This window comes from Arachis stenosperma, chromosome 8 (genome assembly GCF_014773155.1).
Source record: "Arachis stenosperma cultivar V10309 chromosome 8, arast.V10309.gnm1.PFL2, whole genome shotgun sequence".
Lineage (NCBI taxonomy): Eukaryota > Viridiplantae > Streptophyta > Magnoliopsida > Fabales > Fabaceae > Arachis > Arachis stenosperma.
In genome coordinates this window covers 35,686,174-35,757,573 of record NC_080384.1, presented here as the reverse complement: position 1 = coordinate 35,757,573, position 71,400 = coordinate 35,686,174, and the positions used below count along the sequence as shown (strand labels likewise).

The 71,400-nt window shown below is 34.5% G+C and overlaps 7 protein-coding genes across 10 annotated transcripts; 6 read left to right on the top strand and 1 right to left on the bottom strand.

Annotated features, from left to right (window-relative positions):
- The first annotated feature begins 6,526 nt into the window (after nt 1–6,526).
- LOC130945884 (uncharacterized) lies at nt 6,527–7,856 on the top strand. The gene is made up of 2 exons (XM_057874579.1): nt 6,527–7,420; nt 7,677–7,856. The coding sequence occupies exons 1-2, from the start codon at nt 6,527–6,529 to the stop codon at nt 7,854–7,856; spliced, it is 1,074 nt and encodes a 357-aa protein (XP_057730562.1).
- A 6,547-nt stretch (nt 7,857–14,403) lies between these two features.
- LOC130946890 (uncharacterized protein At1g03900) lies at nt 14,404–17,912 on the top strand. Its single transcript, XM_057875783.1, has 8 exons — nt 14,404–14,825; nt 15,130–15,161; nt 15,463–15,563; nt 15,654–15,726; nt 15,823–15,854; nt 16,873–16,963; nt 17,136–17,250; nt 17,349–17,912. The coding sequence occupies exons 1-8, from the start codon at nt 14,715–14,717 to the stop codon at nt 17,652–17,654; spliced, it is 861 nt and encodes a 286-aa protein (XP_057731766.1). The 5' UTR covers nt 14,404–14,714; the 3' UTR covers nt 17,655–17,912.
- A 1,783-nt stretch (nt 17,913–19,695) lies between these two features.
- Nucleotides 19,696–22,697, top strand: LOC130943458 (uncharacterized). Of its 4 annotated transcripts, none has more exons than XM_057871339.1 (6): nt 19,696–19,952; nt 20,493–20,617; nt 20,865–21,543; nt 21,669–21,737; nt 21,946–22,094; nt 22,201–22,697. In XM_057871339.1, the coding sequence occupies exons 2-6, from the start codon at nt 20,525–20,527 to the stop codon at nt 22,390–22,392; spliced, it is 1,182 nt and encodes a 393-aa protein (XP_057727322.1). In that variant the 5' UTR covers nt 19,696–19,952; nt 20,493–20,524; the 3' UTR covers nt 22,393–22,697. The 4 variants fall into 4 exon arrangements, with proteins under 4 accessions (XP_057727322.1, XP_057727325.1, XP_057727324.1 ...); XM_057871342.1 differs by having other exon boundaries at nt 19,697–19,952; nt 21,955–22,094; XM_057871341.1 differs by having other exon boundaries at nt 19,952–20,027.
- Nucleotides 22,698–27,890: 5,193 nt separating this feature from the next.
- LOC130945883 (uncharacterized) lies at nt 27,891–29,306 on the top strand. The gene is made up of 3 exons (XM_057874578.1): nt 27,891–27,974; nt 28,146–28,493; nt 28,566–29,306. Exons 1-3 carry the CDS (start codon nt 27,891–27,893, stop codon nt 29,304–29,306), a joined length of 1,173 nt encoding a protein of 390 aa, XP_057730561.1.
- Nucleotides 29,307–45,446: 16,140 nt separating this feature from the next.
- LOC130944628 (protein trichome birefringence-like 39) lies at nt 45,447–50,650 on the top strand. Its single transcript, XM_057873034.1, has 5 exons — nt 45,447–45,777; nt 46,018–46,189; nt 48,967–49,142; nt 49,236–49,394; nt 50,064–50,650. Exons 1-5 carry the CDS (start codon nt 45,488–45,490, stop codon nt 50,350–50,352), a joined length of 1,086 nt encoding a protein of 361 aa, XP_057729017.1. The 5' UTR covers nt 45,447–45,487; the 3' UTR covers nt 50,353–50,650.
- A 1,191-nt stretch (nt 50,651–51,841) lies between these two features.
- LOC130945882 (seed biotin-containing protein SBP65-like) lies at nt 51,842–53,750 on the top strand. The gene is made up of 2 exons (XM_057874577.1): nt 51,842–52,930; nt 53,191–53,750. The coding sequence occupies exons 1-2, from the start codon at nt 51,842–51,844 to the stop codon at nt 53,713–53,715; spliced, it is 1,614 nt and encodes a 537-aa protein (XP_057730560.1). The 3' UTR covers nt 53,716–53,750.
- Nucleotides 53,751–54,292: 542 nt separating this feature from the next.
- LOC130945881 (adenylate-forming reductase 06235-like) lies at nt 54,293–55,948 on the bottom strand. Its single transcript, XM_057874576.1, has 3 exons — nt 55,147–55,948; nt 54,569–55,062; nt 54,293–54,502 (listed from the first exon to the last, which is right to left on the bottom strand). The coding sequence occupies exons 1-3, from the start codon at nt 55,946–55,948 to the stop codon at nt 54,293–54,295; spliced, it is 1,506 nt and encodes a 501-aa protein (XP_057730559.1).
- Nucleotides 55,949–71,400: the final 15,452 nt, after the last annotated feature.

The following is a 71,400-nucleotide window of genomic DNA, read 5'->3' as shown; positions in this document are numbered from 1 at the left end:
ATATTGATGGCGAGGGTTAAATAAATAAAAAATAAACAGCATTATTGACTAAGCGAAACGCAATACAACCCTTCGTGAGATTTTTCATCCGTCTCCTAAAAAGATAAAGCTGTAGGGGTTGAGAACCTAACCACACGGTCTCACCACAGAGTTTCAGAATTGTCATAATAAGATATTTAAGGAGAAATCTACTTTTAAGCTCAGTGATTCTTGTTCGTCCTTTGAATCTTTTAAAAACCAACAATTAGTCATCCAAAAACCTTTTTCAAAAATCAATATTTAAATATCCAGAAATCCAAAACCTTTCTTTTCTTATAAGAAAATCTTAATCAGAAATCAACTACGCAATCAATCAACACAATCATCAATTCAGCACCAAAGCTCATTCTCAAAAGTAGTACACCAGGACAAACACAGGCAAACAGACAAAGAAACCACAGGTTTAGGTAGCATTTACAGTAAATAGTTCAGGTATTAGTTAATAACAGTTTAACAATTAGGCAAATCAAAATATATTCAAACCCAAGCTTGTCCTATGGCTAATGAGCTCATCTGTCGGTTATACAGCCAACCCGACAAGTCCGGTTTGCTAAACTATTGGACTGTTCCCCGATGCGCATCTCCATGAGTCTATGCATAGCTTTTTCTCATATATATATCAAGTCGCTCAATGGAGGTACCATTCCCGGAAATTTATAAGTGCTCGGTCACCCTTACGTCGTAGGGTAAACAGAGTATCGAGTCTCAACCTGGAACAAGTGGTGGCAAGCCACTGCGTCTATCCAGGAAAACTCGTGTCTCAGATAATTCAAATAAATAAGCCATATGAATATTTCAATCATAATTCATCAATATCCACATCATTCTCAATGTTATCATCATTCATCAGTTCATATCTCATTTCCAAATTCATTCAAAAATCACACTTTAAAATCAATTCTCCTCGTCTTTCATTCAAATTCAATCATCATCATCCATCCTCCCATTCCGTTCATCAACAACCCCAACTCAAAATATAATTTATTCTTTTCTAAATAAATCAAATTTAAAACTTATAATCTTTAAAACCAAATCTTTTTAAATAATTATTTTAAACGAAACTTTCAATTTTTATAAAATTTCGACAGCATTTTCTCTAAAACTTGGACACTGCCACCATTTTTGGGTCCCATCCAAACATTCCTCAACTATCCTCAATCATTTCCAAATTTCAATCAGTTTCCAAAATTCAACCAATTCTAATAACAAATTATTTTTAAATAGAACGAATTCTAATAATAAATCTTTTTCAAAGTCAAACCAGCTCCAATATTAAATCATTTATAAAATCAAACCAACTCAAAATCAAACCGCTTCCAAAATCAATTCATTTTTCATATCTCAAATCATTTCCAAAGCTGATTCATTCATATTATTAAATTAACTCCAAAACCACGAAAAAAATCACTTTTCATACTATTCAACTAAATACTTTACAAACCAATTTCTCATTAATAACCACACACCACTCAAACAATCAGTAATTCAGTCCACCAAACAACCACATTCATAAGGCAAATAAAATCACAAAAATATGTTTTTCACTTCATAATCTATTTATAACAATTCTGTAATATAAAATAAATTTTAAGAAAACTCATACCTCGATTTAGTCAAAGCTCAGTAGTTAAACGCACCAAATCCTCTTTTGTTTATTTTCAATTTTACAGCAGCGGCAGCAACCTTGCTTATTTTCAGGCAATATCAACAGCGGCATCAAGAATCGCAACAACAACACTTTTTTGACATAATTAAAATTTAACGCGAAATTTATATTGAGCGGAATTAGAACAAAATTAGTAATGGAATATTACGGTAAATTGAAACAGAACCAAATAATCTCACCACGAGAAACAAAGCAGCAGCGACCCTCTGAACCGATCAGGCGGCAGCTCTGGCAACTACCTCTAGTGATCGCGGCTACCAGAAGCTCCGATGGTTCAACAACATCCTTAATTTCGACGCACAAACACAGGAACTCAAACCTACGGTACCAACATCTCGGAATCTCTAACAGATTATAACAGAACACTGATTTCAAGGGGTTTTGGAAACAAAACACTTACCAAGAAGACAAGGGTTCTAGCGGCAGCTTTCGGCAACCACACCCGCAGTAGCACAGCTTCCAACAGAACCAAATAGAGCAACAGTAACCTTTGAGCAACTCCAGTGAGCTTCATCAGCGGTGGTAAGAACTGAGGTCAATGGGTGACGGCAACACGGCTCCACCACCGGTGATCGTGAAGCACGCCGGTGGCGCTTCCCTCACTCAACGGCGTTCTCTCTCAGTCGGCCTTCCTCCACCCACAAGCTCCTCTCTCGCGGACCAAAACAGCAGAAACGAAGGAGCTCCATCGTGCTTCTCTCTCGCAAGCTAGCAAGGACGACAGTAGCACGTGGTGACCTCGACAACGGCAGCGAGGACGGCGCGGCGGCGTGAGCACCACGGCGCCCGCTCTCTCCTCTCCTTGCATGTTGTTTAGGTTGTCGATGTTGGTGACTTTGACTGGCTCCAGCGGCGACGAGATAGGCTCCTCGCATGCAGCAGCTCGGCGACGACAGCAAGGTGGACGGCGGTGGCGTGGACAGCTCCAAGTTCTCAGATCCCTTTCTCTCTTCCTTTGTCCTCACATTTTCCTCTCTTTTTTTCCCTTTCTTTCTTCCCTGTTTCTTTCTTTATTTCTTGATGTGGTATTTTGAGATAAATTTGATGAGATTTCATGGCCGCGAGATTAAATTAAAAACTGTGATAAATCGGTAACTGTGAAACTCAAAAATAGATTAAAATTTAAATGTATATTTTGAAATAAAAATAAAAAGGGTTCGATTCTTTGTGAAGAATAGAAAATGTCCATGAAAAATTATTTTTTGGGAGATATAAATGTGTTTTTATGAAAAGATTGAGTTTAATATTATAATTATATAAGTTTTTTGGATATGTTGGGTAATAAATAAAGCTCATGGTTATTTTTATAAATATGAAACAAAAAGTGAAGGTTTGAATATAATTCTATAAAATATTGAGGAGTTCGTGATTTATAAAGTAGTAAACAAATGTTTGAAAATAAGGTTTTATAAAATAAGTTTTAAGAGTATTATAAATATAATTTTAAATATTTGTTGAAAATTACTCATTTATATTAGAATAAATTATTATTATAATTATTATTTATCAAGATATTATTTTATAAGAATATTATTATATGTATTATGAAAAATAAAACAGAGAATGGTAAACAGACAAGTTTTTCTAAAAGTTTTAGAAAGATAAATCTAAGTTAAGGATCTCATGATCCTCTCTTTATAAAATATTTAGGAAAAGATGAGGGAAGAGTGTGAAGATAGTTTATGATGTTGAAGGTCAAGAACTAAAAGAATGATGAGAAAGAAAAAAAAAAGAAAAGAAAAGGATTAAGGAACCTCTGCCACACGAGAAAAGAGAACCGAAAAGAAAAGAATATATTAGTTAAAGGAATCTTTGTCATAGGAGAGCAGAGAGCAAAGACCAAAAGAATCTAACGAAAATTTTCTACAGGAGAGCAGAGAATAGGAAAGAAAAGAATGTATTAACTAAAGGAATATCTGCCACAGGAGAGCAGATCTCTATCATAGGAGAGCAAAGCATAAAGATAAAAAGACTTTAAAAAACTGTCTACCACATGAGAGCAGATGTAACTTTGTTTGGGACTTAAAGCCAAATGTATAATGGAGACGTCCATACACTATGAATTATTTTTTAGATGTAAGCATATTACATGTTTAAAAGTCACACTATATGCGGCATGGCCGTAAGAATTATATGCATACTGTTTCTGTGATTGTGTGTATGTGTGTTTCTTGACTTGTGATTTTTTTTTGTATCTCTGGTTTGTTAAAGTTGTTTGTATTATGAGGTTTGTTGCTATTGGCCATCTGTTGAAGATTGTAAGTATTCTATTGTGGAATTCCTGTATAACAAATAATAAAATGAACATAACTATACACTCCAACCCTACTAAGAACTCCCCAGTTCTTATCTCCTATTTGCACCCCTTTTAGCTACAGGTGTGAAGGTTTAGTGCGGAGCTATAGGAGCATAGAAGATTATGTTTACGAGTTGAGTTGTTAGAATTTATTTTTTCCTCGCCTTGTTAGTTAGAGTTTTATTCAGAGGGGTAGACTTTGTAATTGCTTTTGTATGTAATACTATAATGTATTATTAATATTAAGTATGTGAATATGTGTTGTTTGTTCTTGTTGAAAAAGTTTTAAGTTTTTAGTAAAACCATTAATAGATTTACGCGTAAAGGCTCATACCTTATTATTTAATATATGAGAGTCGTCGTAATACCCCTGCTATCAGAGTGGCGCACCCGGAAGCATGACATTTTGATAGTAAGGGTGTTACATTTGTCAAATTAAAGTTTAAATGAAAGTAATTTTATAGAATTAATTTTGTACTTGTTTGGATGCCATTAAATTGATAAAAAAGATCTTTTTTATTTTTTAACATATTTAACAAATTTCTTGTAGTAAAAATAAAAGAAGTAAAAAATAAAAAAGCTTTTTTAAAAAGTTACAATTTATATTTTTTTAAAAAATATTTTCTTCTTTAAAAAAAGATTTTTTACATAATAAATAAATAAAAAAGTATTTTTATATTATTGTATCCAAACATAATTGATAGATAAAAAGATCTTTTTGTATGAGATATCTAAATATAAAATTATTTTTACTTTTCTAAAAGATCTTTTAAAAAAAGATAATTCGAAAAAAGATCTTTTCCTAAAAGCTCATTGAAACAAGCTCAAATTTGGGTAGGAGTAAGTTTGTGTCAACATAGTTTATGTTTGGCAATTCTATACCAAGATTAATTTTGATAAAATAAATATTATTCAGATAATATTAGTTAAAATTACTTTTAGATAGATAATTACTAAATATGGATATGACATTAAATTATAATGTTATTCTTTTAATCATGTTTAATTTTTTTGATATTTTTTCCTGGTATGTTTTTTATATAGTATTTTTTTAGTACTCTTGACACTCTTTTTCACTACGCTATAATTTATTATTATTATTATTATTATTATTATTATTATTATTATTATTATTATTATTATTTATGGTTAATTTATTTGTTTAGTTTACTTTACCTAATGAGATCAATAAATCATATTATAAAAAGATAATAAAAATAAATATAATACTCAAAAAGCACAATTATAAAAATGTATAATATCAAACCAAACAAAAATTAACAAAAAATAAAAATGATAAACAATAAAAAAGAGAGCTCATATAAAGAGAATCAATAAAAATTTCATAAATAAAATAATAACATGTACGAATGGATTAGTAAAAAGGAATTAAAAGTTTAGAGTTAATGACTAAATGCTGGTTAGTAAATACAAAAACTAAGAATCTTTATTTCTTGTAAATGTAAGTTTGAGAACAAAATTTCAGCTGCCTTCACAAGAAAAAAAGTATTCAAACCAAAAATTGAAGCGATTAAGCAACTTAAACGTGCTTTTCACCTCTCTAACGTCAAAACAAACATACCCTAAGTAATTAAACATTTATAGCTGCTGCTGCTTCTTTTCACAGCCTTTCTTATTTAATTTCTGTTCCGGGCCTAGCATTTGGAACCCTAATAGGCCTAAATGTGACACGGTCCAGACACCCCTCGTTATCTGAACCACCCGTGAAAATCTCCACGTGTAACCACCTTTTAAATCCTAAGCAGTGAGCCCTCCTTATAAGATAAGATAACTCATACCACTATAAAAGGGGAGTCCCTCTACTCTTCCAAGTATGATATAATTTTACCCTAACGCTCAAACCTTACCTCATTAAATCTTTGACTTGAGCATCGGAGTGTATTTGCAGGTACTATCTCCCGCCGCTCCTGAGGTCCGATCACGCCATTCGCCGAGACCGACGAGTTTTCGATCCATCTAATCAAAATCATCCAAGGTCATCCTTGTACATTGGCGCCGTCTGTGGGGATTATCGAGATCCTTACAGCACGGGAGACATCTACGAGGAGCTACCCAACCAAAACCCAGAACCTAACCATCAACAACTTGATAAGCCTGAACCTCAAAACCACGATGACCCCCTGGAGCATGGGAAGGTGGCCAGCATGGTCCACAACCACGCAATGCGCAGTCAACCTAGATAGCAATCACGAGAAGAAGATCACTAGTCTAACCGAAGCAGGCCATTCGGCTGCCTAGGAGAGGATACAAATTGCATAATCTAAGAGCTTCATGACCGAGGTCAAACCCTAGAAGGTAGGATTGCCATAAGCAAATGCTACCAACCAGAGCACATGGGCGAAACAGTCTCTCGAACCGCCTCCAGAAGGGAAAACGAAGCTCGAATCCCAGTTCGACATCATGAGGGCCATAGGAATCGTAGTCGATCCTGAGATTCCAACTGAGAAGACCATGAAGAAAGACACCAGAGGGACTCCAAGCGGAGGTGACACAAATGCATTGTAATGGGCGCAATCCTATTCACCGATAAAATTCTAAGAGTAAGGTTATCGAAGGGGTTCGACAAGCCAACTGACATGAAGTATGACGGCACCAAAGACCTGCAAGAGCACATAATGGACTTTGAGGCCAAGATGAACCTAGAAGGAGTAGTCGATGCTGTCCAATGCTGGGCCTTCCCGGTAACCTTAGTCGGTTCGGCTATCAAGTGGTTCAATGCACTCCCGAACGGTTCAATATCATGCTTCGACGACATCTCCCAAAAATTCCTGGCACAATTCACCACACACATAGCCAAAGTAAAGCACCTGATTAGCCTACTTGGCATAACACAATGCCCAGAAGAGTCCACCAGGAAGTACTTAGACGGATTCAACAATGAGTGCCTAACCATCGATGGTTTAACAGACTCAATAGCTAGCCTATACCTAAATAACGGGCTCATGAACCAGGACTTCAGGAAACACCTCACAACCAAACAAGTCTGGACGATGCACGAAATCCAGAATGTGGGAAGGGAGTACATAAATGACAAAGAAGTGAGCCAAATTGTGGCGGCCAATAAACGGCACCACGGCAACATGGCACCACAAACCAACCCCCCACAAAAAGAACCGAACAAAGATCAGCCGAGACTTCCTGTCCACAATCGAACACCACGGGTGGGAAAATTCACCAATGACACCCTTATACCGGTCCCAATCATCGAAATTTACCACCAGATAGCAGAAACGGACGTACTTTCCAAGGCCAGACAACTAAAAGAATGCACAGGTGGCAACAAAATCCTGTACTATAATTATCACAAAGGATACGGTCATAGGACCCAAGACTATTTCAACCTTAAGGACACACTCGAACAAGCCATCCGAGACGGTAAACTCCCCAAGTTCTCCAAGGTAATTCAAGAGTCCCAGAGGATGGAAAGAGAAAAATCTCTAGAACACAAAATGCGAAACTCGAGGAGCGTAAAAATGGTTTGCCGAGAAAGCCCGGAGGCCGATCCAACTATAGTAGTAAACGTCATCACGGGAAAGAACGTTCCAAGAAATATATGTCCGTGTTGAAAAAGGACCTCCGAGTTTTAGCCATCAAAGAAAAACAAAGAGGTCACTCCACCACACTAACCATGACATCTCATTCGACGACTGCCAGAATAGCATGGCCAAGGAAGACGCCCCTTACGTCATTTTGGCCAAAGTTGGAACAGGTATAGTTAAATGGATATTAGTAGACACAGGAGCAGACTCAAACATCCTCTTCAAAGGGGCCTTCGACAAACTCGACCTCCGAAACGAGGACTTGCAGAACCACTTTAACAGGATAACTGTCTAGCGAATATTGTACTAGCAAAAAAAGCAAATAGTAAGTGGCGAATGTGCGTCGATTACGTGAACTTAAACAAAGCTTGTCCAAAAGATGCCCTTTCACTGCCCAACATCGACAGCCTAGTGGATGATGTCTCGGGACATTAATACCTCAGCTTTATAGATGCACACTCCGGGTACAGCCAAATACCCATGCACAAACCAGATGAGGAAAAAACTGTGTTCATCACCCCCGAGAGAACGTATTATTATATGGCCATGCCGTTCGGTCTAAAAATGTAGGCGCCACATACCAGAGACTCGTAACAAAGGTTTTTAAAGACCTCTCAAGAACAAAACTAGAGGTCTACATAGATGACATGTTAGTCAAGACGAAAACTGGTGACGAGCTCATCAATGACCTTAAGCTGCTACTCAAAACCCTAAGAAAGTATTGGATGCAGCTCAACTTGGCAAAATACGCATTCAGAATGGAGGCCGAGAAATTCCCTGGGCTTCAAGATCACGCAGCAAGGGGTGGAAGCCAACTCGGAAAAATGTTGAGCCATCCTTGAGATGAGCAGCTCGGTAAACCTCAAAGACGTCCAAAAATTAACCGGGTAGTTGGCTGCCCTTTCGCGCTTCCTTTGGGCTTCGGCACAGAAGGCTCTCCCATTCTTCAAATTCATGAATAAAGGCATAAATTACCAATGGAAACCAGAGTGCAAAGAAGCCCTCCAACATTTTAAAAGGGTGTTAGCAGAACCCCCCCCATCATCTTCAAACCTATAATGAAGGAAATGTTGTACCTCTACCTATCCATAACGGAAGAGGCTCTGGCCGCAGCATTGATCCGTGAAGACGAATAGAAGACTCAACAACTAATATACTTCATAAGCAAAGTGTTCAAGAACTTCAAAACATGATATTACTGTCTCAAGAGACTCACCTACGCCCTGCTAACTGCTTCCCGATGTCTCCGTCAGTACTTTCAGATCCACCCCATTGCGGATCGAATGGATGCTCGCTTGGTCAATATAACTATCCCAATATGAAATTTAGTTTGAGCCCAGAAACACGAACAAAGTTCAAGCGATGATATATTTCATCACTGGTATAACCCCTAGGAGCAAAACACCCGAGCCATAAAAGTTGCACGTCGACGGATCGTCGAACGTCAGCTTTGGTGGAGCAGGAGTGATATTGAAGAACAAGAAAGGAATTTCCATCTAATAGTCAATTTAATACGAATTTTCGATCTCCAACAACCAAGCCGAGTATGAAGCCCTATTGGCTGGTTTAACGCTAGCCAAGGAAGTTGGAGTAAAAACTCTGAAAGTTTAAAGCGACTCTCAAGTTGTTAACTCCCAGGTAGAAGGAGATTACCAAGCACGGGATCCCCTTTTACCAAAGTACCTATGCAGGGTTAAAGAACTGGCGCTAAATTCAATGCAGTTACGATACAACGCATCCCAAGAGAGAAAAATCCAAGGGCCGACCTACTCTCAAAGCTAGTAAGCACCAAGCCGCACTCCAAAAACCGGTCCTTAATCCAAGAAGTCATACAAACACCTTCTATCTTACCACCAGGTCTAACCTACATGCCTTTTTTGGATTACTGACTTGGATGATCCTCATCATCCGATACCTAGAAAAGGGCGAATTACCCGACAACCCAACTAAAGCAAAGCGCATAAAGTGCGAAGGGACCAAATACACCATAATAGCAAGACAACTATACAAGAGGGGACTCTCCCAACCCCTCCTAAAATGCATCGAACAACACCAAACAGACTATGTCCTGCGGAAAATTCATGAAGGGTGTTGCGATCATGATATCGAAGGTAAAACCCTGGCCCAAAAGATCATCTGAGCTGGATATTTTTTGCTGACCATCATCAAAGACTCCCTCCACCTAATCAAGACCTGAAAATAGTGTCAGATTCATGTCGACCTCCACCAAGCGGCTCCATAGCAACTCAGCACCATATCGGTTGAATGTCCCTTCGGGACATGGAAAGTTAACCTCATGTGGCACTTCCCAATAGCCCCGGGATAACTGAGGTTTCCTCGTCGTGTCCATCGACTATTGCACCAAATAGATCGAAGCAGAGGCATTATTCGCAATCACGATCACCTAATGCTGAAAGTTCTTTTGGAGCCAAGTCATCACCTGATCCGGTATCCCTAAAATCATAATCTTGGACAATGGAACCCAGTTCATAGATATGCAATTTAGAGAATTCTTGGAACGACTCGAAATCACCCAGAAATTCAGCTCGGTAGAACACCCACAGAGCAATGATCAAGTTGAAGTGGCCAACAAAAGCATTCTGAAAGGACTTAAGAATAGGCTAGATGAAGCCAAAGGATTGTGTGCCGAAGAGATAGGATACTTCCTCTGGTCGTACCGAACTTTGCCCTAGAGCTCAACCAGAGAAACACCCTTTAAGTTGACATACGGCACGGAAGCCATCATCCCGGTTGAAGTCAGAGAACCAAGCCCTTGAAGAACCATTGGAGGACACGATGATGCTGCAGAATGAGATCTCATAGATGAGGTAAGAAACAAAAGGTGAGTTTGATATACAACCGAGACATCGTAAAATGAGAGTTCAAACAAGGAGACATGGTCCTACGATATAATGACATCGGTCCCAACTCTAGGAAAAGGGAAGCTAACTCTATACTGGGAAGGACCCTACCGAGTCAAAGCTGTGAACGAGAAAGGGTCTTATAAGCTAGAACGGCTCAACGTCATTGATCTACCGAGGTCATGGAACTCGCAAATTTATGACGCTGTTATTCGTAAATTGAGATTCCGAGTGGGTAACTTAGGAAAGTTACTTTTTTCTATTTTTTTTGTTTTATTTTGTTTTGTTTTAAATCTGGCACTCTTTCAGTCTTTCATATCCCAAGTTGCAGGGAGGTTTTAACGAGGCTTACATTCTCTTATACCCTTTAATAAAACTTTTTCATTTCTTTATATATTTATTTGTATTACTTCCAATGAGTGAAATCTAAAAACTATAAAATAGAAACTTGAAAAAAACAAAAGCGTCTACCCTGGGACTAATCACCCTCGAGGCCAACAAAAAAATAGATATCCAAAATATTGAAAGAGAACTAATCAAAAGTCAGCCCACCAAGAGGCTCCAAAAGTTCATAACAAAGTGGCCCCAAAAGCTATCAAGACAAAAGGTATACGCCTAACACACGACTTACAAACTTAACAATTTTTTATACAAAATAAAACAAAATTACTCAAGGTCCACGATCTGCCCATCTTTTACGGTCTGGAAGGCCCCCATGAGGACACATCCACATCTAGAGTCAATATTTGAACTTGAGCTTTCAAAGCTTCCTCAATCGCCGAGACCGCGGTCTTAGAATCAGCAAGAAGATCGACTTCCTATTTCTTCAGACCCTCCACCTCTGCCTTCGCAGCTTCGGCCTCAGAGCAGGTAGTAGCAGTAGCCTACTCTGCATCGACAGCCTGCTTTTGCACCTTAACCAACTAGGTCATGAACTCGAGCTCCCAGTCTGCCAATTGCTGAATCTTCAAGCCAGCATTTTCTGCTTCCTTTTACCGCCTTCAACTTAGTGGCCTCAGACGCCTCTAACTGATCTTTCAGAGAACTTATATCCACCTGTTCCTGGAGAAGCTTGCTATCCAAAAAAAGGGATTGAGAGAGCATTGACTCTACCTTACGGACAGTGGCAGCAGAATGAAGGAGGACACGATACACCAACTTTGTCTGCCTGGTAACATCGCAGTCCTTAAAAAAGTCCTCGGTCCCCGAGCAACAGATGATGATCAATAAACCTAGATGCATCAAAGGAGCGATCCATCACGCAGGACATAGTAACCCCCTTACCACCCCTCCCCGTTACTTTCCTCGACCGGTCTTTTATGCTTCTTATCAAGCTCAGGAATCAGAATCTCCTGGAGATCATCATCCCCATGAGTCTCCCCAGCAAAAAGCTCCTAAGACATGGTCTGGGAGCTGGGAAGAGAGACAACGTGAGGAGTCGAAGGCGAAGTCCCGTCACCACCACTTTTTGAGTCACGAAGGAAGACAACTTTCAACTTGGCCAAGGTCATCTGCCCGCCAGCCATCTCGACTAAAAAACAGGAGAAACATAAAAATTTATAAGTTATGAAGTCAAAAATCAAAAGCAGAAACTCAAATACTCAAAAAGAGAGCCTACCAATATAAGACCTGCCCGCCTCGGGATTCCCCATGACATTTTGAGGATTCAATGGCCTATCCTCAAATATCCCCAATAAAACATCAGCGATATTCTTGTTCTCGGGGGACAGATCTTCGTAGGTTATCCTCGTCAGATAGGAAGCTCCGGACCCGAAATTCCAATAAGTGGAGATTCGGCGCTCCCCCTCCAGGGTCAACCAAACTGGGTGATAACCTTGGATAGGGCAGTTCTTAAAATACTCCACCTTGAACTCGTGAAACGAATTCTTAAACAAACCAAAGATCCGACGATTTAATTAAGCTTGGAAAGAGATATATCCTTTCTGGTGCTTCCCCTCCTTATGAGGAATGATGCAGAAAAAGAAGAACAGAAAGACCTCGAACCGAACGAAGATCTCCAAGAAGGTACACACTAGCTTGAAAGTCCGAATAGCGGTCCAGGTGTTTGGATGTAATTGGCTCGGCATCGTGGAAACCCGATTCAGTAGAGCCATGGTAAACTCCGAAAAGGGCAACCGAACCCTTACCTTCGTGAACAATGGCTTGTGCATCCACATCTAATCGGAAATTCGAGGAGAGTTTAGATTGAGGTAACACACCCTCTCATTTTCATCGGCAAGTGAAAGCTCATGCTGTCGTTCCGCCTCCCCGCCTCCACATATGACCCCATCCTCCCGAAGCTTCTGGAGGTCATCCTCACCCAACCTATAGGGCATACCTGACATGTTAGAAGTTTGGTAATGGTCCGGTACACCCACGGCCAGAAAGATGGGACCCGAATTTTTCTAAACCGCTATCCGTTGAACCAAACCTATATCCAAAGGGGACACCACCGTCAACCCACTACCTAGGAACACATAAAGCATAAAATCCTAAGACAATCCCATGACAAATCTACCAAATTCTAAATTATGCTAAATAATGGCACCCCCATCTGGTTACTCCCGTAGCACAGAGAAAACCCCAAAGGGAATATAGAAGCAAAACAAAATAACAAAACATGAAGCATAGAAGCGAGAAAAAAACATCAATCTATTCTAAAAAAAAAAGAAAGAAGGAAGGGTAACAAATAACATAGGCGCATGGAAATGTATCACTGTAAGCCCTCGACAGCAACATTGGTCAACCAGAAGTATAGTACTAGGGAACAATGAGGACTTTCGAGAAGAGTAACAGATGAAAGGAAAACAAAGAAAAAAAATGGAGAAGGCAACTAAAAAAGGAAAAATAAAATCCCAACGTTCCAAAGAGAATACGGAGGGACGATGGGCTAAAATGAAAAAATATTAAAAACCCTTCTCTCTCCCACTATGTGTCATTATGATGCCTCGGAAAACACAAACGGACAAGTCTCATCATCGAGAAGCGTAATGGACAGATGCAACCATACACTCTACTCACGGAATCACGACGCACTGAGTCGGTGGGGATTCAACCTCACCAACGCCAGCGACGAAACCAAGCAAGCGTGTTCTCTCATTTCGAGGGCAACTGTTCCGGGCCTAGAATCCAGAATCTTAACAGGCCTAAATGTGACTCGGTGTAAACACTCCTCGTTATCTTAACCACTTGGAAAAATTTTTACGCCTAACCACTTTTTAAATGCTAAGAGGTGGGCCCTCTCTACAAGATAAGATAATTCAATACTATAAAAGGGGAGTTCTTTACTTTTTCAAGTACGATCTAATTCTATCTAACACTCAAACCCTATTTCATTAACTTTTTTACTTAAACGTTGGAGTGTCTTTATAAATATCACTCTTTATCGTTCTTGAAGTTCAATCAGATTATCTACCAAAACCAACGAATTTCCAATCCATCTTATCAAATCCTCCAAACCTCCAAAGTCATCCTTATAAATTTCTAACTTTATTCCAATCCATTTTATCAAATCCTCCAAGCCTCCAAGGTCATCTTTATACAATTTCTAACTTTATTTTAGACTTGTATATCCAAAATGAGTACTGCACTACCTCAAATATTGTTATGTCTGTCATAATATAAGAAATAAGATTGTAAAAATTCCAATTTATTATGGTATATTCCTCTTTTATTTTATCTATATTAATTATTAAAAAATATTAGAGAGTTATCATAATTTATTATTTTTGTTATTAATTAATTATTAATATTTAAAAATATAAAATAAAATATATTATTAAACTAAAAAAATTAGACTAAACAAATTAAATTAATAATTAAATAATAAAAAAAATAAATTATAATTTATTATTATCCTTATTATTTATGGTACTACCTAATTACTTAATACCAATAAGTTAATATTGCATTTATATTTCTGACTTTCTTTTTTTAATTTCTTTTTGACTTGAAACCAAAGCAATGACAGTCCAAAAACTCCAAATCAATGGACCCACCTAACACTATACTAACCACCGTCCGATAAACAAAAGTATTCGAATCAGACGGTGATAATCGCTCTGATGCAGAACTGCTGCGGTGCTTCGTCGTCTCCCCCAAAGAGAACGAACCAGAAACAAAAACCTTCTTCTCAGTCCTTTATCTCTCTTACCCAAATTTCAGAGGGAAAAAAACAAAACAAAAATAAAAACTTTTCGCATAATCGTGCTCCCATTCAGTCCCAGATCGAGTTTCTTCAGCTCCTGAATCCTGTGCCATCAAAGTTACGATCTTTTATGCGTTTCTGAATCATGGAGAGTGAAGGGAAGGAACCCCACATTCAGAATAGTGGTGGGGAAGGCGAAGATACAGAGCCCGTTGAGCTCGTTCTGTTTCAAGTCTCTGAGTGCTACGTCTACATAGTGAGTCTTTGATCTGCGTTTGAAGTGAATCAGTGAAATTTGATCAATTCTTGTAATTTATTTTGGTGGAGTTTTGGAAAAGTTTGGTTTTGATGATTTGGCTGTGATATTCAATTTTGCCATTGAGTGAGGGTGCCGGTTATCAAGTTTGATACCTGTGTTCTTCCTGAGAAATTTGGTGGCATTGGTTGAGTTTCTTTAGATTTTTGTTACTTGAATTTGCTGTGTTAATTATCAGATAATGGTTTGGAATTTGAAAACTTTGTGGCATGAAGCTAATGCTTTCTTTGTACTATTTGTGCAGATACCTCCAAGAAAGACAGCATCTTCTTACAGGTTTTTGATCAATTTCAAATTATGGCTACTGATCTGACTAGTTTACTATATTTTTCATGATGTTAAAATTATCAAATGTACATTTATTCTAGCATTGTTAGGATGCCAACCTTTTTAAGGTCTTTGATTAATTAGAGTATTTGCCTTGTAATTTTGTTTGTATCTTTCAACCCCTTTTGTGAACTTTGTTTTATGGGAAGTGATTGATCTTCAACATTTCCACTTGGTGGTCGTGGATTTGTGATGTTTTTTATTTTGCTGCTTCCAAGTTTGAAAATTTAGATTGGGAAGTTCATTTCAGGGCTGATGAATGGGATGTCAATAAATGGGCTTGGGAAGGGATATTGAAGGTTGTAAGCAAAGGAGAAGAATGCATCATTAGACTTGAAGATAAGAAAACAGGTAAGATCATATTAAATATGCTTTAATTTCATCATACAATTAAATTACTTTTGTATTTTTTTATTACTACAATGAAATATATTTAACTAGGTGAATTATATGCTCGAGCATTTTTAAGAAAAGAAGAGCCGCATCCTGTGGAACCAGTTATTGACAGCAGCAGGTAATTTTTTAGACTGTTGATAGCTTTTGCTTGTTAATTTGTTATTATACAGTTTTGTATATCCAGATGCTTAATATTTTTACTTATATTCTGCAGATATTTTGTTCTTCGCATAGAAGAGAATATAGGTGAGCCGGTGTATCTGCATTGTGCTTTTTTACTTCTTTTCTTCCTTTCATCTTGTATCACTGGTATGAGGTGAGGGTTAGCCAGAGACTTGTGAAGGAAGGAAATAGGATAAAATAAATTGAGAAGTTGTTTGGTTTAGTTCCGAAAATTAGGTTCATCAGTATGTTAGTCATCACCTGTTTCTTAAATTGAGTTTGTTTTCCTCTCAGAACAGAATCAGACGAAAGTTTATCTTGCTGTCAATTGTATTCTATCAACCTTTTGAGTTTTGTGCATAAAATTTATGCTGTCATTGTCAAGAATTTGTCTTGTTTGTTAAATTGTTTGATCTGCTTCCACTAGAAAATGAAGGTTTCGGGAAGCAGTGAAGCACTAGCCTTTATCAATTACTATGTCACTGAAAAGAAGAATTTCTATCCATTCTGTCTTGTCTTTTTACCCTGTAGCATTGCAAAATAAGATGACCATATCCTACATGGCTAAACACTCTTATTATTATCATTTTATTGTGTCAGTATGTCTGTGTTTTCCTTTTCAACCAATAATTCTCAAGAATATTGTGTTTTGAGTAGGTCATTCAATCATAGTTAAACTGTAATTTATTTATGTGTATTTTGCATCTGTAGTTAAATGCAGAAAGTTGTCACTAAATTTCATGGTTGATGAACAAATTAAGTACCTTTACCTGAAGCAAAATATTTTTTGCCCCCATCAAATTTAATTTGAGTGCATTTCTAAAGTTTAATTCCTCAGAATTCCGAACTAAAGCTCCCTAGTGATAGTTAGTTCTTATAAAATGACTTTTATCATCTTCAATTGTTCTGCTTTATATGTTTAACAATATGATATCTAATTTTAATCAAATTCAGTCCCCACTTCTGCTAATGCATTGCTTCTCTTTAGTATGACCAAATACATTTTTGAGTAACATTTTTTTTCTTTTTAGTTGGACATTTTCTGCTCTCTATTTCTTGTAACTTGTGAATTCTGGATTTTACCAACTTGAAAATCTTGCAGATGGACGACTCCGGCATGCTTTTATTGGCATAGGATTCCGAGAAAGAACAGAAGCTTATGATTTCCAAGCTGCCTTGCATGATCATATGAAGTATCCTTCATATTGATTAAGTTGGAGTTAACATTTTTATCTTCTATATCACTATTTGCATAACTTAATCTCCACAAACATTTTTAATTCATGTTAACATAGAGGATTTAAGTCTTCATTCTGTTTCATCGACAGTTGGAAAAATAGAAAGTATTTTCCTATTGTATTGAAGATATCTGAACAAAAAGCAAACTGCAGAAGAGATGGAACAGCATTATCAGCAAAGTTCCTCAGTTGATTATAGTTTGAAAGAAGGCGAGACTATTGTACTCCAATTAAAGAATAGTGTATGGAAGTCCACATGTTCCCGTTTTTCATGATTATTATTATTTTTTTTCTTTTTCTCAATATTAAGATTCTATATTTTCTCATCTATTATGTGCAGAAAAGTGGGCGCAGTGTGAAGTCCAAGTTTTTCGAGCAGAGTCAGAGCAACTTCTCAGAAGAAAAGGGTGGAAAACCAGAATCTACTCTTAGCATTAAGTTACCACCACCGCCTCCTCCGGGTCCACTTTCGCCTGCGGCAACCATACAAAAGTCACCGACAAACTTACCTCCAAAACTCAACCTTGAGAAAACTTCTGAAGTTGAGGCCTTTAAAACAGAAGACACACATCAGAATTCCGCTGAAGACCAAAGCACACAGGATATACCGGATGATGATTTTGGCGATTTTCAAGCAGCTGGTTAACTTACCTAATGCACAGTTTGAGTTTGTGATGATGACTAGGAAACGATACGAAATCGTGCACTCGATGTTCATCTCGGACACACATGGAATGCTGATTCAGCTTGGAGACTCAATTATGCCCTTCCAAACTTGGATAGATTAAACTCTCTTCATAGCCAACAATAACTATCTTTGTGAGTCAACTCGTGATGTGTAATTGGTGGTTGTTTAGTTTGTGCACTGAGCTGCTATTATGAGAATTTTCCTTCTTCTTGGTCACTTTATTTCAGTTGCATACTTTAGTTTATGTTTTTATCAAAGTTGGTATGCCTATATTTGCATTTGGTACATCCTAAGCTTCTTATTATAGCATCAATGCTGTTATGATCAATGAATCAGATTGAGTGTAAATGGCTTTACTGATTTGTTCCCTTGGACAAATTGAAGATCAATAATATGAATTATACAAGAAGAACTAAGCCTTGAGGGGAAAAACAGTAAACTTCTATTTTGACCCTTCAAAGATTTTGTGGTTTTCACATTTTAGTCTTCATAGATTTTGGTGACTAAATTAGTTTCGGTGGTTGTACAAATTTTCATTGACAGTGTCAACATACTTTATTAGCATCTATTTAAAAAAGTGATGTTAATTTGAAACTTCAAGAGAGTTAGTAACAACCAACAATTATAAAGAGAAAATGTGAATTTCAAGTTTTCAACAATTATAATTTTTTTTAATCTTTATTAGCCATAATTAATTAATTATTGATTGTTGGCACCTTTTTTATTGGGAAACAAATTTTTTTGTCTATTCAAATATATAGGCAGCCTCCTCCTTTGCTAAAAGTTTGGAGGTTTATTGTGAGCTGCACTATATTTTAGAGAACTATATTGAGTTTTTTCACTTTGAAAAATAAAAAAAATACACACACACCGAGTCAGTTTGGATTGGGTTTTGAAAAAAAGTATTTATGTTTTTTTATCTTTTTAAAAAAGATCTTTGGGCTTAAAAAATCTTTTAGAAAAGTATTTTAAGTGAAAAAATCTTTTTATTTATCAATTATGTTTGGATAAAATAAGATAAAAATAATTTTTTGTTTATTTATTATGTAAAAAATATCTTTTAAAAAAAGATAAATTGTAACTTCTCAAAAAAATATTTTTTTTTTATTTTTCTAGTATTCTTACTATTAAAAATTACATGCTAAAAATAAAAAATATTTTTTCATTGAAAAAAAATATTTTTTTCGATTTAATGGCGTCTAAATAAACACTTTTTTAACAGACAAAAATTATTTTACATTTGAATAGACTTTTTAAAAAAATTAAATATTAAAAATATCTTTTATTTTTATTTTTTTAAAAGTACAGTATTGCTAGTTTAAAAAAAAACAAATAATTTATTTTTCTAATAAAATTATTTTTTAAAAGACGTATCCAAATAAATTTTAAATTAAATAAAAATATTTTATTAAAATAAAATATTTTTTTACTAAAAAAACCAAAAACTAGCACTATAACAAAACTATGGTGCTAAAATGCGGATAGTGAAAGCATAATTGTAGTGACTAATGGACAACAATATGCTTTGTGGTGGTCGTATGTTAAAGTTTTATCCAAACTACCCAATCTTGATGGAATTCCTTAAATATAATTCGACTTGAATTGTTTATTCCAATTAAATACATATAATAATTTAAAATTTTATATTATAAATTATAAAATTTAAAATTTGAATGAGAAATTAGTTCAATCTAAATTCTAAATTACAATAGTTTCAACCGGATTGAATTAAAAAATAAATTTAAATAGATACAATATAAATCATAATTTTTTGAATAAATTTAGATTATCTTAAAAAACAAAAATCAATTCGATATCATCTAAATCGTAACAAATCATATTAATTTTATTTTTGAAATTGATTTAATCCAAACTACAATAGTTATATATATGAATTATTAGAAGCAAAAAATGTAAACATTCTTTCTAAAAAAAAGATATCATTAAAATCATCCATATATACGCTATCTCTTGCGAAATAAGATAGAGAAAGAAACAAAAAAGAAAGTAGTAACAGAAAGAGAGTGAATGAAAACAAAAGAACAGTACAAAAAGAATGCAGTGATTGCAGGTCAAAAAATAATGGCATGAGGGTTCAATTGAATTGAATTTAATTGAATTGAGGGTCCCACACAAACACTCACATAAGGGTTCTCACTTTCTTTGTTTTCTTGTGTTGTGCTGACCTCACTCTCTCTTCTTCTCTTCCTCTTAAATTCTCTTCTCCGCTTTCTGTCTTGGAACTCGAACAATCAAGTAAATTCTTTTCCCTCTTTCTCTTTAATTTTATTGGAGTAGTATTCCGATTGCGTTGTGCTTTATGATTGCAAGGTTGTTTTTTTCTTTTAATTGTTTACATATTGGATTGTTTTGTTTCCTCTATTGCTTTAATTTAATTTGAGTTTTAGGTCAAGTTGTGCTCTGATCAAGGTTAACCTGGAGGTTGCATGTTGAGGGTTTTTAAAAAAATTACTCTTTTCCTTTTAGGATAATATGGTTAAAATTTGAGCATTATGAGAAGTAAGTAAACAGTGTCCTGAAGGATGTTTTGTGGTTTAGAAGATGAAATTATGGTTCTGTTTGTTGTAGTTGGGGGGAATGGGAATGGGACTCTGAGAAGTGGGGTTGAGTTTGGCATTATTAGGTAACAACTTGTTCAATGCTGATTGTTGCTTATTAAGGTTTTTTAGCCTATAACTTCATCTCCAATCCATTTAATTTCTTGTTAATAATAGCATTCATGAATTATTGTACATTAGGCCTATGAAAACTACAGCCTCATAAATTCTCTTGCAGCTAATCAAGTAGAAACATAGTTACATACTGTGATGGCTATGGATGTAAAAGGCATAGCATGGGTTGGAAACGTGTACCAAAAGTTTGAGAATATGTGCCTCGAGATGGAAGAGATGATGCTTCAGGTATGCGTTTGTCACAATCCTTTTATTAAGTATCATTATCACATGCATTGAGAGTTGGATCATGAATCTATCCTTTTATGGCAATCTATGATAAAACCTTTTCTGAATTACTTCTTATTTATGATATCTATTCAGTAAGATTATTCTGGTTGAACAATTCTTGATAATGATAGTTATGTGGTATGAATTGATTTTCACTATAAATCTTCCCCCCCCCCCCCCCCCCCCTTTTGTTTGTTGATGACAGGATACTGTTAAATACATGGAGGATCAGATGCAGACTGTTGGGGAAAATGTTAAAAAAATTTATGCTGGTGTCATGAAAGATTTACTTCCTCTATCTTTGTGTGATTTGGATGAAAAGGCTGTGTCTGAATTGCCGATAGATCATCATACTGATGACAGTTCCTTGGAGATGACATCTCAAGGTTCCGAGAAAATAACCGTAAAGGCAGATGCCAAGGAGACAGCAGAGGATTCAAGGGTCAATTTTGATGTTGACATTGCTGCAATACGTGATGAATCTTGTGATGCCAATCCTTTGTTTGAGTCGGATGCTGGTGATTTTGTTCAAGTTGGTAATTCATATATAAAATCAAACCTTGGTGGTGACGAAAATCAACAAAGTAAGATGCCTTCAACCAATGCAGCCAGTGAAATCACTTCCTTAGCATCAGATAGAGGCAGATGCAGCACATCTCAAGCATGTGAGCTCTCAGATGAAAAACAAAATCATGAAGTTAATTTTTCAAATCCGCCTTCTTCTGAAGTAAAAAGTCCTGCTTCTGATGCACTGTGCTGCGCTGAAATTGAAAGTTCAAGTACTGAACAGATCTACAATGCTCCGGCATCAGTTAAGCCAGCTGAAAAGAAAGAGATGAACATGGGTTGTTCTTCCTCCAGTGTCCTATTCGGAGACTCAGATGGTAAGTATTTGAGACTGCTTGAAATAGTTACCAAACAGGACCTAAGTGTTTGTTGAATATATTTGTATCCTTTTTATCGGTAACAGAAAACTTCTGATGATGGCTATATTTTACTTACCTGGCAGGGTTCTCTATGATCAGAGCAATAGAGTCAGATGAGTATTCTCATGACACTGTTGTTGTATCTCATCCAGGTATGAATTTGTTTCGTTCAGTAGTATGAGTTTAGGTTTTTCTAATTCAAATCATTACGAAATACTTCCTTGGTTTGTTTATTATTACCTGTTGTTTGAAAATACTTAACGCAGTTTATCACACAAACCTTTTTCTTTGGTCTCTTTCTTGAAACCATGATAACAAAATTTGGTATGTTGGTAACTGATTCCTTTAACATTATTTAAGAAATTCCAGGAGCATGGAGTTCAGATGCAACGATGATTGATACCGTGCAACAAGATGATGAGCAGAATCTTGATGAAACTTGTATTATGGTGACCAGAGATGAACTTCAATTAGCTCCCAAGACTGGTGGTAATCTAGAGAATAATAAGGTACATGCATGCAGACGCATGCTCACACACCTCAAACCTTTCTTTTTATTTTGTTGGTGGATGTTCATCTCTAACAGGAGTATCCTTGTTTTTTTAATGTCTGAAGAAAAAGAGGCGGCAACCCTTCTCGTTATCCAAGAAGTCTGCAAGGAAGCAAGAGTATAAGGAGCTTGTGATATGGCATGGAAACAATGATGAAGAGGAGGATGTTGTGAAGAATTCATGTCCAAGCTCAGTTAAGGATCACAAAAATTCACAGCTTCCTGATGTCTCTGAACCTGAATGGGAGCTTCTCTGAATATACCACATTTTTATCCCTATATATATATTGTTGAGCATACAGTATTGCAGCGAAGATTCAATTTTCTTACAATAAGAATTTATGTTACTAGACCTTTTCCTAGTTCCTAGCAGCAACACTTTTGTTCCTTCTTTTTCCCCTGTTCTTAATTAATTAGGCCATTCAAATGAGAACATCTAAATAGGGTAGTTTAAGTTATATATAGAATGTGAATGTCCACTTTTGTTTTTTATTGACTTCTTATGTTTATATTGAGTTTTCATATTATATACTTTTGGAGAATTTGAAATGTTTAGCATAAATGAGACATCTGTTGCTTGGATATTTATTTGCCCTTCTAACTGTTTCATTCTAAGAGTAGGATAGGGTATTCTGGGGTTGTAGTATGTTTAAATCACTGCATCAAAAATGTTATTTGAAGATGCTTGTCTGTTTTTATTGAAGATACCATTTGACTCATTCGGTTAGATAGTAAAATGCTGTGAATATAATACCTGACGTATATTGTAGTCACATAAATGAAATAAATTTTTCGTGGTGAATAAGATGAAATCATTTCGAGTTTCCGGGTTTTCTTTGGGCAACATTTAGATCAATTCATGTCACAACAACGGGGAGTACCATGAAGGTCTTATAGGCTTATAGCCCATTTAAAAGTAAAATGCTTATCTAAACAAAAACATAATATTGGGCTTCAATAAACCTTTTACGAAATACTCTGCCATAACCAATAAAAATGATCACAGGGTGTTCCATGGTGTTTACCTTGGACAGATGAAAAATAGCTTCCAAACGGTGGAAGTGTTTGTAGCTAAACTAAGCTATCTCTCACGTCGGAGAGTAACCTCCCTCTTGGGGACGGATTTGGTATGCCAAAGGTGTTTGCGCACTAAAGTGCCAAAAAGTGATTTGGTTAAAGATCTTTCTAAACTTAGTTTCACATGATTGGTTAGTTAATATTTTATATATTTTTTTATGTCAGTGGGTAACTTTATAAATATTATTTTTAAGATGGTTATTGTTAAATTTAAAATGTTTTGTAGTATTATATCAAAAAATTAAAAATTAGATATTTAAATTAATTCAAAATTAATGAAATTTTTATTGAATAAGATATTTTTTTTGCTGTGTTATTTTACACATCGTTGCGGAGTGGAGGTATCAAGCCAAAGTGGAAGAGGATGGGATTTCACCTCCGATGTTAGCACAATGTGTAGGCAGGATAGCTTCTTGGCCAATATCCTTGCTGCCAACGCGCACGACCCTCCTCACTAACACGGTCCTTCACCTCCGATGACGGCATCCCCAATGCCCGCAACCGCGTCGGTAGACGACAATACTTCAGGTGTGCAGCAACGCCTTAACAGCAACTATGGCGCAAATGCGCCGACGAGAAAGATTACGGTATGGTAGGGATGAGATTAGGAGGGATATGTTGTCGCGTGTACACCGGGCAGATGTCTTTGGTCAATAGCCTCACCAATTTCTATGCTATGGAAGTGGATCTCACTGTTGAGCATGAGGACGTGGACACTTCTGAAGGAATGGAGTCGTTGAAATTTTCGGTGTTAAGATGCTGCCGAAGCCACCATAGTTGAGTGAGGAAAAAAAGGAGTTGCTAGCGCGACGGAAAAGCGAGTAGGAGAGGTGTTGGGGAGATTTCGGTTGTTATCGGTGCTAGAGACAATGGAAGGGGGTGGTGTGCTATGGCAGAGGAAGGGGAGGGAGAAAATCTGGAAGAAGAGGTTAGGGACGGTAATAATTAACTAAATACTGAGTGTTTAATTAATTTTAATAATTAAATTAAATATATTTATTTAAAAAATTAAAATAAAAAATGACCCTTTTATTTTATATATAATAATAGAAAAGACCCTAAAAAAATAAATATTTTTATTTTGATGCTTTCTGACGTTTCGGTGTGCCAAACAACATTTTGGCATTTTGGTGTGCAAACATGTGCGGCGTACCAAATCCGTGCCCCTCTCTCTTGTAGGAGAGTGTATTCAAACAATAGGTTGGTTTCCATCTCAAAACAAGAGCTATAACCCAAAAAACCTAAACAACCACACTCGCATAACATTCAAGACATATTCTGCAGTCTTCAGTTACGTGAGCTTACACCAGGATCAGAGAAACAACCTTTCAAGCACAGAGAGGGCAATCATGGCATTGAAGGAAGGACTATCACCATTAATCAAAACCTGTAAGCAATATAGTTGGCAAGATACTAGAGCAAGCAAAAATGCTATTTTGGGGATTTGGGGTGGCAATATCTGAGGTAGTCAGGAATAAGGTCTTGATCAGTTTCAAGGACAAATGGACGAAGAGAGAGTCTGTGGTGGAGGTGATGAAACTCTGGGTTCAGATACATGGCCTCCCACAGAACTATTTGAATATCAACACTGCAACTAATATAGGCAACATGATGGGCATTGTGGCTGAGACAAAGAACCCAAGGAGAAACTTTGTGCTGGAACGTCCCTTCTTATTAGTTAAGGTGCATTGACATAACTAGACCTATTCCAACTGGATTCTGGATCAACTTCAAATATGAGAGAATCCAAGACACTTATTGCTTCAACTGTGGTATAATCGAACATGGGAAGAAAGAATGTAAAAGACCTATGTCTATGGCATGTTGGCACCCAGAAATGCCTAGGTATTCAGCAGGGATGGGGTTAATAAGGCAACACCATTAGACCATATTTAGGAGAAAATTCATCCCAATTCTTATTTATGGCTCACATATCATAAAAAGTAACTCCACATCAACTTTTACGTCATAAATAGTAAATAGAAACTTAAAGTATTTCTCTCTTCTTTATTAGGAGAAACCAATTTTAATACCTATTGTGGTTCTACTTAATTAATTAATTAAAATAATTAAAATTAATGCAGATACTATTTTTTAATAATATTAATATTAAAAATAATTCATATATAACAATAATATACAATATATAATTCGAGATTACATTAATTTATAAAATTACTCAATATAAAGAAAAACATAGTTAAGTTTTATAATTGACGAAAAACATTGTGAAATTGTTATATGTATTTAACTAAGTCCTTTTTCAGCTGTCTATGTTACTGTCTATTTTAAAGTTGGGCATTTCTTTAGAAAAATTGATGGTATAGTACAAAATCTTCCTTTTCCAGTTGAGGTTGTGATAAGTCGTTTTTGATATCGTCATACTCTAAGTCTTGAGCAAAATGTCCTGCATAAATGTCTCTTTCATCCTCAACAATCATATTATGCAATATAATACAAGCTCTCATTATGTTTACAAGCTTTTTCATTTTCCAAAAGCGCGCTGGACCATGTATAATTGCAAAGCGTGCTTGCAACACTTCGAATGCTCGCTCCACATATTTTCTTTGCCCTTCTTGGTATTGTGTAAATAGCTTACGTTCCTCCTCTTGTGGCTTTGAGATTGATTTGACAAATGTGACTCATTCACGATAAATACCATTTGTGAATTTAGACTAGATTGTATCAGAGTCTGAAGGGATGGGTTAGAAGAACCACCAATACCAGATAAGTCATGTCTCGATACACTGAATTGAGTTAGAAATGGCAAGGATGTTGGAGCAACATTTTTTTATAAAGGAGTTAAATATGGATGAAATGAAAAATGTGGTGTTTGTGGATTTTGATTATGTGGTTGGAATATAGGAAATTGATTATTATAAGGAGCTTGAAAATTGAAATTAGGAATATTTTGTGGATTTGGATTTTGAAATGTATTTAGTAGTGTGAAATTTTGATTTGGAATTTGAGAGTTTGAAGTTTGAGATTGTTGGGTATTTGGAGTTTGAGAAAAATTTTGTAAGTAATTGAAAAAAGAGTTAAGTTGGTTTGGATCCATTTTTTCGAATAAAAAATAATCTCAGAAGAACTTTAATTTCGTAAACTGGAAAGAAAATGAAGAAGAATAGAAGAAAGTGTGAGAATAAAAATGTATGCAAGTACTATATATATATATATATATATATATATATATATATATATATATATATAGAGTAATAAAATATTAATTTATTAACATAATAACGACTAATTTTTAACCAATAATTTTTTAACGACTAGTTTTATAATGTAGTTAGCATTTTAAATTTTATAAATAAAAATAAACAACTCACCGAAAAAATATTTTGTAATATGCAAAAAAATTAAATTTATTTTTTATGCGAATAAATTTAATTAATTATAATTTAATATAACAATATAAATATTATTTAATATAATTTAATATAATTATGTATATTAATTATAATTTAATATAATTAATTATTAAATAATTAATATAAATTATTAATTAAATAGAGATATAATTATTTAATATAATAAATTATTAGCTATACGGTTATATGACCGTTATTTCACATACAGACACACAGGGTAATTTACCCTGATAAGTCAATGAGTAAATAAAATTACACCAATTAACCAAATGCAAAATCGGTTCATGAATCAACTAGAGTGGTATTTCTATGTAGTTTGAATTAGGGTAATTCGAACTCCTTCCTCAATGTAATTCGAATCAGTCTGATTCGAATTACACACACACGCACACACCCACTAATTTGAATCAACCTGATTCGAATTACACACACATACTAATTCGAATCAGGGTGATTCGAATTACTTAAGGTATAATTCGAAATATACTGTTTCAAATTATACAGGACCAGACGCGTATAAATATGGTGTGAACGTGAATTGATCTTATTAGAGTCAGAAAATGGCTAGTGAGGAGAGTTTTGTAGTGTTGGTTCATCATAGAGGATCGAGTTAGAGGAAAATACGATCTGGTGTGAAGTTCACTGATAAGGATCCTCTCAACATTTTTATGAGGCCTATGACGAGTTATGATGACTTTGTGAATTCTATACTACAGAAACTTGGAGTGCAAGGCGTAAAACGGGTTCAGAAGTTATTCTATCGCATTCCAATCTCAGTGCTACAAGAAATCGTGAAGTATGATTATTTCACGATAGGGAGTGATGAGGACTTGCAGGTCCAGTTTCATTATCGTCGGCAGCTTTCCGAGGTTAGGACACCTGAGTTTTTGGCGAAGTTGGTTGATGTGGTATCTAGCTCGGGGAGTTCGAACCGGAATACCCACACTTTAGGCACGGTAGCCGGTTCTAGCTCCAAACCTGTTAGTGCATCTTCATCCGTCCCAGTGAATGAACCTCCAGACGAACCTGTCGCCTCGCCATCGTTCGCCGTTGATCTCAACTGTAGTGGAGGCGGAGAGGTTGGTATCGTGGATAGGGTGCCGACTTCTTTACAGTGTGCGGCACCGGCTGGTCTGGGCAATGCATTGCTGGATGATGTTGACGATGATGATGTGGAGTCAGATATCATTGGTGATGACAGTGGCGATGAGATTGCAGCGAGTAATCCAACCGGGGGCTGGAGGTGGTTCTAGCTCTGGGACACAGCAGTACCCTCCGCACTTTTCATCTTGGACTTGGATGCCATGAGACAGGAGGAGATTCCTAGGGAGCCTACTGGATTTGGTGCTAGAGATGTCCAGGGGTCTGGTGGTCTCACAAAGTTTCAGGTTGGTTAGTAGTTTCAGGATAAAGATGAGGCCGTGTTAAGTGTGAAGACGTATAGCATCCGACGCGGGATACAGTACAAAGTGGTGGAGTTTGACTATCGCTAGTATGTAGGAAAGTGTTATGAGTTTGGAAATGGGTGCACATGGTTGATTAGGCTAAGTCTCTGGCAGCGCAAGGGTATTTGGGAGGTAAAACGGTACAACGGACCTCATACGTGTCTTGCGACGTCCATCTCTAGCGACCACAGGAGTCTGGATAATCATATGATCTCGGCATTCATCATGCCAATGGTTAGAGCTGATGCATCTATCAGCATCAAGGTGCTTCTGAATGCGACGGCGGCACACTTTAGGTTCAGGCCGACTTATAGGAGGGTTTGGTTGGCGAAGCAGAAGGCCGTCGTCACCCACATCTATGGTGATTGGGATGAGTCATACAACGAGATGCCGCGGTGGGTGTTAGGAGTTCAGTTGACGATGCCTGGTAGTGTTGCAGTCCTTAGGACGAGTCCTGTTCGAGTTGGGGGCTAGGTCGATGACTCGCAAGCCTATTTTCACCGGCTTTTCTGGACGTTTCCACCATGTATTAAGGCATTCCGTCATTGCAAGCCGTTGGTGAGTATTGACGGCACCAACTTGTATGGTAAGTATGGGGGAACGTTGCTCGTCGTGATTGCACAGGACGGGAATTCCAACATCCTGCCTGTTGCATTTGCACTCGTGGAGGGTGAGAATGCGGAGTCTTGGGCGTTCTTTCTTTCCCATCTTCGGCAGCACGTGACCTTGCAATCGGATCTCCTGGTTATATCAAATAGGCACAACGAGATCAAGGCTGCACTTGAGGCTCTTAACGGAGGATGGCTACCTCCTGCTGCATACCATATATTTTGTATTCGACATGTGGCAGCAAATTTTGCCCTCACATTCAAGGGAAAGGATGCAAGGAGGCTTCTTGTGAATGCAATTTATGCGAAGACTGAGGTGGAATTCGATTACTGGTTTGATATACTGCGGTCTGAAGACCCTGCCATGTGTGAGTGGGCGAACAGGATTGAGTATTCATTGTGGACTCAACATCGGGATGAGGGTAGGAGATTTGGGCACACGATGACAAATATATCCGAGTGTGTTAATTCAATCCTGAAGGGGGTCAGGAATCTTCCGGTGTGCTCGCTCGTGAAGGCGACTTATGGGAGGTTAGCAGAGCTATTCGTTCGTAAGGGGAGAGAGGCAGAGGCTCAGCTAAGAACCGGACAGCAATTCAGTCAACATCTAGTGAAGTGTATAGAGGCCAATCTGAAGACGGCGAGGTACTTCACAGTGACTTTATAGGACAAAGATAACTCGGAGTTTACCGTTTCGGAGACCACTCCTACTGGTTCGTTCTCACTTGGTAGCTACAGAGTGTCACTAGGGAGTCAGACATGTGACTGCGGATATTTTTCGGCATTTCATTACTCGTGTCCTCACGCTTAGTCATGCTGTGCCTATTCACGGCTTACTTGGCAGTCGTATGTCCACCAGGTGTATCATCTTAGCTCGGTGTTCAGTGTGTACCGGATGGGGTTCACACCACACATTCATGAGAGCTTTTGGCTACCGTACGATGGTTCGACAGTGATACCGGACTCCACCAAGAGGCATGCGAGTGAGGGATGTCCTAGGTCCACTCGGATACGGACTACCATGGACGAGGCTGACCCGAACAAGCCGAAAAGATGCAGTCTTTGTAGGCAACTAGGACACACACGTCGAAGTTGTCCACAAGGCAGAGGAGCAAGGCGCACTAGGGGAGATGAGTAGATGTCATGTTAGGTGTATTATTATCTTATTTGTATTTTAATATTCAGATTCCTTTGTTTTAGTTTGGTACCTGAAGTTGTTGATTATCAATGTTTCAGTAGCGTATTGTGATGTATTTAACGTGCGTTCTTATTAGCTCGATGTGTTTCGTTTCTCATGTATAAGCTTATGTTATGTTGAAACGTATCTTGATATAATCTACTCAAGAAACCATAATTTAATATACGTGAAACAAATAACACATAGCGAGTTTCAACAGAAGTGATACAAAATACAGTTATATGTTATGTAACCGAAATAACACAAATTACAGTAGGGGATAAACATACATAACATAAATAAGTAAAGCATCACAAGATACAACACTGAGGATAAATAAGAGTCATAATAACAGGCAGGTCATCTGAATAGCTGGGATCCCGTGAAGCAATGACGGGGACGTCGAACCCTCTGGAGCAGACAAAAAAATTAAAAAGCTGAAGATTAAATTACAGGATTTAGTATTTACAGAAGAGCAACAAAAGAAAATACTCTTAACTAAAGAGAGACTAACTCAACTTTGGAAACAAGAGGAGATATTTTGGGGATAAAGAGCTAGAGTGAAGTGATTGAGGTTTATAGATATGAATTCCACCTTTTTTCATGCTTCTACTATCCAAAGGAGAGATAGAAATTGTATTGAAAATCTAAGAGAATCAAGGGATGAATGAATTAGTGGTGAAAAAGAGAGGATGAATTTCACTCTTAATCATTATAAAAAGTTATTCACGACTAAGAGAAGATTAGTGAGACAGCTCTGGTTCTCATCCCGAAAGTGAAGCAACCTGAGAGTCTTAACCATCTTAGACCTATAAATTTATGTAATTTTTTGTACAAGATCATTCTTAGGATTGTGGTACTTAAATTAAGAAAATTGATTGACAAAATGATATCTTTGATTCAGAGTGCTTTTGTTAGAGGTAGACAAATTTAGAATAATATTGTGATTGTATAAGAAGTCTTTCATGAGCTAAACAAGAAAGGAAGGGGGTTCTTAGAACTTAACAATAAAGATTGACATGAATAAAGCCTACGATATATTAGAGTAAAATTTTTTGGAAGCTACTCTTAAAGCATTTGATTTTTAAGAAAGCTGGGTTAAGTTGATCATGGAATGTGTTAAGAGTGCAAATTATAGAATTAAGATAAATGACAATTTATTCAGAAAAATCAAGCTACAAAGAAGTCTTAGGTAGAAAAATTTTCTCTCCCCATACTTATTTATCATAGCAGCTAAGGTCTTTACTATATTAATGAAAAAGACGTCAAGAAAAAAGAGAATCTCTAGGTTAAGAATTGCCCCAACAGCCTCGGTCATATCTCACATTTTTTTTACTGATGACTGTATTATCTTTTCAGAAGCAAATGAAAAAGAGGTGTATCAGATTATATCTATTTTAAGCATATATATAGAGATCTCAGGACAAATGATCAATTTAAAAAAGTCAGACAGAACTTCGATAATCAGATCCCTATTAAAAAAAGAGTTAATATTGAAGAAATTTTAAATATGGCATTATGGAGCAACCCGAAAAAATATCTTGGCCGCCCTGCACATTGGAGGAGATAAAAAATATAGCTATTACATGGATGAAAGAGAGAATTATGGAAAAACTTGAGAGATGAAAGGAGAAGTTGCTCAATCAAACAGGGAAAGAGGTAATCATCAAAGTAGTAGTTTAAGCCATACCAATGTATGCTATGAACATAGAGAAGTTTTTAAAAGATTTTTGTCATAGGCTAAGTGGTAAAGTGGCAAGATTTTGGCAAGCTTCGAGTGGGAAACAAAAAAGAATTCATTGGAAGAGTTAGAAAAACATCAGTGGAAGTAAAAAAAATGGAGGTATTAGGTTCAAAGATTTTCATATTCAAAATATAGCACACCTATCTAAACAAGCATGGAGATTATTGGAGAATCCTAAGACTATTTGGGTTAGAATCCTAAAGGCTTTATACTTTTTTGAATTGTGAATTTTGAGAGACCAAAGATAAAAAAGGAGCATCTTGCACATAGAAGAATCTATTACAAGAAAGAAATTTAATTCTAAAGAAAGGAAAGTGGAGCATTGAAAATAGAAAAAAAAAAAAGTAAGAATTTGAGAGAATAATTGAGCTATAGATAATATCAGCCTACACGGACAGCAAAATCTAGAGATTAATAAAGTTAAACAGTTGTTAAAAGAGAGAAAGGCTGGAATTTTCGAAAAATAAGAGCCATGTTTGATCAAGAGAACTTTGAGAGAATAGTAAAAACTCCTATAAGCATATTAAAAAGAGAAGACACCTTAATTTGGCCATATTGTAGAGATGGCAAGTACTAAGTGAAGTCCGGATATCATGTGGCTAAAATGGATAGTCAACAATAAGATTCAGATCAACCATCAATAAGCGAGAACGGAAAGGAGCTATAAAATTTTTTTGGAGATTTCGAGTTCCACAGAAAATTAAAATATTCCTTTGAAAAGCATCACACAATATTATTTCAGTTTATGATAATTTGAGAAAAAATGAGTTACTAACAATTTTTACTGTCTAATTTATGTACAAGAGATACTGATTACAGAACATGCATTACTTTTATGTCAATAGATAAGAGTAGCATGGTTTGGTTCACAAATTCAATACTGTCCAACTAAATAGACAGTTACAACTTTTAAAAATGGACTACTAAACATTATAAAGAGAATTAAATATACAGAAGCAGAGCACCAGAACAGGATCATTAGTAAGGTAGCTTTCTTAATTTGGGAGATTTGAAAAATTAGGAATCTAAAAAGATCCACCAGAACATTAAACCAAATCCAAAAATTACAATAGCTTGAGCTAAGATCTTAGAGAAAGAGTTCTATGAAAATACAGAAAAAAATTATCACAGTAATCAAACAGCTAGAAGAAGCAGACTTTGCAACATTACTTAGAGACCTCCTCCGTATGGTTGCTTAAAGGTAAATATTGATGCAGCTTTTTCTGAAAATTAAAGAAGTGGAGCTACCGCAGCAATGATCAGAGATCATCATGATAAGGTACTCATAGGAACCACAAATAAACTAAAAGTAGCATCAAGTTTGGCGGCAGAAGCTCTGGCAATAAGAAATGCAATGGTTTTAATAAAAAATGTGCAATTGGAGAAAGTTTTGATTGAGTCAGACAACCAATTAGTTATTCAAGCAATAAAGTCAAAAACATAAATTGAAAATTTTTTGCCAGTACTTAAAGATATATGGGAGCTTCAACAAGAGAACATTAATTACGGATTTATCTGGGTACCAAGAGAAGGCAATCAACTGGCTCACACGATAGCAAATTTGACAAGCTCGAGCAACCTCAATCCCATGTGGGGTCTGTGTGTCCTCGAGATGCAGTTAGAAGAATTGTCATTGAGGAGAAATCTCTGACTCCGACAGAAATACAAATTACGTAAAGTGAGTCAAAGCATCTTACAAACTGCGGAAGTTGCACGAAATTGCAGCATCCATGAACCGGAGGTGCGAAAAAGAAAAGGCAGTAACCTAAGAGAAAAAGAGACTCAACAGCGCGTTGCCTAAAAGCGATGGAAATTCCGAGAGAAGTAGGGATATTGATCGTTCAGAATAGAAAAGCTTCATCAATTGAGAGAGAGAATACCAATATAGGAAGGTGACGAGATGCGACATAGAAGAGTGCTCATTTGAGAAGAAGGGTAGAGCATATGTGCTTTCTCTATCGTGTGTTACATATGGCGTTAATGGAAGAAGAATTTAGTTTATTAGTTGAAGGGTGGAAAACCCATTCAATTGAATTAGGTCCCTCTTCTCTTATTGGTTCTTTGGGCGTGGGTTGGGTTTTTACCCACCCATATCCAAGTCCCTAAAAAAAACTTCAAAACAATGTCATATGGTGGTGGAAGATATTTGTAAGAAAATCTGATACCTGCAAGTAAAGTAAGTGCTAGTTTAGATTAGTTTTTTTGAGTGAAAAAAGTGTTTTTCTTAAAAAATAAAGTACTTTTATTCAATTTAAAACTTATTTGGATACGTCTTTAAAAAAAAGTATTTTTATTAAAAAAATAAATTATTTATTTTTTCTAAAATCTAACAATACCTTACTTAAAGAAAAAACAGAAGCAAAAGACGTTTATAATACTTAAAAATTCTTTTTAAAAAGCCTATCTAAATATAAAATAATTTTGTATGTAAAAAAAAATTCTTTTTAGGACTTGTTTGGATGTCATTCTCAAAAAAAAAAAATTTAAATGATACATTTTTAAAAGATTTTTTATAAAAATAAAAATAATTTTATATTTGAATATCTCATGTAAAAAAAATTTTATTTATAAATTATATTGGAGTAAAATAAAATAAAAATATTTTTTTATTCATTTATTATGTAAAAAATATTTTTTTAAAGAAAAAAATATAAATTGTAGCTTCTAAATTTTTTTTATTTTTTTAGTACTTTTATTTTTATTATTAAAAATTTGTCAAACACACTAAAAAATAAAAAATATCTTTTTTATTAAAAATATATTTTTTATCGATTTAATAACGCTCAAAACTTCAAATTAACCCTTAAAAAGAAAAAAAAATATTTTTTTTTAAAAACCAATTAAAAGATAGATGTTTACAGGTGAGTTGGGAGCTAATAACCGTTAAGAGAAGGCAATATTTCCTCAATGATATTATGATAAGGTTATTTGCATAGTGCGCAAGATCCTTTACTAAGTTGGGAGCTCTTACAAAAAAGTTGCATAAAACACACGATGCTCAAACAAAAAAATGACCCAAAATATTAATAATAACTGAAAGAAAATCATTAATAAATTTTCTTTTCTTTTCTTTTTTAATGTTGTATATTATTTATGACAAATAGTCACCAAAAATTTTTTTATGACAAACTGACAGATAGGCATATTAATATTTTATCAAGTTGCAACAGCCAAATCCAATAAATTATAATTTCTTTAAAAAAATTTTTTGTAACCTTTATGACTCTTCCGAATGTACTAAAAATTTAATAAAATTATATAAATTTTATATTGCTACTTTCTTTTTTGTGTATTGAAGAATATCTCGTGCCATTTTTAGTAGTGAGTGAGAGAAGAATATATAGAGGTAGTGGTTAGATCAAAGAAAGAAGGGCCATTATATATAATGATCCAATTCTAGTGTTTGTGTTTGTATAATAACAATAATTGTAACGTGAGAATTAATTACTTAACTAACTAATAATTCACCACATATATAGTACTTAATTGGTAGCCGCCACAAAGCACATTACGTTTTTCTCAAGTACAAATAAAGTTAAGGTTCATGAATGCATATTTTAATTTGTATCCCATGGGGTAATGCCTGCCATTATTGACCTATATGAAATTGAAAAGTTTAAGGCACTAAGGCAAGTATATTAATTTCTTTTGTTTTTTTAAACTTTCTCCCTTAGCAAGCAACTTGCATATGAAATATATATTGTACCAAAATGGGCCAGGCATCTATAGTTGCTGGACATGGCCCACATAGCCCTATAGTTGGAATAACATTTTTCTTGAGCAAAATACAAAGAATAATGTTAAAGAAATAACCTACTTAGTTAGACGAGTAATCAACTCACTCGTTCGCTTAAATAAGTGTTGGGGGTTTGAATTTTGCCTTATACATGCATTAACTCATTAGCAAGTGACAGACCCTTAAATGAAGCTCCGATTTGCGACAGATTAATCCCTAATCTGTTGGGTTGAGAGATATTGTGAGCAACTAAAAAATATGTTAAAGAAATAATTTATTTAAGCTAATATCAACTATTTTTTAAAAAATTATTTTATTTATTTTAAATTTAAAATTATAATTCTAAACTCAGAAATTGACTAACATTAATAAACTAAAAATTAATTCTTTATATTTTTCAAATATAAATCCTCACATTCTTATTCCACCTTAAGCCAATAGAGTTTGAGAAGGAGAGAACAAATAAAGAGTGCAATCAATTAAACTATTTCTTTGGATTATTATGAGCACATTAACAACTTTGGTTTTGGAATGGTTTGCTATGCTACTTTGCTCAAAAGAATATGACAATGCATAAAGTAAAAGGACCTACAAGAAGGTGGTGCAAGATAATGGTGGGCTTCCAAAAGCTACAAATATTATAAGAAGGATTTTCATCATGGAGTATAGCTTATGTAGTTTTACTTTTATTGGTTTAATTAATTTGAGATATATATTATTGCAAGTGGATAAAAGAATCAAAAGCTACAACAGCTATTGGTGATTAACTGATTATATGTATTTGAGGACAAAACCTCAAGAATTCAATAATGTACTTTGTTTTTGAGTAGCGAATTGATTTTGAATTTTTTCTTTTATATTACATACAATTATATGCATAATATACCTGCAATAAAAATGTTTCTTTTGGTTTTAAAAATAAATAAAAATAAAAATGCCTTGGTAAATTACTTTGCCTATTAGTTTCTGTAACTACATTTTTTTAGATAATTAGCTAGGTGTTAATCTTGAGTATCTTTCGGTTGAAAATTAACGACTAATTTTTAGTTTTGTCTTAGACTATTTCTTAGCGGGTAAGGATTAGTCACAAATTCTATTGTATACATACACATTATTACTCGTAAGAATCTGATTTATATATGATATTTAAATAATTCAAACAATTACTACCACTTGTTAGTGCATAAAGTGGATGAGAGTTAATTCAATTGCTGAAAATAAGTGGCACGTTCTTATCCGTCTAATTTCACTCGTAATCAGTTTAGGATAATAGGATCAATTGATCTTAGTTTGCCATCATTACAAAGGATTCTATATATATGGAAAATTTATGGTAATATTATAAAAAAACTAATACTTATTTTATTTAATTTATTAATTATTTATTAAATATATATTAATTATAATTAATCACTATTAATAAATTAGATAAATTTTGACTATTTTTTATTAATTTTATTTTGTTATTAAATATTAAAAAAATAAATGTAAGGTTAGACAAATTTTGATTAATATATGATTGCTAGTCTGAAAACTGACAAAGACTTTCTTCTCAATCAAATCATTCCGTTTATGACGTGTATTAATTACTTAAATAATTAGGCATACACAGAACCAACTCTAGAGAGCATTAATTTGGCATTCTTCTAACAAATTTATATACAGTACTCAGCACAAGACATTGTATCATGCACACACATGCATGCATATGTATATGTGAATATGTATTAATAAAATATTAAAATTTAACTAATTTGAATTATTAAGTAATCAGTTCACTCGTTTATTTAAATTAGTGCCAAAAGTTTAAATTCTGTATTATATATATAGTATTTTATTGTCAATAACAGATTTTTAAATAAAATTTAAATTTATAATAAATTAGTTATTGACTTATCAAATTAAAATATACTATAAAAAATATTAATATCTTAACGGTATAGTGAGTTTGCATCTCTAATACATTATCTATATGAAAAATGTTAAGTGTCTTTTAAAAGTCACTTTTGGTCAATTTTTTTAAGAATTTATTATTATTTAATTAATTTAAATATCTACTTTCATGTATTAGTTGTTTAAAAAATTAAAAAATTACTTATTTTTTGTTTTTTTTTCTCTAAAAGTTGAATAAAGAATAATATTTAAAGATTATCTACTTACACTGCATTTATATTAGGGGTGACAAATGGAAAAGTCTGCTCCGTTTCGTCTTGCCCCGTCCTGTTAAAAGCCCGCCATCTGGTGGGTTAGTCTATCATGTCTCGTATAGTAAGGCGGTCTTAAATTCTTTCTTCGTCCCATCTCATGATGGGTTAAGCCCGCCAAATCTCTATTTTTTTATAAACCATTAAATATTATACAATATATATAATTTCACAACTATTTTAATAAATTTATAATTTTTAAAAATATAAAAAAATTATAATTTCTAAATTCACAAACATTAAAGTCTTTATAATTATAAATATGTCATAAATATAATCATAAATTAAATTTTTTAAAACAAAATAATAAAACCAACATTGTCAAACCAAAAAAAACATCGTCCAAAACATATAATTAAACATTTTCGAGTTTATAATCAATCAAACATAAAACATAATCCAAAATATAACTTAAAATATCTTCAATTATCATCTTCATCCTCTTGTAAATCAATAATGTCATAGAAATTTATAAAAAAATCGACCCTAACAAAAAAAATAGTCTGGCTGACCGGAAAAGTCTGTTCCATTATGTCGAAGTCCGCAAAAACTCACAAATTAAGCGATATGAATTAGGTGAATTTTTTAAATTTAATAATTTTAAATTTTTAACCTAACCCATCTTTTTTAACAGGTTATACAGATCAAACTAGTAAATTTCGACGCATTTTCCATCCCTAATCTATATATTATACATGCATGAATGAATATATGAATAACCTCTCATTCACAAATTAAATTATTAAGGGGTTTAATTATTGGATATTTGGATATGATGGAAGGAAGATTAATTAATTGGAAGAGTGAAAGGAACAAGGGATAAGGGGAAGGGCCTTGTTGGAACCTAAAAGCCGCCAACAAGTACTGTTTCTTTCTTCCCACTTACTTCTCGTGTTGTTTGATTATGACTTCTCTGATTGCGATCATACATTATAATTAATTAATTATATATATACATATACATATACATACATACATATATAATATAGAAACTCTTATCACAAGAAAAGAAAAATTAAATTATTGCTTTTGCATACCTCTCAATGTCATCCATTGCCACGTCCCTACATTATTCACACTCTATTTGTATACGTTGGATATTGACATATCAATCAAGCTTGTATTTTTCAAAAAATAAATAATGAGAATAATTATTACTCAAAAATTAGAAATATCTACTACTAATAATACCACTACAATATTCCATTTAGAGAAGGCAGTTAGCTAATATTGATCAAATGATTCATATATCATTATATTCTATCATAAATTATGTCTACAATTATATTTATTTATATTTAAATATTTTTTGGTAACACTTTTTTAAATTATTTGTGTCTCTCTCGCTTCAAAACACATATATGTATTGGAATAAATATAAATATTAATTTTTTATTATAAAATTAATTTAACATTATAATTTAAAATTTAAAACAAAGTTTAGAGGTTAAAATCTAAAATTTAAAATAAAAAATAATTTAATATTATCTGAAAAATTTGACTTCTTAATTAAACTCATAATTTAAAGTCAATACACATATATTGAATAAGAATACAAAAATATTATTTATACACTGAAATCAGTCATTAAAATCAGTCACTAATATATTTATATATAAATACATGTATAATTTAATTTATTTTTAATGTGTATTTATATTTCAGTATATATTTTATACCGATAACTGACTTTGGTGATTGATTTTGATGTACACGTATACGTAGCATAACTCATAAGAATAATAATGACTTTTTTTTCTTTTTAATGATTTTTGTGGATTGTGGAATAGGTAACTTTAAGCACACTTAAGAATAAGTCCTCTTTCACTTGATAAGTAAGGTGTGATCTTTAATTTATCTAATAACTATTTAAGACACCCTCTTTATGTTTGATTCTTTGCATTTTTCTTTTTAAACAAAACACTACCAGTTAGTTACCTTATGCAAAAGATGTTGGTTGATGCTTTCAACTTTTATTAGATCAATCGATCTCGCTTGCAAAATGATCTCCATTTATATATGCCCAAAGGGTTCAAAAATAAATAAATAAATACATAAAAGGCAAATCAAACCATGTGTAGTATGTTTAGAAAACTTTCTAGATAAGAATGCTCGTGGATTTGATTTTCCATCAATTTCTTTTCGGTTCTGCTACGTTACCAATAACATATCTGTCAATTTCTGCCAATTCTTATTTATAATTGTGTTTCATAAAAGTGTGTTTGTGGATGTGTCTAATAAAAATATCTTTTCTATAATTGTGTTTAATAGAAGTGTCTTTATAGATATATTTTCTGGATGTGTCTCTTTATATATGTATTTAAAATATATTAATTACTAGACACATCTACGAACACACTTCCATAAAACACAAATATAAATAAGAGTTGGCAGAAGTTGGCGGATAATATGTTGGTACCCTATACTTTTCCATTTCTTTTATACAATTTCGCTATGCCTATATTTTTGTTAGTGGACAATATAATGTTTGACACTAATATTTTCTTAATAGCTAATATAGACATCTCTATCATAAGCTTAGTTAATCTAAGAAAACTTAACCTCGTGTAGAACATCATATATCGAAATGCATACAATAACATGAAAAAAGATAGAAAGGGGTGGGTTCTTGAATTGATGATGAATTATGTAAGTGAAGTCATTGTCACAAATTACACGTACCACACACAATAGTCACTAGCTAGGTTCCAATTTGTTCCACACAAAGTTTGGAATCGTGACCCTTTAATTTCTTTTTGCTTTTAACTTTGCTTTGTGGGTGCGAGGAAGAAGAGGCTATCACATGGAGCATTTCGAATCCGGCCCCAACTTCATGCCAATGCATATCGCAAACCTTGCATTAATTGTGCCAACAAATTATTGTGTTATAACTTATATACCATCATACAACCCTAAAACTACTCCAATAACTTGCACTATAATGAGTTAAGTTATAAACTATATATTAAAAAAAAATTCTCAAAATGTGCACTAATAAATTTGCTTTCAAGAATAATGTGCGTACATTTGGATAATCGAAAATGTTTGATAATAAAAAAATAAGCCTATTTATTAATTATTTTAAAATTAATGAATGTTAAATAAGATAAATTTAATTTTTTTTCTAATATTATCTCAATAGTTAAATAGTAGCTAAACTACAACATATTTATTCGAGAAGAAAAGAGTTTGCATCTTGTTTTATCTTTTATGTATTATTACAATTTATATAATGTATCATAAAAAAAATTAAATTTTAATTGATGGATATGTGGCTAATATATTTTTATAAAATAATAAGTTATTATTTATTAGAGATATATTAAAATTCGATTCTCGTTGAATCTAAAAAAAAAAATTTAATATAATACAAATAAAAAAATATACAAAAAAAAATTCATGAAAACTCACAGAAATTCTTGCATAAGAAAAGGGGTTAAAATTAAACTTTTGAAAAAAGTGGCGTCACAACATTATTTACATCACTTTTAGAATATATAATTATTAAATTAAAATATAAATATTAACTTAAATAAAAAATTACTATGGACAATTATATTCATAATTTAATAATTAAAAACGGAACATAAAACTTCAAATCATGGACTATTGGTCGTTGACAATTGACATGTCTTATTCGCTGGCTTACATTCCATGTGGCTACTTCTCAATCAAGCAAGCTAAGCGAAGATTGAAGCACCCCAGAAAAGTTTATTATACATAACTAATTATTTGTATTTTAAATAATTTTCCATTTATTTTTCCTAATCAATAATAGCATTGGAATCTATATATATGATATGAACGCGCATCATGAAATTTATTTATTTGGAAACAGTGTATGTAAAGTTGGCATGTGAAGAGATGTCTACAATCTTATGTACTTCAATAATACGTACAAAACTATATAATATAATAATACAATATAATACTTTCCATGTAGTATGGATAAAATTGATATATATCATAATATAATTTTCAATTATTTGACACAGGAATTGCGAAATTAGTGGATCACCATGCAGTTCCAATCAGATCCGAAGCCTCGCTTTTGTCTGAACACTACATAGAAATTTCACCTAAATTAATCAAATAAAACTATAACATATATTTCAATAATAATAATAATAATAATAATAATAATAAACTTTGCTATAAAGAAGGATTATAAATTGTTCATCAATTTGAATTTGACGGGGACTAATTAATAATATGACTTTGGGAGAGTCCAGTTCCGACCTGGTTTGTGCAATTATTGCTATCATCTTTTGTCTTTAGTCAAGATTTAATTTAATTCTGGTTTATCTACTTTTAACCCAAGTTATAAGTTGTTATCCGAATTTTCAAACACGTCATGATGAAAGGACAAAAAGGATGAATAAGCTAGGAACTTTGCGACACAAACGCTTCGTGTTTGGTCTTCAATGGTGGCGTTGCCATATACATTTTATACGCATATTCAAATTGAATCATGGCTGGCTATGATTATTATTATTGTAGTTTTAAAGTTACATGTAAATGTTGTGCTTAACTAACTTGGGCAAAACATTTAGGTATACGTTTTCTTTATTTGGTGAACAATATAATTGAGTGAAAACAACAAAAAATTTATTATTTATAAAAAGTAGGTATATTATACATAATATTTTTTTGATGTTTTTTATTAAAAAAAATTATTTATTAAAAATATAATCATTTATATATCTTCTCTTATTAGTTTAAATTTTTTTAAAAAATAATTTTATAATATGATATCAGAGTTTATTCTTATTAATTAGTATCCTCCAAACCAAAAAAAAAAAAATAGCATACGTCAAAGAAAAAAAATTATATAAAAAGTTAAATAAATTAAAAATTTTTTTTAATTTAAAGAATATATTAAAAATATAATTATTTATGTATTTTTTATTAATTTAAACTTTAAAAAAATATATATTTTCATAACACTGAAATGGCACTCTTTATTGTGGTATTATCCTTTCTTTAAATCTTAATATACTTCAGCTTGATAAATTTCACAACCATATATAAAATATTGGAGTAGATTATATAAGTAAGAATAAAATAAATAGGAGAAATTTTTGAGGATCAATAAAATTTATTATTTTTATTATTATTTTTAATTATTAATTCAATTTATTTAGTTTAGTAATTTAACAATATACTTTAAATATTAATAATTAATTACTAATAAAAAATAATTAATTCTATTAATTCTCCAACATTCTTCAAAAATAAATTTATTGATTCCCTAACACTATAAAATATATATGTGTGTGTGTGTGAAAATTAAAATGAATGTTTTAATATGACTTTAATTAAAGAATTAACTTTTTTAAGTTAATATCTATTAACTTTTTAAATTATTTTTTTATTTTAAATCTTAAATCTTAAATTTTAAATAATAAATTCTAATTTCTAAAATTTAAATTCTAAATTCTAATCCTAAATTGAAAATCCTTCAAAAAAAAAAGACGAGTTAAAAAAAATAATTTTACAATAAAAAATTGATATTAACTAATTAAAATTTAATTTCTTATACTTATTCTTTTAATATTTCATAAAACAAGTATATAACCAATTTTCTAGCAATATAGAAATTTTACATGGACAATTATGATGAAATAGATGGAAAGAAACGTAGCTAAGTCACACAAAGCATAATTATAGCTTGTGATTCTAAGATTATATGTTTTAATTATGTTGCTGCGCCAAGTGTCCCAGTCAATAACTAACACCATTTAACCTAAATCTTTGCATGCCATGCATCTTCTAAGATCGATCCTCAATTTACTATTAACAATAACCATTTCTCACGACTAATTAAACTTGAGTAAAAAAAAAAAAAGAACTAACTACCACTAATAACATTAAACTAACCACATGTATTAATTGTTTTCTTGTTACATTCCTATACCAATAATGACAACAAACAATGTTCTCCGAATTAGTAGCAATGAAGATCAGAAAGGCATGGGGCATTAAAGTGATTTTCATTGGTCAACACTTCCATACTCATCTCTTTTTGTTGTCACACAAATCCAAATTCTGACATCATAGTGGCACAAGAGTTGCTTCAAGCAAGGAGCATTAGTTTTTGATGCATTCTTCTGAGGCCTGCAACCATTTTTCAAACTACATACAAAGATTCAACCAACACGCATGCAAAATAACTTCTCAGGGGTATGTTGTTTTGATCTTTTTTATGTTTCTCAGAACAATTATGGAATTTTCTCATCACCATTTATATCCCAAAATGAAATTATATATTTAATTTTTCACAAGCCAATTTCTATTCTGTCTTTCTTGGCTATTTATGGATCAGAGATTGTTGCCATTATTATTTTTGTGAAAAGAGTATTTATTTATTTTATAGAAGGACGATGGATGATTCCGAAGAATTTTCTGAGCAATGAAAAGATTAGGATTGGATCCAACCCCACATGCAACAGTTTAGAAAGAATCCGTATAAAGTTCCCACTGTTTCTGACTCCGGAAATAAATAAACATAAACAAACAACACACGTTTAAAAATGAGACATCTTGTAGTTTCAATTAGAATTAAGATTCAATACCCTACTTCAATCTCAAAAATTAGTTCAAAGAGTGAGCATTGAAGAACATCTTTATAAAGACTTTAATTTTGATATACTTTAATCATATCAGTTCTTTTGCGTGACTATTTATGCGATCAATATAAAAAATAGTTATTTTTACTATGTGACGTTATATAATTAGATACGCATGTAAAACTACTTTACATTAACAATGCATCAAAATTAAATTGGAAAAGCCTAGGGGCCAGCAGATTTATTAAAATCTGGCCAGCACTTAGCCATCAAAAGAAAAATGAGTGATTCTCTACCATTAGATGAAATCTCACACCATTAAATACACTATTGATGGTTAATTGATGGCTATAACTCACAAAATCTGCTAGCCCCTAACACTCCTCAATTAAATTCGTTTATAAATTATTTAAAAATTATATATACCTTTTCTCATGTCCATAAATAATCATTTGAAGTATAAATATTTATGAAGATAGTCAATTTATGTGTTAAGCATTTTTTTTAACTCTTAAACTAAATTTTGAAATTGAATTAAGTCATTTATTCAATCTCAATTCTAATAGTTTTAAAATTGTGAATTACAGTTCACATGAGTATGGATTTTAGCTGTTTAAGGATTTAACACATTGTTAACTAATAGATATAAACCCTTGTTGCTGTTCAGCATTGACTTTAAAATATATTTATATTGAGTAAAGTGGCTTTTGTCTATAACACTTAGTCAGAAGTATGTAAATATAATAGAAATTAAACTCCTAAATAATAATATATTGTATGTGTATTTAATTAAATTGTAATTCACATATTTTAAAATATTTTGTTAAAAATTCAAGACCCATGAAAAAAACAAAAAGAAGAAGACATAGTTGTACAATCAAAGAAAAAGAGAGATGAGAAATTTCTATATTATTGATTAAAAAAATATTATAGTCTAATTATTAACTATATTGAAAGATATTTAGCCGATCTATTTTAGAGACTGTATTTGTCTAAATTAAGATCATATATTATAAAATAGGATAGATAAAAAAAACATTCTTTTTAAACTTTAAGACACCAAAATTATAAATATTGAAATAGAACTTTAATTTTTGTATTTTTTAGATTTCAGACTGAATTGATCGTCGAAATTCTTGTTAATACATTTTTATCTAGTTCCGAGATGACGATTGATTGCAATTTTACAGATTCACTATTTTTAACCTTCTCTTTAATATCCAATATTTTATTTTGCGGGAGAAATTAACAAAAAAGAATATGAATAAAAAATTTAGAAGGCTATTGAGAATTAAAGAATAAAAAAAAGTGTCCTGTTTTTCACATCTGTGTGTGCCTTTCCCTTACACATTATATAATCCCCTGTTTGAGACACACTATTAGTATATTCATCACTCTTCCCCCTTCCACAGAAACCCATGTCACAGCAGGGCCTCTTCCTCTTACTACTCTCTCTGTTCATCGCTCTGTTTTGCAACCGCCACAAAGCAAGAGCAGAGGATGCTGGCAATGCAACCATTATTGCAAAGAAGCTTGGTGGAAGGTGTAACTGGTTCCGTGGGAAATGGGTCTACGACGCTTCATATCCTCTCTACAATCCTTCCACGTGTCCCTTCATAGATCCTCAATTCAATTGCCAGAAGTATGGTCGACCTGATAAACAGTACCAGAGGTATAGGTGGCAACCCTTCTCTTGTTCCTTACCCAGGTTCGTTTCTCATCTTTCTTCTCATTTTCTCATCTTAACCACTTTCTTAGTTAGTTACTTAGACATATATGACTTGTTATATACTTAACTCATTTTTTGAAAATAGTGTCAGAATTTTAGATATTTTGGTTATAAAAATTAAAATTGTATTGAGCTCTTTCTTTAAAAAAATAAAATAAAATTTTAATACTAGTTTATGGACCATCTTGAATGATAGATGATGTGTTTTTGTTTTTGCAGGTTTAATGCGATGGATTTTCTAACAAGATACAGAGGGAAGAAGATAATGTTTGTGGGAGATTCATTGAGCTTGAACCAGTTCAATTCACTGGCATGTATGATTCACTCTTGGGTTCCAAACACAAGAACATCTTTCACAAAGAACAGTGCTCTCTCCACAATCACATTCCAGGTCACTCTCTGTTTTCTTTTATTTTTATAAGCATTTAATGGGTAGTGCTGGATATCATGATTGTTTTCATGCAAGTGCTGTCGTTTTCTCACTAATTTGCACATCAATGTTGAACTCTTTTCAACACTTGAACTTTGTTTTGCCGTATTTGAACTCCAATTTTTATGATCTTCTTTTAACTTGTTTTTCTTTGCATAAATTTGTATTTATTTTGTTTGATTGTTCAATGGATCTTCTTTTGGTGGTGTCGTGAAACACTGGAGTAAGGGCAATAAAGTTTGCTACGTGATTGGTGGGGGGATTTTCCTTTTGTAGGGGACACTTTTTTCTAATTGTTTAATTCAAGGCACAATTAATGTTCTTGTCTTCATTGTTGTAGTAGTAATCAATATTCTATATAATCTTAGTTGTCTTAATTGTTATAATTAATAATTCTTTCAATGAACTCTTATTCTTTTACCAAATTCGAACGTGCACATAATTTTCTTTAGCTGTACATCAGATCCAAAGAAAGAGTAGCACTAGTAGCACCATAATCTGTTTGTCTTCAACATTTATAAGAAAGTAATGATTAAAAAAAAGCTATTAGATGAATTTTAAATTTTTAATATATTATAAATTTAATTTTGATGAAAATTATAAAACATTATATATATTCATCCAATTATATTAGTTTTTTTTAGATAATTATTCATTCTGTCAATATAAAAGATAGTAATTACGTAATTAGATATTTGTATAAATTTTTGTTATATGAAAAATAAATAAAAAATAAACTCATATATTAAATGCATTAAAAAAATATTGTTTCATTCTTTTTTTAAGTAATTTTTCTGTGGTGAATGATTTTTACTTTTTACCAGTACTTTTTTTCAACCACAAATTATTTGTACATAGGTGAAGTGTGATTAGCCATATGCTCATGTGATCATGTCCTTGACTCCTTGCGGTGGAAAAGAAAAAAAAGCATTACTGTCAATATATATATTTTTTAAATTATTTCTCTGTTTCTTCTTTTTGTTGTTATTTAAATTTTTGCATGTAGGAGTACATAAATTTTGGGGTAAATTGGGCCAATTGTCAAAAGCAAATGTCCCCACTTAACAATGATAATAGATTTTCCTCCAACCAAATTGAGTTGGTTTAGTGGTTAATTTATTAGTCCACTTAAATAAGTGTCGGGGGTTAGAATTCTGCTTTGTGCATGCAGCAACTCATTGACCAACCATAAACTTTTAAATGGAGCTCAGTACCGAAATGGATTAGTTCTTGAAAAACCAAAAAAAAAAAGATTTTCCTCCAATTGCTAAGAACATGAATCACCTTAGTATGAGACATCAATGGAGAAATTAAAATCATCATAGTAGTATATGCTATTTCCTTCATTTCTACAATTATAATGATTGATAATTTGATAATACTATATGCTATTTCCATAGTTCCAGAAAATTATTATTGATTACATGCTTTTATACTATGCTTGAGCATCATATAACCTTCAATCAAGTTATTTACATAAGATAAGATTACTACTATAATTACACATGATTGCACATGGGATCATCAAAAGTTAAAGTCGGTCATTTATTTTATACTTTATGGAGTACATACAGTTGTATAAAGCAATAGAAAGATTTTCAAGTACACCATGATATTGGTATATCAGTAATTTTTAACCGTTGATCTTAATTATATATATTATATATATTTTTTATAATTAAAATCAATGATTAAAAATTGAAATCGATAGAAGGGTACACTTGAAAATTTTCTAAAGTAATATATTACTATAAATTGTGAACTTGTAAGCTATAGCTGCATTCAATCCTCTTTAACTTTGTGGATTTAACTTCAGAAGATTAACCAATATTAATTAGTGAGTTAAGTCTTTAATCATTTTCTAAAATGGACCACTTGAAACTGGTGGCTTCATTTAGATGCAGTTCTCTGCTTGTACGACTCTTTTTTTTTTTTTTAAGGCAAATTTGGTAAACTACTAAAGTGTCAAAAAATTGTGCCACTTGTTTGAGATAAGGAAATGGTTTTTTATTTTTACTTTTTCGACGGTATCTTCTTTTTCTTTTTCTTATTTTTATTCTATGCTAGTTTTTCCTTTTTAAGGGCCCTATAGACAAGAAAAGACATCACCACAAGGGAAACTCAATTTAAGGTGTAAACTTGCTTTGATAGGACACTTTGCAAATAAATGAAGACTTTTCAAGAAAGATACTAAAAAAAAAATAAAATATGTTAGAACAAGAATGAATTTGAAAGTATTTCTTAAAATATTTATGTTCTTAAGAAATCAAAATTTCATCTATTATAAGTAACTAAGAGTTAGTAAATGGTAGTTTGAATAATATGTTGTATACATAAAGATATGGCTTCAAATTTTAAATGTCTTTTATATAATAAAACATAAGTTGTTGTAGCTAATAGGTCAATCAATTCAGAAAAAAAAATTAATTTTTTAATTTTAAAAACATAAATTTTTTATTAATTAAAAATATATTTTTTTTATATTTTAAAATGTGAGATATTTAATTTTTTTTGTTCAAAATATATAAAAATAAATCAATTTAGCAAAGAAATTTAGATATCTCACCTATTAAAAAATAAAAAAACGTTTTTATATTTTTAATTAATAAAAAATTATTTATTTTTGAAATAAGAAGTTAGAACTTAGAACCTCTTTGTTGTTTACTCATCAATCTATTTTGAGAAATGTTGTTTACATATTTTATACTCAGAAATGGTTTATTATTATTTTATTATAGGATTATGGGCTGCAATTGTTTCTGTACCGTACACCATACTTGGTAGACCTTGACCGTGAGAGGGTTGGGAGAGTTTTGAAGCTTGACTCGATAAAGAGTGGTGATGCTTGGAGAGGAATGGACGTCCTTGTTTTCAACACGTGGCACTGGTGGACCCACACTGGCAATGCACAGCCGTACGATTAATCAACCTTTAAACTTTGTTGTTGTTAGTACTTAGTACTCTATTGGCCACAATAGCTACTAAATTTGTGTTATTTTGATTTCAGGTGGGATTATATTCAAGACCGTGGCAAGTTGTACAAAGACATGAACCGATTTATTGCATATTACAAGGGCCTAACAACTTGGGCCAGATGGGTTAACCTTAATGTCAACCCAGCCCAGACCAAGGTCTTCTTCTTGGGAATTTCCCCTGTCCATTACGAGTAAGTTATTTTATTCATTTATTGAAAAATGGTATTTCAAAATTCACATTAATGAAAAAAATAATTTTAAAAAATACAAATGAAAAATAAATTTATAAATATTGTGACAAAAAAAAATAAAAAATATAATATTTTTAAGTGATAAATAATTTTTGTGTTTAGCAAATAATTTATAAATATTATCCAAATTTTTATAGACATTTGAATAACTATTTAGAAGCTGTATAAAAAAAAGTTGAGTAAAATTCAATCTCTATATTTTCTTTTTCATTTAAAAAAATCGGTCATTTATTAAGAAAATTTTAAAAATTACATAACATAAAATTACTAAAATTCTAATAATAATTATAAAAAGTTACATCAAAATCTAATTTTTAAATTTTTAAAAAATATTTAATATCTTATTATTTTTATCACGTTTTTAAATTTTTTGAATTTATTTTTGTCAGAGTATAAACTTTTGTATATCATTTTAATAATTTACACATAAAAAATAGATTTACATTCAAATATTGACAACGTACATAGTATACAGAATAATAAAAAAACCGTCATAAAATATGATATTTATTTTATCTTTATATCTCTGCATTCTAAATATGCATGAGAGTAAAAAGAATTATGTGATACAGTGTGTTATTTGTAACTAAGAACACAAGATATATACAGGGGGAGAGATTGGAACCAGCCTGCAAAATCATGCATGAGCCAAACAGAACCATTCTTTGGGTTAAAGTACCCAGCAGGAACACCAATGGCTTGGGTTGTGGTCAACAAGGTTCTAAGTAGGATCAAGAAGCCAGTGTTCTTTCTTGATGTAACTACCCTCTCACAGTACAGAAAAGATGCACACCCTGAGGGTTACAGTGGTGTTATGGCCACTGATTGCAGCCATTGGTGCCTCCCAGGGCTTCCTGATACTTGGAATGTGCTTCTTCATGCTGCTCTTTTTGCTTGACCACAATTTCATTCATTCAATCACTCATCACAAATATAGTCACTTTACAAGTTTGTTTTGTTAGTGTTAGGGGCCAAAAGGATAACCAAATTGGTTTCTAGTTTCTACTTTAGGAGATAATTTAGTTTTATTTTGCATTATTGTGGTTCTTGTAATTTGAAAAATAATAAGAGGGTTGGTTGGTTGGTTTGATATTATATGCTTCAAATTGTAAATGTCTGGGATTATTATTTTGGCAAGAATCTTGCCTTGATTTGTGCTAAGTATATATACCTCCCTTTTATTGTGTTATTGAAAAGCATTTGCCAATAACTATGAGGTAGAAAGACTTTAATAGTGAGAATTATGCTATGTAATTATGTATGTGTAGATCTTGCAAATTATACTGAGAAGTAGAAAGACTTCAATAATTCTAATGCCTATACACACATAATATGATAACTTAATTGAATAATTAAGTCTAAGAAAACAGAAACAGTAAACCCAATGGAATTTCTATATGTGATAGAATTAAACAGATCACACCATTTCTCAAAGAGAGAATTAAAAAAGCCCAAAATTGTTTCAGTGAGTCAAGATTCAAGAGGGCTGCAATTGATGACCAAAAAAAAAAGAGGGCTGCAATTGGATTAAACTGAGTATTTTCTTTATTCCATTTCTGGAACCCAAAGAACTAAACAAGTTTAAATATGACCAGAACCAGAATGAGTTGGTTGAAAACAGAAATGCAAAAAAAAATTTTTTTGGTTTCTCTCAAGATCAAGCCCGATCAAAGATTAATTCGTTCATATTCGAATTTCATTTAAAGTTTTGTACCTGTTACTGCATGTATAAAGCAAAATTTAAAATTTTTAACTCTCAATATTTATTTAAACAAATTAGTAAACTAAATACTAAACCAATTCAATCTAAATTATTGCAGAAACTAATTTAATTATCAGTTTAACTATATCTAACTACAATTAGTTAGTATATTTAAATCTATACCTCAGCACTAATTAGACCCATATTCCCATAATAAGAATTAGAAGTTTCTTGCAGTCGAAGCAAGTAGAGTGATATGCCGACTACTGCAAGAGGTCCAACACTTGTTCTGAGCTAATCAATTTATCAGGAAATATAAATCCTGAGAGCCACGTGTCAGTCACAGAACGAGAGTCATAGAAATAGAAGCTTGGAAGGTGCCACGTGTGAGAAAGCAGAGAAGAGGAGAAGCCCAAAGATATACATGATCCTAATCTTTGAATCCTGTTTGAATTGTTGCTGAGTCATGAGGTTAAATAGTGCTAGGACCCTCACACGTTGCCACAACCAATTACATGCGCTTCCACTTGTCCATCCCCCATGCAAACATATCCACTTTTCAACCTCCTTCAACCGCCACTCCCTCCTTTTTAATCTCACTCTCACCACACATCACATTCCAAGTTTGCAAACACAAACACAAACACAATAAAGTGCTTTTGTTGTTTTGACGAGAACAGAAAGCATGGCGTCTGACCAGTTGCAAAGGAGAGAGAACGCGAGTGTTGAGAGAGAGGTGCACATTGAGAAGGACAGGGTGACGAAGATGACAACGCATTTTGAGCATCTTGCTGAGGAAGTTAAGGAATCTGATGATAGCAGCAAGGACACTCCTCAAGGTACACAGTTTGAGTCTCTTGCTGACAAAGTGAAAGGTGGCGGTGAACATGGAGGTAGAAGAAGCGAGAATGTAGCGGCGAGTGATCAAGCTCAACATCATAATGTGGGGAAGTTCGAGAGCGGAGAAGAACTTGAAGGAAGAACAAGAGAGGTCAGAGGCAGTGTGCCGGAGAGGAGTGGTGAAAACAAGGAGAGTGTGGGACAAGTTACTGCTGAGAAAGCAAGAGGAGGAGACAGAGGAAGAGAGGAGGGTGTTAGTGAAGGACAGAGGTTGCAAGAGGCTATAGGTGGTGGTGGTGATGGTGCTGAAACAGAAGCTGCCAAAGCAAAGAGGAACCAAGAGCAAGAGATTTTTCAGGGAGGAAGAGTTGGCGGTGGTGCTGCTGAAACCGAAGGTGCAAAAGCAGAGAGGAATCAAGAACCAGAAGAAGCTCAAACGAAGAATGAAAGTGAGACCCTTGGAAGCAAAGAACAAACTGCACCGCAACAAGGCTATGTTGACGCAACCAAAGAAACACTCTCAGGTGGAGCAAAAGCTGCAGCAGAATACACTGCGCCGGTTGCGGAGAAAGCCAAAGACTACACCCTGCAAGCTGCTGAGAAGGCCAAGGATGTCACGGTGGAGAGCGGCAAGACTGCCGCAGAGTACGCTGGCAAGACTGCCGTGGACTTGAAGGACAAGGCGACCGTGGCAGCATGGAAGGCGGCGAATTTCGGCACGGAGGTGACCGTGGAAGGGACTAAGACTGCAGTACATGTGGTGGAGGGGGCTGCCGGGTATGCTGGTCAGAAGGCGGCTGAGCTGGCAGTGAAGTCGGTGGGTGCTGTGAAAGGATTGGCTGCTTCTGCTGGTGAGACTGCTAAGGAGTACACTGCAAGGAAGAAGGACGAAGCTCAGAGGGACTTGGACCTCAAGAAAGCCTCTCAATTTCAGGTTTGGTATCTTCTTAAACCAAATTACCATCTTCAAAAATAAGCCATTTTATATTTCAGAGTAGTGTATTGAATTTTGAGGACTATGCTACTTGTAATTGAAATTTCAGAGACTATTTTGTACTTTTGATCAATCTAGAAGTATCAGTTTGGGATTTAACTCGAAATTTGAGTAAAGTCCTTGCCATTATTAAGATTGTTGAACAACTTAGCAAGATAATTTTTACATTGAAATGAGAATTGACAAAAAGTGGCATTTAGGAAGAGAGGACAACACAAGGGGTCGGCGAAACTGTGAGCCAAGAGGGAACAGGAAGCAGTGTGTTATCGTCCATTGGAGAAACTGTGGGAAATGTTGGTCAGCAGATAAAGAAACCATTTCAAAACATCACTGGAAGTGGACAAACTGAAGAGAGCAACAGAATTCAACAAGGGCAGCAACAGATTCAGCACGAGGGTGGTGAAGCAATGACAAGAGTTGGTGATGTGGCACAAAGGGTGAAGAAGCCATTGGACACCATCACTGGTAACATCACTGAGGGAGGTGGTGAGGTTTTGGGAGCTGTTGGTGAAACTGTGGGCGAGATTGGTGAATCAATGATCAAACCTGCTGAGACAGCTCAAGAACAGCATCAAGGTAAAGAGGGACAACAAGGTGGTGGTGTGCTTGGTGCCGTTGGTGAAACCATTTCCGAGATTGCACACACAACTAAGCTCATGGTTGGTGGTGAGGAAGAAAGTGAGACGATGCACAAGAATGTTGAAGGGAGGAGGAAGAACCCTTGATTTGTGTGATCACTAAAAACTGATCCTGCTTTCTTGCTTTTGGTACATGTTTTGTTGATGTCTCTGTTCCATGTGTTCAGATGTGGACTCGAGTGTTTTCGGGGTTCTGTTTTGTTTTGTGGAGTTTGTGGAAAATAAGAATCTCATTATGTCATTGAGGTTGTGAAGATACAAGTGTCAAAATGTCTCTTTCTTGTAAAACAGTCAACTTTGTACCTCTGTTAGCTACTGTTATAATATGCAAAGTATAAATAAATGTAACTAGTCTTATTATAGTACTCGGTACTAGCCTTCTATTGTTGATTTTTTGTTTCGAACTAGTCTCGTGAGTATTTTCAAGAACACAAGAAAGAAAAAATTTGTGCCCGATCACTTTGACATGCAACTAATATTCTGAACAAACTAGTTTTTCAATTTATGTTAATGAGAAGTGGGAATTGAGAAACATAGTCTTGCTGTATTTTACAAGTTTTATGTTCAATGAACAAAAACTATTATCACTCTAATGCTATCTGCTTGATCCAAAAAAAACAAGAGTAAAAGAAATGAACACCATTCCCCTTGAAAAGTTAGTGTTTCAAGAGTCCCAAATTGGACCAAAAGCAGGAATCTTGGCCTTCTTGCATGCTCTAACAACATCTTTGCTACCTTGAGGGTTGCTAGTAACAATAACTACTTCACAATTCCACATAGTAGCACCTTCCACACTCATCTCACCCACATTAGGCCTACCACAAACTCCAGTGTCATGAACAATCACTTTCTCCTTTGGATAATTTCTTACCAACTCAACTATCTCCTTTCCAAAGTTTGTTTCAATATCCTTAGCCACCCAAATCAGATACACATCAACATGATGTTGCCTTTTCTGCAATAGGAATGACAAGAACACACAGATTCCTGATCCTGTTGCCACCAACAACACCCTTTTGTACAGTTTCACTAGGTAAGTTAGCCCAGCAAAGTGCAATTTCCTTACCCAAAGATGGTTTGGTTTTGTTGAAACTAATGATCGTGTGAAGTCACCAACCGCACCAGCTAGCATCATGTGTTCTTTCTTTCCATCAGATATGATCCCAAATGCATGCCATTCAGATAAAGGTGATGGACTAATTCTACCAAACAACCCTGCTTCAACACCACCTTCAAATTTTATGATTGTGGCATGGCTTGATGCCGTAGAAACACGGACCGCTACCCTTCTAACGGTTAACCAAGGAAGGACTATAAGGATTGTGATGGCTAGAGTGAACCATGATTCTTGGTTCTTGATCATCTTAGAGATGGTGAAGTGATAGGATTGTGAATTAGGATCATAGCTTATAGACAGAAGAATGAACAGCCAGAGAAGGATGAGAGCTGTCCAGCCGGCGAACCGGTGCGTGCGCTCGAAGACATTGTGGTGGAGGTGGCGGACAAGAGGGAAGGCGGCAAGGGAAGACAGAAAAAGGAGTAAGAGGATGACAAATGCAACAACAATGATCTCAGTGGAAGTTTTGTTTTTGTTTTTCATAGTAAGGACTAAAGAAAAGAGAAGCCATGATATGGAAGAAACACCACAACTACTGTGGATTCCTCCAAGGCTTTGAAGGAATGAAGTTGTGGAAGTTTTGATCCTAAGAGGAACACAAGGGTTCCCAATAGTCTTCACAACTAAATAGAAAAGAATTCTGAGTGTTGCTTCACTTCTGCATAGTGTAAGAGCTAGAATGTTAGCAATGGAGAAAAGTGAAGCCTTTTCCTTTGCATATGGAAAATGCCCTGAAGCTGCAAGAGATAATGCAACCATATTCAAGGCCAAACAAACAAGGAATATCCATTTATACACTGTGAAACCTTGATCTAGAAGAATAATTGAAAGCCTTGAACTATTAGCTTTCTTCTGTTGTTGTTTCTCTGCATCTTGAGTACCTTCTGCTATGAACTCTACCTCAACATCATCATCATCATCATCATCATGGTCATCTTTGTCAGCATCAATGTCAATGTCACAGAAGTGACTGCTGGAACGGCTTCGACCTGGACTAACGGCATACATCCGAGGAAGAAGCTTGAAAGAATTGGTTCTTGTCCATGGAAGCCAACGCCATGATCCATGTGTTGTTGGTTCTGGCTTTGGAATTGGTGTTGGTGGTGGCTCTATTGCAAAAGGGTTGCTTCTATTAGCATTGATCTCAAATGGCACCCCTCTACAGCTTGAGAACCTGGCTATCTTCATCTCTGTGCCACCCATGGTGTGAACTGATAAATTTTTTTGCTTGAATATGAGACAGTTATAGTTAAATTGATCTCACAACACAGCCTTTCTTTTATAGCTGCAATCTCATAGAACAGTTAGAAAGAGTAGTTGAGCTCCATAAAGTAGTTTTACATATGCATTTATTTACTTAACTTTATATCAGCAAAAATAACTAATTTGTATATTTACTGCGTGAATAGTCTTCAACATAATAGGATATAATTGAATGAGTGTGTAAAACATTTTCAGTGTATCAAAATTATGTTTTTAGTTCCAAATTCTTTAGTGGCATTTGGTTATTGAGATAGGATATAAATACAGAGACAGAAGGAGATTTTGCACTTTTTAGTCTCAATATCAAACATCAATTATTTATGCTATAATAAGTAGAAGTTTACAAAGCAAAACCATTTAATTAGGAGGGAATGTCAAATTGTCAACTATTCACACTGCAATAAAGAGTGTCACATTCTACATAGTTAGGCCTCTTTAATAAGAAAATTCCATTTTAGTCCGTTGTCATCAGAACAAGCATTTAAGAAGTTAACCATTTAAGGAGGCCTCTAATATGTAAGATTCCAAAATGTGGTTACTGTAAAATATTTATGTTTGACTTTGTTAGTTATATTGAATAGTGATTTTAAGTTGGTTTGAAATGTAAACCAACTTTGTTGGTGTGAGGTAGGGAGAAAGAGATGGTATTCCATGTTTTGATGATGTGGATGTGGATGTTGTACTTATTTGGGATAAACCGTACCTTTTTGCTTGCTGAAATGTCTTTCATTCACTCTCTTAATTTTTCAGTGAATGAATTATCAGAGTTAATGCATTTTATCATCACAGAAGCTACTTTCTCTGATTCTGTTCTCTTCTTTTCTCTGGTTTCTCTTATTTTAATTACATCAATTTAGTATCTTAGTTTCAGAACAACTTTGTGGAACATGGATGATATAGTGGGGGTAAAGTAAATGAAATTACTAAATTATTGAGAAAAGTTTCGAACCAAAATATTTCACCTATAACTAACCAAAACCTTCTTAAATTGATTTTATTTAAATAAGTTAGTTACGTCTTGATTTTTTATTTTACTCTCTTATTACTCTACTTATCACACTCTTAATGGCTCTTACATATTAATTATATTAAGAGAAAGTATGAGGAGCCAATGAAATATTTATACAATGTGTACAATGGAGGTTTATGGAGTATTAGAGATATAATTACTAGTGTTACATTTTTCCATCAGCTGAAGCTTTTGGGATGAGTGGTATCATGACATGGTATTAAAGCGCTAGATCCGAAAGGTCAAGAGTTCGATCTTTGGTGAACCCAAAAATTAAACTAATTTCTTGAGAAAATGTTTATTATCCATTGTCTCCTAGCGGGATCCTTATATTAATTATAATAACATATCCCTAACTTTTAGGTATTAACCGAATTATATATTAATATTTTTTTTACAATTTGATATTCATATTTATTATTGTCCTAAAGACTAATAATAATAAGAGAAAATTATATTCTCCTATCCTGAAAAATGTTAGAATGACACTCTCCTCCCCTCTATTTGTAAAATATACACTTCCCTCCCTTATAACTTTTAAAAAATCTCCTCTTTAATCCATTTTAAAATTTTTATTTTAACTAACACTAACTTTATTTATTTTTTTAAGAAAAAATGAATTATTTTTTACAAAAATACACTTTAGTAAAAATTTTATTTTTTGTGATTAAATTTTGTTTACTAAAATACCCTTTAACAAATTATTTGTCTACTGATTAAATTGTATTTTTACCAAAATATTTTTTTAAAAATTTTTTAATGATTAAATTATTTTTTTCCTAAAACACCCTTCAATAATTTTTTTAATTATTAAATTGTGATTTTTTATCAAAGTTTTTGTTAACAATTATTTTTGTACTTTACTATTAATTTTTCGATATCAATGTATATTATTTTAACATTAAATTAAAAATATCTTGCCACTGTTAATACGTATAACAATTAATATTAATAAATAATTTGTTTCATAGAACTATTGAAAATTATTAACAACTTTATCAAAACTTAAAAATAAATCGAGATGGATAAATCCCAAATTTAAAAAATTAACATCTCATTTCTTTACATCTTTCGAAAATAAGTTCCTTACTAATTAAAATATTACTGAAAGGTATCTTAGAAAAAAATAATTTAATTATTAAAAATTTTTTAAAAAAATATAATTTAATTAATAAAAAAATAATTTATTAAAGGATATTTTATAAACAAAATTTAATAAAAAAATAAAATTTTTGTTAAAAGATATTTTTATAAAATATAATTTATTTATTTTTTTTAAATGAGTAAAGTTAATATTAGTTAATACAAAAAATTTAAAATTGATTAAAAAAAGTTTTCTTAAAAATTATCAAAAAGAGAAATGTATATTTTATAAATAAAAAGGATAAAAGTATCATTTTAACATAAAAAAGAAGAGTAAAATTTTTGTAATGATAATAAAGAATTGTAATAATAATCTTTAATTGACGTTAATGATAATAATTATCATAACCACTAATTTATTGTATCACTTCATTATCATTAAACGCAATCTATGTAATGTATAAGACCTTTGCATTCAAGAGGGAAAAAGCACGACTTTAGTACATCTGAAGCACAATTAGGAACTTCGAATTTAAGAGTAAAAATGATGAGTTTAGTACAATTGAAACTTTTTGAGTTTGATTTTGGTTGGGATAGACTAAAGAAATTCACAACCAGTTGTAATTATCATTTTAAATAGTATGATATTTAAATTTGACTTTAACATAGTGTCTATACCAGTAATAGTTAAAAAATTTAAACAACACACTGACTCACCCCCGACGAGGTTGTTCATAGTCACCAATTTATGAGAATATATAAAGCCATAATAGAGATCAGATGATGAAGTATGAGATATCATTTGTATGTTCGTGATTATGTCATTCATAAATACACATAACATTCATAATTATATATAACTAACATCAAAGAATTTAATTAATATTTATTAGTTATTATATTTATATACATATTAGTTTTCAGTTATTATATAAGTAACACATAACATCTATAATTTTATATTAATATATAGCATCTATAATTTTGTACTCATAATATTTATAATTTTATATATATGATGTCCATAATTAATAAATTTTTATGATTAATATTACCAAATTTTAAATTATATGTCTTACCGTATTTTTTAAATTATCTCATATGTGCACTACTAATAGATCATAATTTTAATTATTTTAATATTTTTTATTTAATATTTATATGTATGCTTATTTATTGGTTTTAATATGATGAGTTAATATTATTTTAAAAAATTATTTTTTAATTTTTGTTTATATTTTATATTTTATTTTTTATTTTTTAATAGTCTATATATAAACTATGAGTTATATAATAAAAGTTGTTAAAATTTTTTAATTTAACATCCATAATTTTATACGTATAACATTTATATTTTTAAACACATAATTTTTATAATCAATGAATTAATGCTAATTTATTATTTATTATTTTATTTTGTAAGTTAAAAACTAATTATTTTGGATGTTTCTGATTTTTAATAAATAGAGGCTAATCAAATTTAAGATTCTTTTATTTTTTATAAAATGTATTGAGATAATTTAAAAAATTTTTATAATTAAAATATTAGAATTTAAAATATTTATTTGAAAAAAAATATAGAATTATAAATGTAATTGAAAGAAAATTTGGTTGATATTAAATTTGGAATTGATTTTTTTTTGTAATTAATGAGAGAAGATAGTTATAAAAAAAAAATAGTTTGTCAATTAAGTTAAAAGAGTGATTTATACTCTCTTAACAGTGCAAATATTATTGATCATATACTTTAATTTATTATATATAATATTTTGGCTACCTAATATTACTCATTACTAAATTACTTATACTTAAAATTTTAACAAATATAACTGAATCATCTTAAATTGGGTAAGTATTTGATTTAGTTTAACTACAATTTTCTTTTATCTGATGCTCCTGTTTAACAAAGAGAGGGATTTCTTGCCAAAAACATAATGGTTGGAAATGTGTGTTAAATAGTTTATAATAACTTAAAGGGTATGAATTTGTGGAAGACACATTGAAGAATTTGACGGAGTTTAATAAACTTTAGGGACAGAAATACAGCTTTGGATTAATAAATTCAACTTTGTAATCTCCAACACAGATGATGTTGTTAATTGATACAACTATCTGTACATGTAATGTAATGTAACCAAGTTTGAACAAGAAATTCAATCATTGTGCATGGTATTTAGAACCATACACACCCACATTTATACCCTTTTTATATGTAATTAATTTCTTGCCATGTGATATGCAATGTTGTTGAATTCTATATCACATAAACATTGTTCTGCACTGTTCATAAGGTGATAATGACCTGAAAAAGTAAAGTTTGGTTCCATTCTTCATATAGGCCACAGTCTCGGTCATGATTCATGATCATGGAACAACATAACAAAAGAGTCCAGCTTTTTTTTTATTAACAATAAGACTTAAAACTCAAAAGAAAAACAAACCAAAACACAAAGTTTTTGAAAATGAGATACCCACAGAATGAGCAGCAAGAAAAGAGATATAAAAAAGTAAATTAAAAACACATGACAGCCAAAAGATAAATTAAAGAGTCCAGCTTTTCTCCATGTATGTCATTTTTTTCCACACACCAAATATTTCTAAGCTTATTTTGTAAAGGATGGTGCATAAATTTTGATCCTTTGAAATAAACTGGTTATGTCAAATTCACTTAAAAGGAATGATTATTTGGTGACTTAGAAAGTTAGAATACTTAAATCTAAATGCATCAACATAGTCTAATGACGCGAACTTAATAAAATTATTGATGTAAACTTGTATTAAATTATTGATGTAAACTTGTATTGAGATTACCGACTAGCTATAATCCAAATAGCATAGTTTTCTCGTATTTAGTAAATTTTTAATAATAAAATTTAAACTTAAGAACTTATGCATACCACCTGAATTCTTGTGAGTAAAGCCACTTCTAAGGGGTTGAAAAATAAGAAATTCTTATGAGTGGCTCAATATAAAAAAACGGTAGTTGTTACAATACCTTTTTATTGTTTGGAGTTTTAAAATTTTATTAAAAATTTATTTTAATCTTATATTAATTTGGTTAAACATATATGTATTGGTAGGATCATTAAACAATTAATATATATTAAAAATGAATTCTTTTTGAAAAATTACAAACACATTAATTATAATTTTGTTACGGTGGGTAACCGGAGATTAATAAGATGGATGACGTTTGACGGCCCAGGTGTATGAAGGAGGAGAACTCCAGGTGTGTCTGCGACTCGGGAGGCTCCGTCCGACCTGCGCGCGTGAGTGAATGGGGGGTGGTACCTGCAAAGACACTCCGATGCCTAAGTTAGCAAGAGTGTGAGCAGGTCTAGAGAGTATTGGGCTTAGAGATACCTGAGGCGTGTCAGTGTACTTATAGTGGTGAGCCAATAACCACCGTTGGAGTAGTGCCGTATCTTTAGGATATTAACCGTCCCATTATCTTAGGGAGGTTAAGATATGGCTTTATGAAGTGGTTAGAGAGATTTTAGGGGCGGTTACTCATTTGAATGAGTGTTTATCTGCCAGCCCATCTCATAACCGACTTCTTCATACTAAGTCGTGGTTGACACCGACTTCTTAAGTGGAGGCCGGTGCTTTGCTAGGCTTAATCTATTGGATCAGGCCTTTTGGTTGGACCTGGGCCCTTAACATTGGGCCAGGGTATGAACAGTGCCCCTACTTGAGCCCAAGATCCTCTTAAGGCTTGGGTTCAAGTATTTAGCTCGGGTTCGTAGCCGACTTTCACGGGTTTTGAAACCGACGTGATTTTCGCGACCTTTTGTTTCTGACAGTTACGTCAATTCAAGCGTCGTGTCCGTTGAGGAAGCGTTTAGGGATTGAGGGCTTTGGTAACGGTGCAGTCTCATTAATGACTGCCTCGTTTTTACCATTATGCCCCCTAGCCTATTTATAAATACTTTCCCTCTCTTTCGTTCTTCCGTTTCTGCAATCTTTCAAACTTCTTATTCCTTGTTCGTGCTGTATTCTTGTGCTTGAAGATTTCCGCTCTCTCCAACCTTCATTTCTTGGATAAAGGTTAGTTTTATTTCTCCCATGTCATGCCTTATGTTTGCATGTTTTGCATTGTGAGTGGATAGGTTGGCCTGTAGATTCTAGCTTTGTGTCTCTCCTCTTTAGGGGCCGTGTTTTTTGATTTTTCCTTTTCTTTTTTCCTTTTGTAGGTTTCTGCCACTTTTCTTTATATATAAAAAATGGCTTCCGTAGATGTTCTTTCTTTGTGGGTTGATGACACTGTCCTTGGGGAGGAACCCCTGGTCGACGCTGAGTTTATCACTCATCTTCGTACTCATCACCGGCTCTGTACTTCGGAGGAGGATGGGCCAAAATATGAACTGATAATCCCGGGTCCTGAAGACCGGGTCTGTTTTGGGAGAGTTAATGAGGCGGCCCCTCATTTTTTCTTCATGTATGAATGTATGATCACCCGTTTGGGTGTTTTTCTTCCTTTCTCTGATTTCGAGATATCTGTTTTGCACCACTGTAGAGTTGCCCCTACTCAACTTCACCCCAATTCTTGGGGTTTTTTGAAGATCTATCAGTTTATTAGCCACGCTCTGGACTTTCCGACCTCTTTGAGGATTTTCTTCTTTCTCTTTCACATGACTAAGCCCTTTAGTGGGCTAAACAACAAACAGCAGTGGGTATCCTTCCGAGCCATACAAGGTCGGAGGATTTTTACCCTTTTCGACGAATCTTTTCATGACTTCAAAAACTATTTTTTCAAAGTACAAGCTGTAGATGGTCATCACCCCTTTTTCCTGGATGAGCACTCCTCCCCTCGCTTTCCCCTTTATTGGTTGGCGGCCTCCCCTCGTGAGAAGTATGGTCTAGATGATCTGGACGAGGTGGAGGCGGCCATTGTGGGGTTTTTCCGAGAAGCGTGGGGGAGGGCCCCATACTTGGATACCAGAAAAATCCTTCAGGGAACGCCGACTTTTGTTCAATCTCAATTAGGTAGTGCATGCATTCCTAATTTCCGAGTTGTTTCTACCGACTTGAATGTTGCCGACTTATAACTGTTGGTTGTTTTTCTTTGTAGATATGGCAAAGAAGAATGCTCAGGAGGCTTACCAAAGGGTCCAGGAGGCTAAAGCGAAGTCCCGAGCTAGGTCTGGTGGTGCCAGGGCGATCACCTCTCCTCCTCCTCCTCCTCCTCCTCCTAAAAATACTGGCACTCCCTCTCAACCCATTGTCATTTCTTCCTCAAGTTTGTCTCGACCACCCCCTTCTGCCCAAACTCTCTCTGAGCCAGAGAAGAAGAAGCGTAAGACTTCAGAGTCTGGCTCTTCTTCTTTTGATGGTGGGGTTAAGGCGGATGCTCTGGCATTCGTCCGAAAGAACATCTATCCTTTTATAAATATGGATGATGTTTCTGTTCGAAACCACCTTACCACCATGGCCGAGGAGAGTTTTAGGGCAGCGGGTGTTTGTGGCAAACTTTTGGACATTTTTGAGAAGACTCCCCTCAACTCCTTGGGGGCATCCTCGAGGGTTGAGGAGTTGGAGGGGAGGCTTCTTATTTTTGAAAAACATGAGAAGGAGTTGAAGGAGGAGAGAGATAAGTTGAGGAAGGAGAGGGATCACCTTAAGGAAGAGGAGGGTAAGCTGCGGGCTCAATGTACTTTGGAGGCGAATTTGAGGAAGACGGCACAAGACAGCTACCACAGTTTATTTCAAGATATTGTGGCTGTCAGGAAGGACTTGCTGAATTCTCGGAACGCCTACGCCGAGTTGGAGGACTCTATTGCCGATAGTGCCGAGGAGTCTTGGAGAATTTTCTTGGAACAAGTCAGAGTCATTGCTCCCGACTTGGGCCTTTCTCCTTTACATCCTGATAAAGTCGTCATCGATGGTGCTATCGTAGATCCTCCTGTCCCCGAGGTTGTTTCCGAGTCAGATTTGAAGACTCGGGGGCAGAGGATTATTGAGTCTCCTCCTCATTCTAAAGATGCTCCAACTTCTTCCTCCGTTCCTCCGACTGGTCCTGGCGGCGCCCCTCCTGAGTCTGGCGGTGATGATTCCTCTACTCCTTTGAAAAGATAACTTTATTTTTTATGGCTATATGGGGGCTCGGCTTGTGAGTCCCCTCTTTTTTAAACTTATTCATTGTTGGTGGTTGTGTGAACAATTTCCCTTTGGCCTTTTAAGGCCGTAAACAAAATATTCTGATCTGTGCCCTTTTTAGATAAGGGATTTTAAACAAAAGTGAATGCCCCTTTTTTGGATAAGGGTTTTGAGTTACCTTGTGCGTTTTGAGTTACCTTGTGCGTGTATGCTTTCTAATTTCGATATTTCGAAAATCCTTTTGATCTCTTTCTGAAAAACCTTTTGTTTGTTTGTCTTTCGTTTTAAGGATTTTCGGGATATCCTTTAAACTTCCTTCTAGGTTTTGCTATCTCTTTTTGTTATCCCTTAGACTCAACTTGTTTTAGTGAGTTCTTATGACTTAGGTTACTTTTGCGATGCGTTTTTCTTCTACTCGGTTCTACGCTCCGATTTAAGGATCGATGTATTTCCGAGCTTTCCTACTCGGAATGTTGTTCCGACTTATGAGTCGGATTTGTCTTCCGAGTTTTTACGATCGACTCATATAACCTCTTTACACCGACTTGTACCTCGTCGTTTTATCCTGACGACCATCTAGGTCGGTTCATGGGATTTTCACGTTTTGTCGAGCTTAAGTCGGCGCGTTTCGTAGAAGGATTTAGAAAAAATAAAGAAGGATATTTATAAGAGATATTATGAATGAAAAAGATCTTTATTAATTGAGGAGGTACCTTCTTTCGCTACTAAGGGTCTTGATAGCCTATTTTCCCTTAGTCTCTACTATGATGCCTCGTTAAAAACCCTTCTCCAGAAAAAAACCCTTTTTTGGGAAAAAATCATGAAGTTGGGAAAAGAGTACATCAGGGAGTAGAGTTCGCTTTTAACTGTAGTACCTTTTCATATTACAAGCATGCCACGACCTTGGTAGCTCAGTTCCACTTAGGTCGGTTACTTTATAATAACCTTTTCCTAAGACTTCATTGATTTTGTATGGTCCCTTCCAATTTGCGGCGAGCTTTCCTTCTCCCGATTTGTTGACTCCAATGTCGTTCCTTATTAAGATCAAATCATCGGGGGCGAATGTTCTTCGAATGACTTTTTTGTTGTACCTTGTAGTCATTCTTTGCTTCAACGCCGCTTCTCTTATCTGGGCACTTTCACGGACTTCGGGGAGCAAGTCGAGCTCCTCTTTGTGTCCTCGTACATTTCCGACCTCGTCGTGGAGAGTTACCCTTGGGCTTTGCTCATTGACTTCTATTAGAATCATGGCTTCTACGCCATAAACTAGTCGGAAGGGTGTTTCTCCTGTGGCGGATTGAGGAGTTGTCCTATAAGCCCATAACACTTGAGGGAGCTCTTCAGCCCAAGCTCCCTTTGCTTCCTGTAGTCTCTTCTTTAATCCTGCCAGTATGACCTTGTTAGCTGCCTCGGCTTGCCCATTGGCTTGTGGGTGTTCTACCGAGGTGAACTGGTGTTTGATTTTCAGACTGGCTACTAGATTTCTGAAGGTGGCATCGGTAAATTGGGTTCCGTTGTCTGTAGTGATGGAATAGGGTATTCCATACCTTGTGATGATATTTTTGTAGAGGAACTTGCGACTTCTTTGAGCGGTGATGGTGGCTAACGGTTCTGCTTCTATCCACTTTGTGAAGTAATCTATTCCCACGATCAAGTATTTGACTTGTCCTGGTGTTTGGGGAAAAGGACCTAACAAATCCATCCCCCATTTTGCAAAGGGCCAGGGAGAAGTGATACTGATGAGCTCTTCAGGTGGAGCTACGTGGAAATTTGCATGCATTTGACATGGTTGGCATTTTTTCACAAAGTCCGTGGCATCTTTTTGCAAGGTCGGCCAATAAAATCCTGCTCGGATTATTTTCCTGGCGAGCGACCTTGCTCCGAGATGGTTTCCGCAGATCCCGCTATGTACTTCCTCCAACACCTCGATGGTTCTTGAGGTCGGTACGCACTTTAGCAATGGCGTTGATATCCCTCTTCTGTAAAGGACATTTCTCACCAAGGTATAATGCTGTGCTTCCCTTCGGATCTTTTTAGCTTCTTTTTCCTCTTTAGGGAGGATGTCGAATTTCAGGTATTCGACTAAGGGGTTCATCCATCCGAGGTTTAAACCGACTACCTCAAGTACCTCCTGCTTATCTTCTGTTTTGGATACCGAGGGCTCTTGTAGGGTTTCTTGAATCAGGCTTCTGTTGTTTCCTCCTGGTTTGGTACTTGCGAACTTGGAGAGGGCATCTGCTCTACTATTTAGATCCCGAGGTATGTGTTTGACCTCGGTTTCCGTAAAGTGCCCGAGGTGCTCCAAGGTTTTTTCTAAGTACCTTTTCATATTCGGGTCCTTTGCCTGATACTCTCCACTTATTTGGGAGGTCACCACTTGCGAGTCGCTGTATATCATCACTTTTGCGGCACCAACTTCTTCTGCTAATTTTAATCCGGCTATCAGGGCTTCATATTCTGCCTGATTGTTTGAAGCCGGGAATTCAAATTTTAAGGAGACCTCTATTTGGGTTTCTTTTTCATCTACCAATATTATGCCCGCGCCGCTTCCCGTTTTGTTGGAGGATCCGTCTACATAGAGTTCCCATGTAGTCGGCTTTTCCTCTTGATCTCCTGCGTATTCTGCAACGAAGTCGGCGAGGCATTGGGCTTTAATCGCTGTCCGAATTTCATATCTCAGATCGAACTCGGAGAGTTCTATTGCCCATTGAACCATTCTCCCTGCAACATCCGTCTTTTGGAGGATTTGCTTCATGGGCTGGTTTGTGTGGACTCTTATTGTATGAGCCTGAAAGTAAGGTCGTAACCTTCGTGAGGCTATTACTAAGGAGTAGACAAACTTTTCTAGTTTGTGGTACCTTAGTTCAGGGCCTTGCAGGACCTTACTGATGAAATAGACCGGGTGTTGTCCGACCTCGTCTTCTCTGATCAGGGCTGATGAGACAGCCCTGTTTGCTACGGATAGGTATAGGACAAGGTCTTTTCCCGGTATTGGTCTGGTTAAGATAGGGGGTTGGCTTAAGAACCTTTTGAACTCTTGGAACGCCTCCTCGCATTCCGGAGTCCATTCGAATTGGCACCCCTTCCTTAATAAAGAGAATAATGGCAGGGATTTTAGTGCCGATCCTGCCAAGAATCTGGAGAGGGCTGCAAGCCGGCCATTGAGCTGTTGAACCTCTCTCAAACAAGTAGGGCTTTTCATTTCTAGGATGGCTCTGCATTTATCGGGATTAGCCTCAATCCCCCTCTGTGTTAGCATGAACCCTAGAAATTTTCCTGCCTCGACCGCGAAGGCGCACTTTGCAGGATTTAGCCTCATCCCATGCAACCTTATAGTGTCGAAGACTTGTGAGAGGTCGGTTAAGAGGTCGACTTCTTCCTTGGTCTTTACTAGCATGTCGTCGACGTATACTTCCATCAAGCTCCCTAGGTGGGAGGAAAACACTTTATTCATCAACCGTTGGTATGTGGCTCCTGCATTTTTTAATCCGAATGGCATGACCACATAGCAATAGTTTGCCCTTGGTGTGATGAAAGATGTTTTCTCTTGGTCGGGCTCGTACATCGGGATTTGGTTGTATCCCGAGTAGGCGTCCATGAATGATAAGTATTGATACCCCGAGCTGGAGTCCACCAGGGTATCAATACTCGGTAGGGGATAAGGGTCCTTAGGACATGCCTTATTCAAATCGGTATAGTCGACGCACATTCTCCATTTACCATTTTGTTTTTTGACTAGCACTACATTGGCTAGCCACGTTGGGTATTTGACCTCTCTAATAAAGCCGGCTTCTAGGAGCGCCTGCACTTGCTCTTCTACTATTAGGGCTCGTTCCGGGCCGAGCTTGCGTCTTCTTTGCTGTATAGGTCGGGACCCTGGATAAACCGAGAGCCTGTGGGACATGAGCTCGGGGTCAATCCCAGGCATGTCGGAGGCCTTCCAGGCGAAGAGATCGGAATTTTCTCTTAGGAGCTTAGTCAACCCTTGTTTTAGAGTTTCCCCTAGGTTGGCTCCTATGTGAGTGTTTTTTCCTTCCTCTTTACCGACCTGTATCTCCTCGGTTTTTCCTCCCGGTTGTGGTCGCAGCTCTTCTCTGGCCCTTGTGCCGCCGAGCTCTATGGTGTGGACTTCTTTGCCCTTTCCTCTCAGATTTAGGCTTTCATTGTAGCATTTTCTTGCCAATTTTTGGTCTCCCCTCACCGTTGCTATTCCCGCTGAAGTCGGGAATTTCATGCAAAGGTGGGGAGTGGATACCACTGCTCCGAGGCGATTAAGGGTAGTCCTGCCGATTAGGGCATTATAGGCTGACCCTTCATCAATGACTATGAAGTCTATGCTTAGAGTCCTTGATTTTTCCCCTCTTCCAAAAGTGGTGTGAAGGGGTAAGAATCCCAGTGGTTTTATTGGCGTATCCCCTAATCCATATAAGGTGTCGGGGTAGGCTCTCAACTCTTTTTCATCTAACCCTAGCTTGTCGAAGGCGGGCTTGAAAAGGATGTCCGCCGAGCTTCCTTGGTCTACTAGGGTTCTGTGGAGATGGGCGTTGGCTAGGATCATAGTTATCACCACGGGATCGTCATGCCCGGGAATTATCCCTTGCCCATCTTCTTTTGTGAACGAGATAGTGGGGAAGTCGGGTGTCTCTTCCTCGACTTGATAGACTCTTTTGAGATGTCTTTTGCGAGAGGATTTAGTGAGGCCCCCTCCCGCAAATCCTCCCGAGATCATATGAATATGTCTCTCTGGAGTCTGCGGTGGTGGATCTCTTCTATCCATATCATCTCGCTTTCTTTTCCCGTGAGTGTCCGACCTTTCCATGAGATATCTATCAAGCCGACCTTCTCTAGCCAGCTTTTCTATCACATTTTTGAGGTTATAACAATCGTTGGTGGAGTGACCATATATTTTATGGTACTCGCAATAGTCGCTGCGGCTTCCCCCTTTTTTGTTTTTAATAGGTCTAGGGGGTGGCAGCCTTTCAGTGTGGCAAATCTCTCTGTACACATCCACTATAGAAGTTTTGAGAGGAGTATAAGAGTGATATTTTCTGGGCCTCTCGAGACCGAGCTCTTCCTTCTTCTTGACTTCCCTTTCCCTTTCCTTAGATGAGGGAAGGGGTCCAGGTCGCCAACTCAGGTCTCTTAATTTCGCATTCTCTTCCATGTTGATGTACTTTTCGACCCTTTCTTGTACATCACTTAGGGAAACGGGGTGCCTTTTAGATATGGACTGTGAGAAGGGACCTTCTCTGAGCCCATTGACTAGCCCCATTATGACTGCCTCTGTGGGCAGGTCTTGGATTTCCAAACATGCTTTATTGAACCTTTCCATATAGGCTCGTAAAGACTCTCCGGCCTCCTGTTTTATTCCCATGAGGCTTGGTGCATGTTTCACTTTATCTTTCTGAATTGAAAATCTCATCAAAAACTTCCTTGAGAGGTCTTCAAAGCTGGTGATTGATCTTGGTGGGAGGCTATCGAACCACTTCATGGCCGCTTTCGATAAAGTGGTCGGGAAAGCTTTGCATCTCGTAGCGTCGGAGGCATCGGCTAGATACATCCGACTTTTGAAGTTGCTTAGATGATGCTTTGGGTCTGTGGTCCCATCATAGAGGTCTATATCAGGGCTTTTAAAATTTCTCGGAACTTTTGCCCTCATTATATCCTCGCTGAAGGGATCCTCTCCACCTGGGAATTGATCTTCTTGGTCGTCGCGGGAGTTATGACCCTTGAGGGAGGATTCTAGCTGTAAGAGTTTTCTTTCTAACTCTTTTTGCCGTTCCATCTCCTCTTTGAGGTACCTTTCAGTTTCTTTCTGCTTCTCCCGCTCTTGCTCCAATTGTTCTAAGCGACTGTGGACTAACCCCATTAGTTCAGTTACGTGGGATGGTCCACCTTTTTCCGATTCTCGCTCGTCTGAGGGATTCACCTTCGGGTTTTTTACCCCGGAGGTGCCCTCTCTATGCTGATCATTAACTTCTTGGTGGAGGGTTAAATCCACATTGTCGTTACCTGCGTTCAGATTCTCTTCTTCGGAATCCGTTTCCGCATGGACTTCTTCGTGGGATCTATCCGCCATCTATGGATGATCTCTCGGGTCCCCGGCAACGGCGCCAATGTTACGGTGGGTAACCGGAGATTAATAAGATGGATGACGTTTGACGGCCCAGGTGTATGAAGGAGGAGAACTCCAGGTGTGTCTGCGACTCGGGAGGCTCCGTCCGACCTGCGCGCGTGAGTGAATGGGGGGTGGTACCTGCAAAGACACTCCGATGTCTAAGTTAGCAAGAGTGTGAGCAGGTCTAGAGAGTATTGGGCTTAGAGATACCTGAGGCGTGTCAGTGTACTTATAGTGGTGAGCCAATAACCACCGTTGGAGTAGTGCCGTATCTTTAGGATATTAACCGTCCCATTATCTTAGGGAGGTTAAGATATGGCTTTATGAAGTGGTTAGAGAGATTTTAGGGGCGGTTACTCATTTGAATGAGTGTTTATCTGCCAGCCCATCTCATAACCGACTTCTTCATACTAAGTCGTGGTTGACACCGACTTCTTAAGTGGAGGTCGGTGCTTTGCTAGGCTTAATCTATTGGATCAGGCCTTTTGGTTGGACCTGGGCCCTTAACATTGGGTCAGGGTATGAACAAATTTATACTCTATATTTTTAATAAATGACAATTATAATTATTATTGAGAATTTAATATGTTCTATTATTAGATAAAATATAAGTTAACCCATTAATACATACTAAGAAAATTAATTTATTTTCATATTTTATCTTCTCTGCAGCACATACAAATTAAGCTCTCTATATATGGTGCATTTACTTTTAATAATTTATGCATCAACATTAGAGGTAAAAATAGGTCAGATCAGGTTAGACTTTATTCTTAACAGGTCTGACCTGTCATGTAATCAATTGACCTGAGTCTGACATATTATAAACTTTTTTTAAAGTGTTAAGTCTAGCCTGTTATTTAATCTTGCTTAACTTAAAACTTGTTAAAAGACCTGATAATTTTTTTTATAAAACTAAAAATATTATTTAAAAAAAATTTAATAAACATATTTATATGTAATATATCATATTTAATATTTATAAAAAATTTTAAATTTTAAAATATTTAAAATATACAAAACTATTTATAATTAAATATAATAAATTTAAAATATCTCATAATTTTGTTAATAATAAAAAAATTA

Coding starts and splice junctions, on each gene's coding strand:
- LOC130945884 (XM_057874579.1), top strand. CDS start 6,527: ATGGGCGCAATCCTATTCACCGATAAAATTCTAAGAGTAAGGTTATCG. Junction 7,421..7,676: donor AACTCCCCAAGTTCTCCAAG/GTAATTCAAGAG, acceptor GACGACTGCCAG/AATAGCATGGCCAAGGAAGA.
- LOC130946890 (XM_057875783.1), top strand. CDS start 14,715: ATGGAGAGTGAAGGGAAGGAACCCCACATTCAGAATAGTGGTGGGGAA. Junction 16,964..17,135: donor GCCTTGCATGATCATATGAA/GTATCCTTCATA, acceptor ATTGTATTGAAG/ATATCTGAACAAAAAGCAAA. Junction 17,251..17,348: donor TACTCCAATTAAAGAATAGT/GTATGGAAGTCC, acceptor TATTATGTGCAG/AAAAGTGGGCGCAGTGTGAA.
- LOC130943458 (XM_057871339.1), top strand. CDS start 20,525: ATGGCTATGGATGTAAAAGGCATAGCATGGGTTGGAAACGTGTACCAA. Junction 21,544..21,668: donor CCTATTCGGAGACTCAGATG/GTAAGTATTTGA, acceptor CTTACCTGGCAG/GGTTCTCTATGATCAGAGCA. Junction 21,738..21,945: donor TGTTGTTGTATCTCATCCAG/GTATGAATTTGT, acceptor ACATTATTTAAG/AAATTCCAGGAGCATGGAGT.
- LOC130945883 (XM_057874578.1), top strand. CDS start 27,891: ATGAGACAGGAGGAGATTCCTAGGGAGCCTACTGGATTTGGTGCTAGA. Junction 27,975..28,145: donor GTGGTCTCACAAAGTTTCAG/GTTGGTTAGTAG, acceptor AGTCTCTGGCAG/CGCAAGGGTATTTGGGAGGT. Junction 28,494..28,565: donor TTAGGACGAGTCCTGTTCGA/GTTGGGGGCTAG, acceptor CCATGTATTAAG/GCATTCCGTCATTGCAAGCC.
- LOC130944628 (XM_057873034.1), top strand. CDS start 45,488: ATGTCACAGCAGGGCCTCTTCCTCTTACTACTCTCTCTGTTCATCGCT. Junction 46,190..48,966: donor TCTCCACAATCACATTCCAG/GTCACTCTCTGT, acceptor ATTTTATTATAG/GATTATGGGCTGCAATTGTT. Junction 49,395..50,063: donor ATTTCCCCTGTCCATTACGA/GTAAGTTATTTT, acceptor AGATATATACAG/GGGGAGAGATTGGAACCAGC.
- LOC130945882 (XM_057874577.1), top strand. CDS start 51,842: ATGGCGTCTGACCAGTTGCAAAGGAGAGAGAACGCGAGTGTTGAGAGA. Junction 52,931..53,190: donor AGAAAGCCTCTCAATTTCAG/GTTTGGTATCTT, acceptor AGTGGCATTTAG/GAAGAGAGGACAACACAAGG.
- LOC130945881 (XM_057874576.1), bottom strand. CDS start 55,948: ATGGGTGGCACAGAGATGAAGATAGCCAGGTTCTCAAGCTGTAGAGGG. Junction 55,063..55,146: donor CCTTTTTCTGTCTTCCCTTG/CCGCCTTCCCTC, acceptor CTCTCATCCTTC/TCTGGCTGTTCATTCTTCTG. Junction 54,503..54,568: donor TGCAGAAAAGGCAACATCAT/GTTGATGTGTAT, acceptor GAGATAGTTGAG/TTGGTAAGAAATTATCCAAA.